This window comes from Lycium ferocissimum, chromosome 2, assembly GCF_029784015.1.
Source record: "Lycium ferocissimum isolate CSIRO_LF1 chromosome 2, AGI_CSIRO_Lferr_CH_V1, whole genome shotgun sequence".
NCBI lineage: Eukaryota > Viridiplantae > Streptophyta > Magnoliopsida > Solanales > Solanaceae > Lycium > Lycium ferocissimum.
The window spans coordinates 43,477,665-43,548,430 of NC_081343.1; the positions used below are offsets into that span (position 1 = coordinate 43,477,665).

At 34.6% G+C, this 70,766-nt stretch overlaps 8 protein-coding genes across 18 annotated transcripts in view; 5 read left to right on the plus strand and 3 right to left on the minus strand.

The window, feature by feature from the left end:
- The window catches only part of LOC132038717 (protein PLASTID TRANSCRIPTIONALLY ACTIVE 14), a 10,136-nt gene extending 7,544 nt beyond the window's left edge, over positions 1-2,592 (plus strand). Inside the window, exons 10-13 of one of the 2 annotated variants that reach the window (XM_059429379.1) lie at positions 383-488; positions 581-781; positions 2,032-2,074; positions 2,175-2,592. In XM_059429379.1, coding sequence (XP_059285362.1) covers positions 383-488; positions 581-781; positions 2,032-2,074; positions 2,175-2,253 — 429 coding nt within the window. In that variant the 3' untranslated portion in view covers positions 2,254-2,592. The remainder of the gene's footprint in view (positions 1-382; positions 489-580; positions 782-2,031; positions 2,075-2,174) is intronic. The other variant, XM_059429380.1, reaches the window with a different exon arrangement.
- Positions 2,593-14,167: 11,575 nt separating this feature from the next.
- On the plus strand, positions 14,168-24,326 carry LOC132038602 (uncharacterized). Of its 2 annotated transcripts, none has more exons than XM_059429262.1 (9): positions 14,168-14,471; positions 16,148-16,903; positions 16,989-17,455; positions 17,807-19,534; positions 20,851-20,965; positions 21,081-21,170; positions 21,466-21,531; positions 21,666-21,761; positions 23,814-24,326. In XM_059429262.1, the coding sequence occupies exons 1-9, from the start codon at positions 14,430-14,432 to the stop codon at positions 23,934-23,936; spliced, it is 3,483 nt and encodes a 1,160-aa protein (XP_059285245.1). In that variant the 5' UTR covers positions 14,168-14,429; the 3' UTR covers positions 23,937-24,326. The 2 variants fall into 2 exon arrangements, with proteins under 2 accessions (XP_059285245.1, XP_059285251.1); XM_059429268.1 differs by having other exon boundaries at positions 16,154-16,903.
- A 1,456-nt stretch (positions 24,327-25,782) lies between these two features.
- LOC132038613 (pentatricopeptide repeat-containing protein At3g57430, chloroplastic) lies at positions 25,783-28,597 on the minus strand. The gene has a single exon (XM_059429282.1). It carries the CDS (start codon positions 28,566-28,568, stop codon positions 25,914-25,916), a length of 2,655 nt encoding a protein of 884 aa, XP_059285265.1. The 5' UTR covers positions 28,569-28,597; the 3' UTR covers positions 25,783-25,913.
- A 1,442-nt stretch (positions 28,598-30,039) lies between these two features.
- On the plus strand, positions 30,040-33,914 carry LOC132038618 (uncharacterized). Its single transcript, XM_059429298.1, has 8 exons — positions 30,040-30,268; positions 30,820-30,969; positions 31,440-31,616; positions 32,385-32,473; positions 32,559-32,623; positions 32,751-32,853; positions 33,331-33,441; positions 33,530-33,914. The coding sequence occupies exons 1-8, from the start codon at positions 30,166-30,168 to the stop codon at positions 33,653-33,655; spliced, it is 924 nt and encodes a 307-aa protein (XP_059285281.1). The 5' UTR covers positions 30,040-30,165; the 3' UTR covers positions 33,656-33,914.
- A 5,870-nt stretch (positions 33,915-39,784) lies between these two features.
- LOC132038625 (pentatricopeptide repeat-containing protein At4g20090) lies at positions 39,785-44,860 on the plus strand. 5 transcript variants are annotated; one of them, XR_009410182.1, is made up of 5 exons: positions 39,785-42,168; positions 42,822-42,882; positions 43,927-44,129; positions 44,317-44,455; positions 44,721-44,860. XR_009410182.1 is itself a non-coding variant. In XM_059429314.1 (2 exons), the coding sequence occupies exon 1, from the start codon at positions 39,977-39,979 to the stop codon at positions 42,158-42,160; it is 2,184 nt and encodes a 727-aa protein (XP_059285297.1). In that variant the 5' UTR covers positions 39,785-39,976; the 3' UTR covers positions 42,161-42,168; positions 42,822-43,591. The 5 variants fall into 5 exon arrangements, 1 of the variants encoding a protein (XP_059285297.1); XR_009410180.1 differs by having other exon boundaries at positions 39,785-42,882; XR_009410175.1 differs by lacking the exon at positions 42,822-42,882.
- Positions 44,698-46,735, minus strand: LOC132038643 (cationic amino acid transporter 5). The gene has a single exon (XM_059429328.1). It carries the CDS (start codon positions 46,541-46,543, stop codon positions 44,774-44,776), a length of 1,770 nt encoding a protein of 589 aa, XP_059285311.1. The 5' UTR covers positions 46,544-46,735; the 3' UTR covers positions 44,698-44,773.
- Positions 46,736-48,735: 2,000 nt separating this feature from the next.
- LOC132038670 (uncharacterized) lies at positions 48,736-54,466 on the minus strand. Of its 5 annotated transcripts, XM_059429369.1 has the most exons (11): positions 54,388-54,466; positions 54,111-54,220; positions 53,482-53,538; positions 53,348-53,410; positions 53,152-53,220; positions 52,988-53,080; positions 50,924-51,028; positions 50,769-50,846; positions 50,323-50,451; positions 49,631-49,736; positions 48,736-49,324 (listed from the first exon to the last, which is right to left on the minus strand). In XM_059429369.1, the coding sequence occupies exons 2-11, from the start codon at positions 54,216-54,218 to the stop codon at positions 49,134-49,136; spliced, it is 999 nt and encodes a 332-aa protein (XP_059285352.1). In that variant the 5' UTR covers positions 54,219-54,220; positions 54,388-54,466; the 3' UTR covers positions 48,736-49,133. The 5 variants fall into 5 exon arrangements, with proteins under 5 accessions (XP_059285352.1, XP_059285344.1, XP_059285359.1 ...); XM_059429361.1 differs by lacking the exon at positions 54,388-54,466 and having other exon boundaries at positions 54,111-54,375; XM_059429376.1 differs by lacking the exon at positions 54,388-54,466 and having other exon boundaries at positions 53,482-53,525; positions 54,111-54,372.
- Positions 54,467-70,162: 15,696 nt separating this feature from the next.
- Positions 70,163-70,766, plus strand: part of LOC132038652 (uncharacterized) — a 1,246-nt gene continuing 642 nt past the window's right edge. Inside the window, exons 1-2 of the mRNA XM_059429338.1 lie at positions 70,163-70,420; positions 70,554-70,760. Of these exons, the coding sequence (XP_059285321.1) occupies positions 70,163-70,420; positions 70,554-70,760 (465 nt within the window). The remainder of the gene's footprint in view (positions 70,421-70,553; positions 70,761-70,766) is intronic.

Genomic DNA, 70,766 nt, shown 5'->3' on the forward strand with positions numbered 1-70,766 from the left:
CTGCATGTTGTAAATTGAGAGTAGATTAATTTGGGCATCTAATCATAGAATTTTGATTAGGACTTGAGTTTTGATTAAATAGTATTGCTCGATGATGCTCCATATAGTACAAAGTGATATCTGTACTGGATCAGGGGAAGAAAGAGAAAAGATATGTACTGCATCTTCTTGAATTATCCTGACAGAGCTTATGATTGCACTGCATCTTCTTGAATTATCGTGATAGAGCTTATGATTTTATTAGTTGTCTGGGCCATTTGGATGTGATTTATGATTTCGCTGAACTTTTGCTTTGATTATGAGGTTTCTTCTAACTTTTTTTTTTTTTTTCCGGTTCTTTTGCTATTGACACTGACTATAATATATATCTTTGTTGTTGCAGAATCCTTGGGATGTCATTCATTTCACAGGAGATGCCAAAATTCATCTAGACACCTTCTTATCGGTCTTTAACATATCTGGCCTCCCTGGAGAATATTACCACAACAGTATGGGTCTTAAAGATTCTTTTTGATATATTGGCTCCTTCACTGATATAGCTTTGCAATTAATGTCCAGAATCCTTGTTTAAAACTTGTAGCAGGTAGGCTATCGAATGATGGGGATGGGTTCGTCGATGGAGCAATCTTAGCAGCAGCAAGAACGTTGCCTACTTGGTCAGATGGAGATCTCCCTCCAATTCCAAGTATAGAGAGGAAAGCAGTGAAGGAACTGCAAGAAGAATGCCACCAGATGCTTGCAGAATTCCCCACAACCTCTGACGAAGACCAGAAAATCCTAGGTAAGCGTGGATTATATACTTCTAAGTTCTATCTAATGATGCATGTTGGAGAAGAAATATAAGCCATTTTTAATCCGCTATGATGATCACCTGTATTTTTCCTGTCAAGAACAATGGCGGTAATGATGATGACTTCGATGTGGATTTACTTTTGATAAATTGAGTTCAGAATTCAGTAATCATTGTACTGACTGGCATCACAAGCTCTGGTTTTTCCATGAATTACAAACTAGGCAGCGGGGAGATTGACGAGGATGTCACACATCGTATTGGGGCTGGGTGGATGAAATGGAGGCTTGCTTCCGGAGTGCTATGTGACAAGAAGGTGCCACCAAAACTTAAGGGCAAGTTCTACAAAGCGGTGGTTAGACCGACTATGTTGTATGGGGCGGAGTGCTGGCCAGTTAAGATCTCTCACGTTCAAAAGATGAAAGTAGCCGAGATGAGAATGTTGAGATGGATGTGTGGCCACACCAGGAGCGACAGGATTAGGAATGAGGATATTCGGGATAAGGCGGGGGTGGCCTCGGTGGAAGACAAGTTGCGAGAAGCGAGATCGAGATGGTTTGGGCATGTGAAGAGGAGAGACACGGATGCCCCCGGTGCGGAGGTGAGAGGTTGGCCATGGATGGTTTCGGACGAGGTAGGGGTAGGCCGAAGAAGTATTGGGGGAGGTAATTAGACACGACATGGCACAATTACACTACCGAGGACATGACCTTAGATAGGAGGGTTTGGAGGACCCAAATTAGGGTAGAAGGCTAGTAGATAGTCCCGTTACCCGTTCTTATTAGTAATCGCAAATCGCAATATAATTTCTTATGCTCCAATTTATGCTATTATCTACTATTTCCGTGCTTTCATTACCCCGTGGTACCCGTGCCGATTGCATTATTTTATTTTATATTATTGCTTTTACATGTCGCTTTGAATTTCTTAGCATTATCTGACTTGTTTATGCTTTTATGCTTTTCTTGAGCCGAGGGTCTTTCGGAAACAGCCGTCCTACCTTGGTAGGAGTAAGGTCTGCGTACACTCTACCCTCCCCAGACCCTACGATGTGGGATTATACTGGGTTGTTGTTGTTGTTGTTGTACAAACTATAAGCTTGTAGGCATCATACTCCTGCTGAGTTGACTCTGTTTTACCGTGCTTTGTTAATTTCATCTGTTGAATTTGTAACAGTTATTACTCTTCACGTCATAAAGTTGTCCAACAATGTATTCATTTTCTTAGTTTACTGTGAACAGATTCGATGCCTGAATGCAGGAGAACACTTGAAGCAGCAATAAAGTAAGTAATATATGAATTATCATCATTGCATGCCGGATCATTTTATCTTTGTTTCAAAGCAAATGCAGATCTTATTTACAAAAATGCTTTCGTTTGGCAGGTATAGATTGCATAGGAAATTACTGATAGAGAAGGTTATACAAGCATTGGACATTTACCAAGACAGGATTCTATTTTAGACACGGATAGCAGCAAGATATGAAGTAATCTTTGCCAGAAAACATGTAGCCACGGGAGATGACGTTTAAAGAATATGCTCCAGGTGCAGCTATCTTGAAAGCTTAATCTATCACAATTGCTTTTGCAGCTCATTGTAAACATTTTGAGGGATTGTGTTGGGGGTTTAGAAAGTAGCTAGTAAGGGTGTATAGGTGGAAAATGCCTTGCACCACAGTTTTGGAGAGATAGGAAGTTGAAGAAAAATGAAAGGTATTCTTTAGAAACCATGATGAAAATGACTGATAGCTTTTGCAAGCAATATATGAATTTTCTTTATGCAATTCCACTCTATTCAAGTATTCTTGTACGAAATAATTATCTTGTAAGCTAATATATTTACAAACAACAATAACTATGCTTTATTCCTGAACAAGTTGCGTCGGGAACATGAATCCTCATTGACCTTCTTCTTTATTTGAATTTCAGAAAATACGTTTGCCATAACATTTTAAAATTTATATGCAGATATTTTTGTGGCCTTTTGAATTTAAGATAGTTAATAAATATAATTCTTATAAAGTCAAATAGAGTGAAATGAAGAAAGTAAAAGAAAAGATAAAAAGAGAGACAAAAGGAGTATAAAAGGGCTAAAAATACCTCTAACGTGTGAAAAATGACTCATAAATACCCTCCTTCCACCTACTGGTCACTTAACTCGATGAGTGGACGTAATGGATGACATTTGCCTTAGTCATTTGATATAGTCTATAGATTACTCTTTTCGTTTTGGTCTTTTAATAGGACAAGTAATTCAAAAAGTTAAAGTCAGATATGTGTCATCCTTTAATCTTTTGTTAAGTGTATATTACATCATACTCCAAGTGAAAAAAATCGTAGTTTATTAAATTTGAAAGTGAGTGGGCTTAAAATGGATCAGGTTTATACTAAGCTGCGTGACCTTTTTAAATCGGAAAACGCCGTAAGGTTTAAAGTGTTAGCTTGAGTTGAGCCAAAAAAAAAAAAAAAGGCAGTTGTGGAAGCTTTTCTTCCCTTTTCTTTTTTTGAATAGGGGTAGACAAGATTAGTTCTACCGGGGCAAACTCCAAATACAATATGCATGAACGTAGAAGAAATATCAAGATTCCACAACTTAAATGACTCAAAAAGTGGGTTTGGGTATCAAAATAACCCATAAAAAAAAAAAGTGACCAAAGTGTTGCAATAAGACCGAACTGTAACTTTACAGTTAAGTCCTATTGCGCTCTAATTACAGTTAAATCCTATTGTGCACTAATTACAGTTAAGTCCTATTGCGCACTAAATTAGTGCGCAAAAGGCACTTATATAAATCCCTAGCTGGCCATTTTCAAGTCACTCTTCATCTCCTCTATTTTCAGTCTTTCAACATACTTCACCCCCCCACAAAATCATGTCTCAAAGCTCCGAAACGTCAAACTTTGCTATAGAACCCGATGTTTGTGAATGCGGTTATTATTGTAAGCTAAAAACATCAAAGACCCAAGATAATTCGGGTCGTCATTTTTGATGTTGTAAAGTGCCCGAAGTAAGTGTTTTTACAAGTTTTTAGGGTTTAATTTTATTTTCACATTATCTACATATTTTACTTTCAAAAATTGATTTTCTTGTAATGTTTATAAGATATGAATGATTGCAAACATTTCCGATGGGAAGATAGCATTTCCGTGGATAAAACTATGACGGCGAAGTTTAAAAAACCTCCTGTTGATAGAGATACCGCGACCTCACGTATCACTAAAGATACTTTGAAGTTTGACTTGCAGTTTAAGCTTATGGAAGCTCAAGAATGAATTGAAATTGATCTTTTGGAGGTCTTGCTCAAAGAATCCAAAGAAAAATAATGTTTTTTTTAAGGCTAACCTTAGAGACACTCAACACGAGAAAAATGTTTTGAAAGAAAAGCTGAAATTTTGGAAGATTATTTGTGCTATCTTGTTGTTGTTTATTATTTCTATGTATTTTTTGTTATTTGTATGTATTTTGTTTTTACTAGTTGTACGTTTTCACGTATTATGTAATCGGCACCTTTTTATGTACTAATTTATTTGTATTTTCTTTAAAATTGTGAATTGGTGAACTTTTTATGTATTATTAACTCCAGAAAGCTTATATAAAATAATAATAGACTATAACAATCAAAGCAAATTAAAAACATACTAAATTTTCAAATCGATGACTTCATAATATATTAAAAATATAAATTAACCGCATGAGTCTGAAACTTAAATGACCCACAAACTAAGATAGTTAACCAAAATAAACCTAATCATCATCCGAATAAAAGTCCTCAATATCGTCATCAGAACAATATTTTCGATTTCTTAAGACATATCTTCTTTCTGCAGATGTTAGTTCTCTACCTGTTGATGATGCTTGTTCTTCGGCCAACTTCACCATGTAAAATCTACAACGTCTTGCTAGCATTCTGTTGTTTTCTTTTCTAATCCTTTGTACGGCAAGCTCGCAAGAATGTGGACCTACTCAAGGCATGGTCATTGAGTACCTTGTTGGGATTTGAGCGTTGAGATTTTCCAAGTCACGGACAAGGTGTTCTGAATCGGCATGCCGATAAGCCCATTCTGGGCGTAACCTGCAATAACATTCTCGTGGATTTGAATATTTCAACTGGCGAAACTCGTCATTACGCTCTATTAAAAGGTGGGGCTTCAAATCGTCTAGCACGAATTCATTGTTATCAAGAAAACTCGGTTCATCGGAATAGCTACTATGATTTGAGCTATCATCACACTGTTATTCGAATCATTTGGAAAGAGTACAGATCAATCTACATTTCTACTACTCGAAATTGAATATATTGTAGTTTAATAACAAATGAAAGGCTACTCATATAGTTGGAAAACCCCAAGTACCCTTGGGGTGCTCCTTATGATCCTACCTACTTACTTTATTATAAAAAAATATTAATAGGATCACGGGGATTCATCTTCATCGGACATCTCACAGTCCGAATCCCACTTGGATCTGAATCTGACGTAACTTTGTTGACCATATTCTACGCTGAGGCAATGTATTTTCATCCGATTGTTCTCTTAGCAAAAACGGTTAAGAGCAAAATTGAACTCTTGTGGTGTACCACGAGGCATTGACGTAGCACGACTTTTTGGATGTTTGAGTCCGAGTGCCCTCAAGTTTTGTTCTAGCGTTTCAACATCGCTAACAGGTCAATTCCACTCAGCTCTCATTGTATTATTGTAGCATTTCAACATCGCTAAAGGCTCATAAATACCCCTAACCTATTGAAAAAGGCTTATAAATACCCTCCTTCCACCTTTGGATCTAAAAATACCCTTCCATCCACCTTTTAGGTCTAAAAACACCCTTAAGGTTAATTTTTGGCTCAAATATACCCCTCAAACTAACATGTCAAATTTAACTTTTTTAAAAAGCCACATGATATTTTGTAATTGGTCACACATTTTAATTTCAGAATAAGTAAAACCAACGCAATTTTTAAGACCCAAACCCATTGACCTGTTTAAAAGTAAATGATACAAGAAACCATTTACCTGATTCTAAAAGAGAAGCTCGGAAAGCTCTTATATTGGCACCGACGTTGTCGGTGCTGTTCGTCGCTGGTGGTGGTGCTGTGTACTTGGTAGAGCAGAGAAGGTATGTAGGGAGGAGGAAATCAATACATACCTGGTAATATGCAGAAGTTGATCCAATGGAATTTTAGATCAAACAACTTTTAATTAACACAATGGGAAAGAAAGAATCAAATGGGTCAAGTTGAATAATAACAGCCGTTCAGGAGAGAAACTATGCGCTAATGCTTCAAACTTAGGGGGATTATTAGAGCTCTATGTGAAATAAAAGGAATGATTTTAAGTCGAAGTCCACCTAGTACACAGCACCACTACCAACGACGGCAGACAGCGCCGACAACTCCGAGCTTTGCCGTTGTATTATTGACTGTATCTGTGGTTCGAGTTATTTGAGTATTTAAAACCAGCCTCATCTAATTCCCATGTCCTACCTGTTAATTCTAATATGTTTGCTAGGGTAAAACATGTAATAGAACCAATATCAAAAAATTGGTTTCAAAATGCCATAATAACTTGTTTTACTGTGAATGCTAGTTATTCGTCGTTCATGTTATGTACTACACCTTGATGTGACAACACTATGCTCAATTTCAGATGCTTTATATGACACATTTATAGTGCGCAAAATATTGAGTTTTCACATGCTTGATGTGACAACACCATGCTCAAATTTAGACGTTTTATATGACACAATTAATTTAGTGCGCAAAATATTGAGTTTTCACATGCTTGATGTGACAACACCAGGCTCAAATTCAGACGCTTTATATGACACAATTATATTGCGCACTAAATTAGTGCGCAAAATATTAAGTTTTCACATGCTTGATGTGACAACACCATGCTCAAATTCAGATGCTTTATATGACACATTTATATTGCGCATTAAATTAGTGTGCAAAATATTGAGTTTTCACATACTTGATGTGACAACACCATGTTCAATTTCAGACACTTTATATGACACACTTATATTGCGCAACATTTATATACGCAAAATATTGAGTTTTCACATACTTGATGTGACAACACCATGCTCAAATTCAGACGCTTTATATGACACACTTTTATTGCGCACTAAATTAGTGCGCAAAATATTGAGTTTTTACATGCTCGATGTGACAACACCATGCTCAAATTCAGACACTTTATATGACACATTTATATTTCGCACTAAAGTAGTGCACAAAATATTGAGTTTTCACATACTTGATGGGACAACACCATGCTCAAATTCAGATGCTTTATAGGACACACTTATATTGCGCGCTAAATTAGTGCGCAAAATATTGAGTTTTCATATACTTGATGTGACAACACCATGCTCAAATATATGACACACTTATATTGCACACTAAATTAGTGCGCAAAATATTGAGTTTTCAAACGCTCAAGTTTTTTCTATTTAATATGAAGTTTGGATGAGGTAAACACTCATCCATTTCATAAGTTTAAGTCGTTTTTTTTCACATTCTTGAAAAAAAACCAAACTCCAAAGTTCTTAAGAAAATGTCTTCTCCCCCTTCAACTATTAAGGGTTCTTTATTTTGGGATGGAGAGATTCTTTATGATAATAATATTGTTTGTTATAATAATAAACCAAAAACCCATGTTAAGTTTTCAACTACGTTGGATTACCAAACATTACTCAATGCCTTACACAGAAGAATGAAAACTATTCGTGAATGTGAATTATCTGTAGTAGGCAGATATCCAACAACCATTGCAACACAAGGTTTAGTGTTTTATGGTGAGTGGACTATTGATAATGATGACTCTTTGAGGAACTATTTGATGGCGCCAGAAGAATATAGGGGGTTAGTCAACATCAATGTTCTTGAAATGTATGTTGAGAGGATACCTAATAGTCGTCAGGAAGTCCCTCAAGTCCAGCCTACTCATGGCAACACTTATACAGACTTGAGTTCTTATGGAGACATTTTGAGTGGTTAGGTGCAGCTGGAAACTCTAAAGCCAAGAGTTAATCAAATTTACAGTGAAAATTGATAAATATCCATTTTTAAATTATAATTTTGTGTAGTAGCACATGTTTATTTTATCATACATATGGTAATAATAATGTTTTTTTTTTTTTGTCTCTTTTTAGGGGTTATACACCTGATATGAGTAATATTGGGCAATCCCCTCAGTTCGATGCAACTGATTATTATCGGTAGGTATACTTTTTATTAATTAAATAATATAAGTGTTTTGATGTTTAGTATTTACGCTAGTTGAACTGTCTCAAAGTTGAAAATTACACACAAAACTCGCCAAAGGACACCAAATGTTGATTTTGGTGCAGTTGTTCCTTCTTCAAACCCTGACAATATTGATCACTATCGGTAGGTTCATCACCTTGATATTAAATAATCCATATATATTTTGATGTTGGTATGTAAAATATACTACCTGTTTTTCATGTAGGAAGAGCCCTTTACTAGATGGTGATGATTATCCTAATTATATAGAAATATCGTCAGGTGATAGCAATGAAATACCGAATGCAAAGGAGTCCGTCGATGATGATGATGAGGAGGTTGATGTTAATCCTCGTATGCAGGAACTACAGCTAGTAGAAATTGTCACGCTCCGAACCATGGCCTAGGCGTAACACGGCACTCGGTGCCTGACTGCATGTGACCGAGCGAACCAACTGGCTTGCTGAATCAACATGTGACATCAAAACATACTAAATTGAAATAATAGTTAACACATGCTGATCTACTAAGAATCTATCTGAAATATCATAAATGCGGAAATACTGAATAAGCTCGAAAGTCTGAATAAGTGGCCGACAAGGCTAACATAAAAGCCTGCTAAACATCTGACTAACTGTAACTATAGTCTATGAAGCGTCTAAGAAAAATAAAGTCTAACTGTTTATCGGCACAGGCTCGACATACCGATCGACTAGAAATACTAAAAAAACTGTAAAAGTGTGATAATGCCCCGAGGGAACTGGGGCTCACCAAATAGCTGGTACGATAATCCTACCACTCTGAATCGTCAACCTGTAAATCGTTACCTGCAGGCCCCAGAGCAACAAAAGGGGACGTCAGTACATTTGAATTGTACTGGTATGTAAAGCAACTGAAAGAAAGAACTGTAAATGGGGTGCTCGGGAAAAGGGCAGCCCAAATTAATAAACATATAAAGAGTGCTGAAACTGAGACTGAAACTGAAACTGAAACTGAAAAGATAACTGATAATTAAACTGAACAAGGAAGTAAAGATATAAATACTCCCTATTCTGAATGGAGAATCACCTCTCTGTAATGAACCATACTGGGGTCTGTAATCCATTTTAACTAAGAGAATAGGTATTTCAAACAATGCACCATAGGTTGTGACATGGCGGGCAGCATTACCCACTACCAGGCTATATCTCAAACAATGCACCATGATTCATAATATGGTGGGTAGCATCATCCACTACCAGGCTATGTATCATAATGCACCATGGTTCATAACATGGCGGGTAGCATCATCCACTACCATGCTATGTATCATAATGCACCATGGTTTATAATATGGTGGGTAGCATCATCCACTACTAGGCTATGTATCATATCATCATGCACCATGCTTCATAACATGGCGGGTAGCATCATTCACTACCAGGCTATGTATCATAATGCACCACGGTTCATAACATGATGGGCAACATTATCCACTGCCAGGCTATATATATATATATATGGTGGGTAGCATCATCTACTACCAGGTTGTGTATCATATCATCATGCACCATGCTTCATAACATGGCGGGTAGCATCATCCGCTACCAGGCTATATACGTTCTATCTGCTAGAGCTACTTACGTATACACATAAAGGTGATAGTCAACCGAAACTAATGGACCTAGAAAGCAATGCATCACAAAAGAATATTTAACATCACTTTTCATATTATTGAAGGCATTCTTGGATTTAGACATGCTTATCAATTAACACAATTACATATTTTAAACTTTATATAGTTTCTCGAATCCTGTCATGAGTTCATAAGCTATAGAGTCATCATATTTCTACCATTTTTCAAGAAGTATCAAAAGTTGAGGAACCTTCATATTATTGTTCTAACATGGATACTGAGCATTACTATCATGAGACATGGAATCACAGATTGTTTATAGAATTTAGAATATTAGCTATTGATAAGCATTTTGGGTTTTCATGACTGAGACTCATGGGATATCAAACACAAGTCTATATTAATTACGTACTGAGTTCACAACGTTCGGAATGAAAGTCATGAACGAATTACGAAACTATATCATCAGGAGTATAGAAGTTCTGCAACTATTCATGGAACTAAGACATATCTATGATTCTGAGGCCAATCATAATAGTCATAGAAGAACGTGGCGTAGGGAGAATCATCAACCTTCCTAAACGTAGAGAGTTAGCCTCACATACCTGTAATCGCTTCGATCTAACGAACTAAACTGCTTCTCTGACGAAAAACACCAAAATCATAGCTTTGAATCGCTTGAGAAGGATTTACATGGAAATCCTATGTTTTGGTTGAAGAATCATGTTACTAATCATGAATTAATGTTTGAATTTCTTAGAAATCGTTAGAGCGATCTTACCTTGACGTGGGAGGATGAGGAGAGGAGAAAAACGGCTGCTTAGGGTTTTAGAACGAAGTTGGAATGTCTGATAAATGAAATTTCAAGTTAAATGTTGAATTTATAGCATGGGGCATTTTGGACCCCTAGGCTCACCGAGCGCGGTCTATGGCTTGCCCCTGCCTCGCTTTGGGGCGAGCTCAGCGAGCTCCCTTTTCTATTTTACACTTAGATTATCTTCTTGAATTTTTCCCACTTTTGGACCCCTACCTAGCTGAGCGCGGCCCAAGGCGAGCCCCTGCCTCGCTTTGGGGTGAGCTCCCCTGTCACTTTTACTTTTAGTCGATAATGTTCAATAAAATAAGCATAACTCCTAGCGCAGAGCTCCGTTCGGGCTCCACAATATATCATTGGAAAGATATTTCAAAGGATTACAACTTTCATGTTTAAGTTTTCTCAAATTATCAACGGATTTTCCTGTAATTGGGCTGGAAGGCAGACGTATTGAAAACTTAGTCGATTCTACCGAATCTTAAGCACCTCTCTATTATCCATTTTGATACGATCATATCTCCTTGCTCCGAACTCCAATTGGCTTGGTCCTTATATGCCTGAAAAGGTATTTCTACGTATTACAACTTTCATTGGGAACCTTTTCCAAATTCTCAACGAATCAAGGGGTTATGTGTGCCCGAAGTAGGCTTGTCAACCACGTTCGTAACACGGATAAACTTTCAAATTTTCCGCTAAAACTCTAATGATACGAGTCTAACCTTAGTTCTAAGATACGGGGTGTAACATAAATGATGCAAAGTCGGCCAAACCAGCAAGAAACGATGGCCGAAAGGCCAATTCACCAATAAGAGCCGATGGCCGAAAGGCCAATTCACCAATAAGAGCCGATGGCCGAAAGCCCAATACAGTGGCATTCTGACGTGATTCCATATCTTTATAATCTTCAAGGTCGTCCTGATGCCTTCGTCTACACCAGAGAAGATGATCCAGTTTGCTATAAATTATGGAAAGAACCGATCGATCTTGTAAGGGACCAAGTTCACTTTGCAAAGGGCATGATGTTCGAATCCAAAAAGGCATTGCAAAGGGCGGTCAAAATTTATAGCTACCAGGGAATGAGGGAGTTTAAGGTTGATGATTCAACCCGAAAGATCTTGAGACTGGTTTGCAGACAACAGTATCAAGGTTGTCAATGGATGCTTCGTGGTATTGTTAAGCATGATAGTATGTGGATTATCACAAAATTCTACCCACGTCACACTTGTGATATGGGAGAGAATCAAGCAGACCATTTTAATTTAGATACAAATATGATTGCTCAAGTGTTACTTGTTCACGTTGCCGAAACCCCAAGGTAAGCTATTCGACCAAGTTCATTATAATTATGGCATCAATTAATTTATCATATTATTGCTAAATGTTGTTTGTTTAAACTTTTCCAGGTAACCTATCAAAGATTGCATTAGAAACGTTAAGGAAACATATCGTAAAATGATAAGCAAGACAAAGGGATATCTCGGACGTAAGCGGGCTTTTGAGATGATTTATAGTACATGGAAGGGCTCTTTCCAGTAGTTGCCGAGGTATATGGCGGCTCTATAGAAATTCAATCCTGGTACTGTTGTAGAGTGGAAGCTTGTTGCCGGTAATATTTTCAATTTTGTGTTTTGGACATTCAAACCATGCATTGATGGTTTTGCTCATTATAGGCCAGTCATATCCACACATGGCACACATGTGTACGGGGTATACGACATCAAGCTACTGATTGCAGTAGGGATGGATGCTAATGGATCGATATTCCCTCTTGCTTTTGCCATTGCCGCTAATGAAAGCAACGACACATAGGGGATGTTTTTGGCACATTTGAGGCGATATGTTATTAAGGATCGTATGGGCATATGCGTGCTATCTAATCGACGTCAAGCCATATTACACAATACGTCTAATTTTTCGGGGTGGCAGCCTCTTTTTGCTTACCATCATTTTGTTTAAGGCACATAAAAGCTAATTTCCAAACAAAATTTGGAAACAACATACTAAACAAATTGATGTGGGCGGCTGCAATGGAGCATCAACAAAAAAAAGTTTCTTATACGGATGGAGATAATCAAGACAGTGAATCCAATAGCATATAATTGGTTGAAGGATATCGAGTTTGAGAAATGGACATCACATGCGGATGGAGGTAAGAGATGGGGGATGCTACAACAAACAGCACAGAGTCATTCAATGGTTTGCTAAAATCTGCTCGGGGACTGCGAATTACTGCAATGGTGAGAGTGACTTTCAAGCAAGTTGTGGTGCGGTTTGCCGCTGGAACAATACATGCCAGAGCCATATTAGCAGATGGTGGGAGATTGATGCCAAAACTTGCACAAATGTTCGAGCATTATAGGAAAAAAATGTGAGCTATACCAGATGGTAGAGTATAACTATGTTGAACGTGTGTATGAAGTCCGAACAGGTTATTACCAAGGTCGGGGAGGAAACCTTCATACCGTTTATGAGAGAACGAGAATGTGTAGTTGTGGTAAGTGACAATCATACCACATGCTGTGTTCTCATGCCATCAAGTGTTTCGAGGCACTGGGAAGAACGACATCCACTTATGTAACGTCGAAAATTATTTTAAAGCATATGCCGGAGGTTTCTACCCACTTGGTGATCAATCTTATTGGCCAAACGAGCCATTTTCAATGATTGCTAACAAGGAATATATCTGTAAAATTCATGTTAACGCACGAACTCAGTTTCCCAATCAAATGGATGTTCCGGATAGGACATACTCTCGAAAGTGCTCAACGTGTAAGGAGTTTGGCCATGATAACCGTTTGTGTCACTACGGGGCCGTGGTGGTGCAAGTATCTCTGGTGGTGGAAGAACCTCTCGTAGTGGAAGAGCCTCCGGGGGTTGAAGATTGTCTTGAATTATGAATGTATTTTAATCCTTCTTGATGTATTGGAATTGTCTTGAATTATCAATGTATTTTAATTCTTCTTGATGTATTCAAATTGTCTTGAATTATGAACAAAAAAAAAAAAAAAAAAAAAAACTCGACATATCCTTAATAATGTAATGCCTTGACCTAATAATAAAACGCTTAAATCAAAACTTTATAAAATAAAACACTTAAACCTAAAAATAACAAGTTTCCAAACAAACAAAACTTACTTCGGGGCCCTTTACAACCCCTAAAACGATGATCCAAACCTTTACGTATACTTGATGTATTGAGCCTACATTATTATTCGCAGAAAAAAAATATCAGGTTCTATATAAAATATTGATATTCCGACGTTTTGAAACTTTACTAATTTTGGTCAAAGTATGAAAAAATCGTGAAATTTCAAAACTTTGAAATTACACAAGTGTGGGGAAAATGAAATAACCCACGCGCACTAATTTAGTGCGCAATAGGACTTAACTGTAAAGTTACAGTTCAGTCCTATTGCACTCTAAATTAATGCGCAAAAGACACTTTGGTCACTTTTTTTTATGGGTTATTTTGGTACTCAATCCCGCTTTTTGGGTCATTTAAGTTGCGGACTCGAAATATGAAGGTGAAAGAAGCGTTGTTGATTTTTTTGTTCTTGTTGGGGGTTTGAGTGGTGGAGGGGGGGGGGTGTTCATTTAAACAATTAAAGTTGAGAATGTTAAGTGAAAATAATAATTTACAAAAAGAGTACATAATAATATAAGAAAATAACAAATTTACATTTAAAAAAAAAAAAAAAACGTTGTCCTAGTGGTAGTACGACCTACTGCTAAACCCTCTCATCCTCTCTTTCTTGTCCAAAACCCCTTCACAATACTGCCTCCTCCTTTCTTTCTTGCAGTCCACATAAGGCTCTCATTTATATTAATTTTCTTAGGTCCTTGTAGAAATAGTTGTAAATTTTAAGAATCAGTAAAGCTGATGTTTTTACATAGCACATTCATGGTTTTGCTCTTTCCATTATCTTCTCTCCAGTAAATATTTACCTTCTTGGGATTCTGAATGGCATTGGTTCAACACTTATTTAGCTGCCGCTCCATCATGGTAACCAAAAAGTTTCCATCTTTTCTCATTTAATTGAAATTTAGAATTACAAGAAACAAGTATATAAAAGGTTTGAAGCTAAGGGTGTGAAGGAAAATGTTTTCTTGGAAAACAAGTTGGTTTCTTACTTATTTTCTAGTGTTGAGTAAGTAAGCAAGAAGATATTATCCCAATAACATTTGTATTTAATCTAGCAAAATACTATAGGCGTGAGGAGTGGGGGGTGGGCGGGGGGGTGGGTGGGATGGTCAAGGGGTGTTTTGGGAGTGGGGGTGGGGGTGGGGTTGGGATGGTCAAGGGGTGTTGGGTGGGTGGGGAGGAGACGATTAACTTGGAATGTCACTTATGAAACTTGTTTTCCCTCCTTCATCAGGCAAGTCATTTTCCTCATTTTTAAGGGACTTGCTGTTTTCCTAGAGAAAATGTTTTCCAAATATTTTAACCAACTGGAAAATTGGAAAATGTTTTCCTTCATACCGAACAGACCCTTAGTCTATCAGTGTTAGAATCTAACAATAGGCTCAGTTTTCTCCTCTTTCTTTAGTTTTCAATGGTAGTATTTAGTATTTCATTCTGTTTCTCTGTAAATATTTTCACACTTTTTCATGTATGTGCCTACTTATAAAGGAGGGAATGAGCCTGTAATGTTAATTGTTATGGAGTTCCACTTATGGAGAATTCCCATTTAAATCATTTATTTGAAATTGTTCGAGAGATATTATTTATCTCAAAACAAAGAAAGGTTAAGTTCTTATATTAGTTCTTTAGTATTAGGATTCAATTTATGCTTAGTTTTTTCCTTATAACAACTGGAGCTTTTTAGTTTCTCGAGCTATACTTGGTTTGTTGGAAGGTGGAAATAATCAAATAATGAGGAAAAGAAAAGAAAGTAAATTTATAGTCTTTACTTTCTCTTTTTTACTATTTTCTTTTCAAGGGACTGTATAGAGTACTTATCTCAGTCATCCTATTTTATTTTACGTATGAAAGTAACCTCCTTGAATTGAACCCCTTGAAACAGAATTGGGGTATGTAACTTCCTTGAGTTTTGAATCCGTGAAACAAAAATGGCAGAGGTGAAAACTATAGGGAATAATTTGACTGTTAAAATGCATAATTTTATTTAACTTCAGAGCCGGAGGCTTTTATTTGTTTTAGTTTGCAGTTGGGTTGGGGCAATCACAGACAGAATCCATTTGAATTACTTTTGATGTCAATATCTTGTTAGAGTTAAAGAGCAAATTTTAGTAGTTGTTTTCTTTAATGCTTATGGAATAAGCTTATGATACTGAACTTTTGCTTAGGATCACTCACTATTGTGAACCAAACTTGAGAGAGCTCTTTCCATTATCGCTGTGCCCTAACTAATGCCAAAAAGGAAAAAAAAAAGGAATTTTTTTCTTTAATTTGTAGATTTTGCAGCACATCTAGAGGTTTTGCTGGACCTTGTTTTTTCAATCTTTTTTTCCTACTTTGTGAAGTTCTATAAGATATATACATTTTGATGGTTACTAGGGAAATTCGAAGATTTGTTTTGCCTCGTTCTGTACACTTTAGTGATTCATGAAAAGATAATAGAGAAGTTTTCTGGAAATTAAATACCCCTATTTCTTTGAATTCCTTGTTGCAATAACCACCGTATTGACTTTACCATCTCTTTTTTTTTTTGGATTAAGTTGCAGAACAGGACACTACATAATTATCAGGCAAATTGCTTACAATGTTCGACGTTCACAACCGTTGACAGATTTGAGAATTTGTCTCGTAAAGCCAGGTTATGTTGTGGGACCAGAGCTAGGCAACCAAGTAATTTAAGAGTCACTTCTCTAAAGAAAATTCATCCTATCAGAAGCTATACTAATCCTGGATCTTCTTCTGCATTTAGTATCCTTCTGCAATCAAAGGAGGGATTTATCGGTGTCAGGCCATTTGGAGGAATAGGTTCACGGTCATACAACACAAATGGAAAAACATATATTTTCCCTGACGCAAGAGCAATAGCAGATAAAGGTACTGTTGGAGCAAAAGTTGTTAGTGATGGAAATAAGACATTCTTTAAAAATTTCAAGAATCACTCGAAGCGGTCAAAAGAATTGGCTGTTCATAGAAGAAATGCTATGTCGGACAAGGTGCCTGAAAAAGGCACTCCAAACTCCAAAGTATCAGCTAGTAAGAATGTTGATCTGGTCATTTCAAAAGACACCCCGGTTAAGGTTGATGAGAAGGTTGTCAGCCCGGACATTTCAGGTCCTTCTCTTGGTAATAATGGGAAGTCAACATCCACGGGTAAGGAGAAAGCAAAGAAGCAATCAAGAAGCAAAAAGAATAAAAATGTTGCTTCTGATGCAGTAGATCAGCCAAAAGTTTCTAGGACTCCCCGAGCAAAGAAGTCTAACCCCGCTAAAGATGAGCAATCTCCAGCAGTATCAGAGGTTTGCAATTTCTCATTTTCTGGAATTATCATATTTTGATGTGTTTTGCTGCATAATTACCTGCACTAACCTTGCAGTATTCCAGATTAGTTTGCCCGTTGATTCTTCCACAGTAGGGCCTGCTGGCGATGTCTCAATGAAGGTTGACTTGGCGCAAGGGAAAAGAACCTCTCTCAGGAAAAAGAAATCCACCAAGGAGACCAAATCTCTTCGAGAACTGAATGAGGCATCTGTATTGCCATCTGATAGTAAGTTAGTACCAGATAAGAGTTCAGATGTGAGCATCAAAAGTAAGCCCCCGGGACACAAGAAATGGCCACAACTATATCCTCCCACAGCAAAGACTGTATTGTTGGTGGAGTCTGCCACAAAGGCGAGAGTTATCCAAGGGTACCTTGGTGACATGTTTGAAGTCCTGCCCAGTTATGGTCATGTCAGGGACTTGGCTGCTAGGTCTGGATCTGTCCGACCAGATGATGACTTCAGCATGGTATGGGAGGTTCCTTCTGCTGCTTGGACTCATCTCAAGAGCATCAAGGTTGCGCTAAGTGGGTATGTTATCGTTGTTCCAACTTCTGATTAGTTTATGTATTAACATGGTGCTAACACGTTGGGGAGGATTAGTAGTGATTATGTAATTCATATTTTTTTCTTGATAAAAAAATGTAATTCATATTTATTTTCTTAAAAAAATTCCTACAATTCAATAATCATGATTATAGTGAAAAAGAAAAACAGTTTTGAGTTTCATCAATGTTCAATTAACAAATGGACCAGTTACATAGAGATTATGGAAGACACAAACTAGATTCAATAAAATTTCATAAAATGGTTGGTTTGTAGCTAGAGCTGTTTTAAGCAATGTCATGCTCAGTTTCTTATCTGTTCTTCGTTGATTCTCAGAGCCCAGAATCTTGTTCTTGCATCAGATCCTGACCGTGAAGGAGAGGCTATATCTTGGCACATTATAGAGATGTTACACCAACAGGATGCGCTACGTGATGATATTAATGTGGCAAGGGTTGTTTTCAATGAAATTACTGAATCATCCATCAAAGCTTCCCTCCAGTCTCCAAGGGAGATTGACGCAAATTTAGTACATGCTTATCTTGCAAGGCGTGCTCTTGACTACCTGATTGGGTTCAACATTTCTCCACTGCTATGGAGAAAACTACCTGGTTGTCAATCTGCTGGCCGGGTTCAGTCTGCTGCCCTATCACTTATATGTGACAGAGAAATGGAAATCGATGGATTCAAACCACAGGAATATTGGACAGTCCTGGTTGAATTTAAGAAGGACATAAACCTAGATTTAGCCAATAACTTTTTGTCATCCCACTTGACTCATTTTGATTCCAAGAAATTAAGTCAGTTCTCTGTTAGCTCACATACTGAAGCAATGGAAATTGAACAGAAGATAAATGCATCAAACTTTGAAGTTCTAAACTCTAAGATAACCAAAAAGCAGAGAAACCCCCCTCCTCCTTATATAACATCAACACTTCAGCAAGATGCTGCAAACAAGTTGGATTTCACATCATCATATACGATGAAAGTTGCACAAAAGCTCTATGAGGGGATCCAGTTATCAGATGGCCAGGCAACAGGATTGATAACTTACATCAGAACAGATGGATTGCACATTTCAGATGAAGCTACCCAGGACATTCAATCCTATATCAGCGAAAGGTATGGACAGACTTTTGCATCAAAGAATGCCCGTAAATACTTCAAGAAGGTGAAGAATGCTCAAGAGGCCCATGAAGCTATTAGACCCACTGATGTCCGAAGGCTACCCTCAAAGCTTGTTGGGGTGCTGGATGATGATGCACTTAAGCTATACAAACTTATATGGTCCCGTACCATGGCATGCCAGATGGAACCTGCTACCATAGAGCAGATACAAGTTGATATTGGGAAACCTGACCAATCCATAATCTTTCGTTCTACAAGCTCAAAAGTACAGTTTCCCGGATACCAAGCTGTCTATGAGGATGTGGAAACTAACTCAACGAAAGATAGTGACAGTGGGAGGGATGATCGTTCTGAAGTATTTGAGGCTCTTAGGAGTTTAACTGCTGGAGATCCACTGTATTTGGGTAAAGTGAAACTCGATCAACACCACACTCAGCCTCCACCACGATACTCTGAGGGGTCTTTGGTTAAAAAGCTGGAGGAGCTCGGCATCGGAAGACCTTCCACTTATGCAACCACAATAAAAGTATTAAAGGATAGGAATTATGTCACTGCCAAGGGCAGAACACTGTACCCTGAATTTCGTGGGCGTATGGTATCAGCATTTCTCTCTCATTATTTTACTGAAGTAACAGATTATAGTTTCACCGCCGACATGGAGACAGAACTTGATAATGTCTCTGCTGGTTTGACTGAATGGAAAGGCCTTTTGAGAGATTACTGGACTAGATTTAGCAAGTATTGTGAACATACTGGTAATGTGCACATTCATCAAGTGGAGAAGATGTTGGAGAAAACGTTTGGTGATTTTCTGTTTGCATCTCTTCCTGATGAAAGTAGGACATGTCCAAGCTGTCTTCAGGGAACTTTAATTTTCAAAGTGAGCCGGTTTGGTGCAGGCTACTTTATAGGTTGTGACCAGCACCCAAAATGCAAGTGAGTAATGACCTATCATAGATTTTGGATCTTTTAAATACTGTGGATTCATCTTCTTCTGATACCATAAATGTCGGTGTGGTATCTGTTCTTGCATTTACATATGTTGTGTTTATATTTTCCATTTTGAGTCTAACGGTTGAGATGCAAAACATGATCAACTTTCTCCACTTATCCCCAGATCCCATCTTCATCATAGCAAACTCCAAAAAAACTCTCAATCCACATGATCATAGGCCTTCTCGAAATCCAGCTTACATTGATTCCTAGGTTCACCTTTCTCCCTTCTTGAATCTAACACTTCATTTGTCACTAGTCACATCTAAGACTTGTCTCGTCCACTAGCTTCTTTAGTCTAGAAAGCACCTTAAGGTTATCTTATAGATATTTCCTATTAGACTTAAAGGCCTGTAAGCCTTGATGTCGCTTATGCACCTGTGGTTTTCATCACATCTCCTTTATTGTGCTCCAAACTGTTGGGAAAAAGCCAGGGTAAAACCAGCCAGTCCAAGGGCCTTATAACCGGCACAACTCACCATTGTCTCCCACACCTCCTCCTCCCCAATAGCTCGCTCCAGCCATTCCCTCCTATCTTCTCCTATATGGTTAAAAACTACCCTGGTAGAAATCTCACACATTAAACACTAATAGATATATGATTTCCTTACCTCAAATTTTCACATGTTAGAATCGCTCCCCTGCCCCCAACGAAGTGAAGAAACACACTTTCTTGGCGTCCTTGGAATCCAAATCAATAGATGTGGAAAGGTTGATTCCTCTTAAATCTAGAGCTTATTACTAAAGGACTTTACTGAAAACAAACCCAAACTCCCTGCCCTCGACTCCCAATAAACCTGGCTGTTATGTGAAGAACTTTGTTTATAGAGCAATTCAACCAGACCTTGAAATTTCGCTGCCTCCCAATACTGAAGATTCCTTCTAAACCTTAAGTCTCAGTGAACTTCCTTAAAGATTGTACTGTTATCCCATGCAAAGCAATTGGAAAAAAAAAGAGTTCCCTCCCCCCTTTCCTCTGATTCTTTCTTTTACATCCTTTGCACTTTGAGTACTTTTAATGCATCAGGCATATATTCTTTAGCTTAAACTTAAAGTTCGTTCTTTCCATCATTAAATCTTTATTTCGGTTATCACACCTTGTAAGTTCTAAGCTCATGAACTTATAAACATAGCAGCAGTGTGACAAATTTGTTATTTTGTAGTGCAGAACAATGAAAAGAAATATAGTTATATACTTCTCTCCTTCTCTTTTGATGTCGTCTGTCATTGGCTGATGTAGCTTTGACATTCATTATTAGGTATATTGCCAAGACATTATATGGTGAAGAGGAGGAAGACATCACCTCTGAAGACACTAAAAGAAATGTAGAGCCGCCAAAGTTGCTGGGTGTCCTTCCATCTTCAAATGAGAAGGTTTCCACTTAAAAACCCTTGATATATTAGTTGATTGGTTATACTAGTTGATTTTATCTTTTAGTTATTTGTTTGTTCTCAAAGATGTAAAGACCTTTATGCCTTTTCTCTTTAGGTTCTTCTGAAGAATGGTCCGTATGGATACTATGTTCAGCTTGGAGAAGACAAGAAAGGATACGTTCCCAAGCGGGCTTCGCTTTCGCAGGTATTTTGACAAGCACTTTATTGAACTTGGTTCTTTCACATGTGTAAATACCATTTTCCACTTTTATAGTACTATATAATAGAAAAAAGATACTGCAATTGCTCCAAAGCGTTGAGCGGCTCCTTTCTTTTCCCCTTCTGACGAGTAAGGCAACTGAATTACCTTTTGTTTTTGTCTGCATTTGATATAATTGCACCTGGAGTATAATTTTTTATTAATCTTCCACATTTAGTTAAAAGAGACAAATTTATTTATTTAGATGGTCAGTGATGTAAATGCATTTTTCATGATCTAGGTGAAGGACGTCAGTTCTGTTACCTTGGAAGATGCCCTGGAGTTGCTGCGTTACCCTGTAACATTGGTATGTTGCAATGTGTACTTCCTTTTTATTGATTTATTTATTTATTTTTATTAATTATTTCTATCTTCAGTTTTAAATTTCTATATCACTGGTTATGAGTATGCATACAAAAGATGAATCGGTCTTTTCTATAGGGAAACCATCCCGATGATAACCAGCCGGTCGTTTTAAAGCTTGCAAAGTTTGGATTTACAATCAGACATAGGCGAACAATTGCTCCAGTTCCCAAGGTTTGGTTCAATCTCTCTCTGTACGAGAATTGTTTTCTCAAACATGGTGCTTTGATATGCTAGCTTGCTGCTGATTAATAACTGTAATTATAAGGTATTTATCAGAGAAAATTATCATGGAATCAATAATGATCTGATAAAAAGTGATGACACAGTTACAGCATCATGGGTCTCCTGCAGTTTTGATGGATGAAAAGTGAAATTCGGGGTTTTCTAGTTTCCAGTTTTCAAAATGTCGCTTTACTCTTGGTTTGTGGTTTGCAGTCCTGTTTGTGCCTTTGTTGGCGGTATACATTAATGATGCATGAGGGTGAAGCAGGGAAAAACATCTGCCATGGAGGAATACTTCAGCATTTTCTCTCAATTCAAATCATTGGACTTCTATAACTTTGTGCTTAATCTAGTGAGAAGTAATAGAACTTGTAAAACTATCTCCCAGATGTCAATGTTACCATTATCAAAAAAGAGTGTCTCCCTAATGTCTAGAAATCCAGAATCAGTCGTCTCAGACATCAGATACTTTGTGCTTAAACCTTTTTTCTAAATGATGGTGGTGTCCGGGCAGCTTGCATGCACCTCGACTATTCCACCATTACCGGGTGACCGACTTTGTCCACCAAGGCTTTAGGAAGATGGGAAGAAATCAAGTGTCTTTGCCTCCGCTGAGATTTGAACCTGAGATCTCATGGTTCTCCTCCGACTTCAATACTTCATTGATCACTAGGCCCCTTCCTTGGGTGCTTTGTGCTTAAAATTTTTGGGGAGTTAATCACTTGTTCATAATTGCCTATTAGGAATAGTCACAAAAGTAAAAACTGGGAGTTCAAGCACTTATTAGTATGCCTTCAATTCCTGTATATCAGCCTAATGCCAATGGTTGATGAGCCTCTCATGTCTCCATACTTCCTGCTTCCACAAGTGGGAATTGAAGACCTTAAGAACTATTATAGCGTTGTAACTTGTATGGCCTCACAATGTCCACTACTTGATACAACGTTATATTTGTTAAGTAGTTTTTATTAGAACAAAACTTGCCTAACTGAAGAAATAACATTTTTGCAAACCTTTCTGCTAGTATCTTTCGTCAGATTTTTGTTCCAAGTGCTAATTTGAAAACTTTGCCTTTGCATTTCTTATTGCTCATCAATAATTTTACTGAAAGTAATTTCTTTTTAAGGTTCAGTTTTACATATCTATTCTGTTACTATAAAAAAAAAAAAAATCCATTCTGTTACTATTAGATGAAGCTACTGCTTTTCCTGTTTACTGTTTACAAATGTTTCTGCAACTACTACTTTTTTTTTTTGAAATTGAGTTTCTGCAACTACTGTCAACTCTATATCAATGAATATCAGTGCCGGTCAGAATGTTATTTTACCTACTACTATTAGTTATTGTCTATTATTGATACAATACATGTATCATAAAGTGTCCCTTTTCTCTTGGGAGTAATTTAGAAGTGAATAAAGTCTGTACAAATCTCAACTAGATCAATGACGACTTGAATGACTTTGAAGCAGGTTACAACAACAACATACCCAGTTGAATCCCACAAAGTGGGGTTTGGGGAGGGTAGAGCGGGGTAGAGCGTACACAGACCTTACCTCTACCTTGGGAGGTAGAGAGGCTGTTTTTGGTAGACTGTCGGCATAAGGACAAGCAATTCAAAGCAGTATAAGAAGTCGGGAAAATAGTATAAAAAGCATGATAAAGCTATCGAGAGAAATGAAGTATTTGAACTACCGCAAATGCATACGATAATCGAAACACAAGAAAACAACAGATAGTCGCAGAAATCAACGGACAATAGACTACAAGAGTAAGACTACCACTACTAGTATGAAACAAGTAGAACTATGCTACCTACCTGCTAACTTTCTACCCTAATCGTGTCCTCCATAACCCCCTATCTAAGGATATGATTTACCGTTTCCTTCTTTTTTCCATGAGAAGTTCTTGGTGCTGGGATCGGGGGATAGCTGATAGATTTCAATATTTGCTGATAGAAATTGTAAATGGACACTAATGATGCTTATACTAATTTGGTGACAGAACTTAAAGCCTGGTGACATAACCCTGGAAAAAGCTTTGAAGCTTTTGTTAAGTAAAGATGTAAGGCGATGTGGTCGACCTAAGCGCCAGCCACAGGTGGAAGAAGCCGTTGAGGCAACGTAACATCACACTTGTTCACAGATTAATGTACCATAGAAGTCATTATTTGACGGGGGCCCTTCTCAGGCTGTGTTTTATAGGAGGAATAGTGGAATACGGGCCTTGCATATTTACCCCACACGGGCCTTGCATACTGTCCAAGTATGAAGATTGTATATCCAGAGTGATGAAGACAATTTTGTTACTAGAAATTCCATTTTTTCTTGTAATCTCTTTTTACATTTTTTGTTATAGCATTAGGCAGTAACTTGGCCGTCCAAATGGCCTGTTTAATTCTCCTTTCACTATTCTTTTACATTATTATTATATAAAAGATGGTGAAAATAATGTTAAAGCAACTATTTGATTAGTAAATAGATTTGAATATTATAAACTGCTGAAGGTTATATAAGACATTGCCGAGGCATATTTTTCCCAATTGCATTTTATCGGAATTGAGATAATACCCTTGAGGAATTTTTCTATTCTTTTTTGTTTGTTTGTTTTTGAACTAACTCTCATCAACTAGTACTAGTTTGAGGCACTAGTTTAATGTCAACCTTTAGGACTAATTCTTCAAACTATTAAATCTAAAATAATAACACACTATTTAATATGCTCCTGCTATTAGTAGAACATATCTCATACATTTTAGGATGTCACAAAATAGAAAGAGGACAGGAGGGATTACTGGAAAATGCCCTAAGAAAAAATTGTGTTCTTGATTCCCTTCTATCTGCTAGATCTGTTATGGCTGTGTTTTTGTCGTAGTCATCTCTTAGCATGCCATAAACAATGACCTAAGATCTATGTTCTTGTTTCCTATCTTTCATAAAAGGAAGTATTAAATGAAAGATGTCAAATGGCAATGCCAAGGAGCTACAGTTGTGTATGGCAAATCTGGAGATGAAGAGAATTATCTCCTCCTGCTACCTCTGGTTTAACAAGATACTGGTTCAAAATGGAAGGATAAGAGATGAAGGATAAAACCAAGTTAAGAAAATGAGGTGTGGATATAATAAGATTAAGGGATAATAGCATTTTAGTCCCTTAGTTATTGGTAAATTCTAATTTGATCCTTGTAATATTAATATATGACTCGACATATTTAACCTTCAATTAATTAAAATGTGTGTTTTTGGTCCCTTTATTTAAGAAACATGTTGCATTTCTACTTTTTTCTTTTTTTTTAATAAGTATATTAACCTCAAATATGGAGTACAAGCTTAACACAACACATGAAAAATTAAATAGCGAGTAGTTAATAATTCTGAAAATTTGTGAATATTCACGAGCAAAGGGATCAAAAGGCGTATTTGAAGTAATAGAAGGTTATATATGCTTAATCAACTATCACAAGGACTAAAATTAGAATTTACCAATACCTGAAGGAACAAATGTGCTATTAGCCCTTAGATTAATACCTTCTATGACTGATGTAAATTAGCAACCATTACCACAAAAGTGCATAAAGAAAAGAAGAGAGTGAAATTCCCAAGTGCAGTACCTTTCAATGAGCTATAACTTGAAGATCATCTGAACCAATACTAAAACTGAATGGCAGTCACAAAACCAGAACCATCACCCAAACATCAATAAGAAGTATAACCTTCAGGTTTACAGGCCTGGTATAGGGTTCAATGTTCTCTTTTGAAACATGACAAACAATTAAAAGTTTTAGGCTACTCTCTGTACACTGCATTGTGTGCCAAACTTTAAGACACCACCGAAGACAGCACCATTTTGCAATAGATGAGTTTCAGGTGCAAGAAAGTTGGCAATAAAATTAGTAACTCAATATATCTCACAGTTCTAAAAAAAATTGAGTCCAATCTATACTTCAATCTGATGCCAGGACATCAGATAACTGTTTTAGTTGCAAAGTGTTATTCTCAATAATATAGTCAACAAATGTAAGTTACAGTTGGTGTATTTACCTATGTTCAGACATTAGAAGAATCTATAAACAGAACTTATATAAATCTAACAAAACAAACTATATCACCAATAATCCCCGCATGAACAGGTTCCATTTCTGAAGTGATGGAATCTCCTTACATCCCTAACAATGATCTCTCTCTTCACAATGTTTGAGATAAATTTAGTTGCCTCATGGCAATCATTGCAAACCCTAAGGTTCTTTGCAACCCGTATGGTGGTTCCAGGAGGGGTATTTAGGATACCAAAAGCTATAGCTAATTTTTCACTGTGTCCGCAGAGTAGATTTTCCTTTTCGTCCTCATTAACATTGTGAAGAACACAGGAAGTATCTGGCACATAACCTTCCTTTTTCATCTTTTCTGACAAAGTCTCGAGAAAGCCATAGAGTTGCTCGCTTTGTGGGTGCGATGCATCTCCAGCTACGAACTTGTGAACTTCATCTCCAAACTCAATCCAACTGCACCCAGGTTCTTTTCTTACTCCAAACTTTTTCATGTTACGTCGAACCATGTTTGCTTTTTCCCAAATCCCAGCAGATGAATAAATGTTGGAGAGTAAAACATAGTGACTAGCTACATGTGGATCCAATTCAAAGAGATTCCTTGCCGAAATTTCACCAAGTTCTACGTTGCGATGTATCCTACAGGCACCAAGTAAACTACTCCAGGCGCCAATTTTGTTGTACTCAGAAGGCATCTCCTTTACAAGCTGATATGCTTCTTCTAGATGACCTGCTCGACCAAGCAAATCAACAATGCAAGCGTAATGATCCGCAGTTGGTTCAACACCATAAGCATTTTTCATTTTTTGGAACAATTGCCGACCGTGATCTACCATGCCTGAGTGACTGCATCCAGCAAAAATTGCAATAAATGTGACGTTATTTGGCTTCACTTTCCCTTCGAACACCATCATCTTAAAAAGTTGCAAGGCTTCCTCTCCCTTCCCATGCATCCCATAAGCCATAATGAGAACATTCCATGTGATCACATTTTTGGTAATCATGCTATCAAAAACTATCCTAGCAATATCTAAACAGCCACACTTTGCATACATATCAATCAATGCACTTCCCACGGCTATATCCGTAGCCAATGCATTTCTAGTAGCATAAGCATGTATCTCTTTGCCCTTTGCTAGAGCAACCAGCGAGGCACAACCAGGAAGGACAGTCATGAGGGTTATTGAGTTAGGTTTTAACCGAAATTCTACATCATTCTCAGAGTCATTGTTTCTTTTTGCTGTTTGCATCTCATGTAACATAATAAGTGCATCTTCATGGTAACCACAAACTACAAAACCGGTTATAATAGTATTCCATGAAACTATATCTCTATTCTCCATGTTGTCAAATATATACTTTGATATATTTATCTTTCCCATCCTAGAATACAAGTCCATCAATGCATTTTGCACATACTTTTCATCTGCGAAACCCAATTTAATAACATACCCATGGATGACTTCTTTAAGGGAAAATGCTTCACAATGTACACAGGCAGGTAAAGCACTTGCGACAGTGGTTGGATTTGGACTTAGCCCAGAGAATTCCATCATCTCTGTAAATAACTTCAATGCCTCCTTAAAGAATCCGTTTTGTGTGTAGCCAGCAAGCATAGCATTCCAAATCCCAATGCTCCTTTTCAAGGCACTGTCAAAAACTCGACGCGCACTTTCAACCTGTTGACAATTGCAATACATGTCAACTAATGCACTATCAACAAACGAGTTCCCAATCAAATCCTCATTCTTCAAGACGTAACAATGAATTTGCTTCCCAACATCCAGCAAAGCCAGATGAGAACAAGCAGGAACAACACTTGATATCGTGACTCCATCAGGCTTTATCTCTTCTTGAATCATGACTCTAAAGTTATCCAACGCCTCTCGAAACTGGTCATTCTGTGAAAAAGAACTTATAATAGTATTCCACGAAACAATATCTCGATCTCCAAACAATTGAAAAACAGATCTTGAATCATCCACCCTTCCTAGTTTCGCATACATAGACATCAAAGCATTGTTTGTATAAGTCTTCCTATCATCTATTCTCAAACTATACGCGTGTACTTGCTTCCCAAGCCTCAACCCATCACTCCTAGGCAAATTACTACAAGCAAGCGCCATACTCACCAACGTAAACGAACTAGCCTCAAATCCATCTAACCCCATCAATCTAAAAGCCTCCAATGCTAACTCCCATTTCTCAAATTTACATAGTGCATTTATCAAAGAATTCCAAGAAACTTGATCTCTCTCATTAATCCTATCAAACACTTTATAAACATCATCAATACTCCGACCACACCTCCCAAGTAAATGGATAAGAGAATTCGCCACGGTGACTGATGACGTGTCATAACCAAATTTAACAACAGAACCATGTATCTGTTTTCCAAGATTCAAGTCCTGAAGGCCTGTAGCAGCTTTCAGAACTGCAGGAAAAACAAAATTATCAGGCTTAACACCTTCACCATTCATCTGTATATATGTAAAGATTGCTTCTTTGAAGGAGTTTAAGCGAACTTGGGATCGAAGAGTGTCTATCCATTGAGCTGATGAGGGTGTTTCTGAGGTGGATTCTTGTTGTAATTTCTTGGAAATGAGTGTACTTGTGTGTAAGTTTGTGGGTGGTTTATGGTTAAATGAATGGGAAGGTTGTTGAAGAGGTAGAGAAAGAGGGGAAGTAGACAGTGTACATGTCCAAGAGGACATTGTTGGTAGTTAAAGACAGTTTGAGTGAAGTAACAGAACAATTGAGATGAGGTAGTTTTAAGTTGGGATAATATCAATTTTGGTCCCTGGGTTATTCTAAATTCTGATTTTGGTTCTTGTTATATATGACCAATATATTTAACCCTCAATTAATCAAAATGTATGTTTTGGTACATTTATGTAGGAAATCTATTGTATTTGAACTATTTTTAAAAAGTATATTACACTCGAATATGAAGTAACAATGAACGCTTAACATAACACGCGGTAATTAAATGACGGAACGATTCTGAAAAATTGTGAATATTCACAAGAAAGTTGATCCAAAAAAGCGCATTTCAAATAATTGAAGGTTAAATTTGTTTATTAGTCAGATATCACAAAAACTAAATTTAGAATTTAATAAAAAAATATTATTAACCCTTTTAAGTTTAATTGCGTAAATGATGTGATGTCTATGCACCGAGTATAATACACTGTATTTAAATACCTCATCATTTTTATTCATAGATTTTTTTGGTGATAGATATTATTCGTGGTCAAAATGTTTGTTTGTTTCTTCTTTTCTTTCCAAAAATGTGCAAAAGAATATTATTTCATAAAGCTATAAAGTTGAAGGTTGTAAGATGATAAAAATATTAACTTTCAACAATTCAAATTAACATGTTCAAGAAAATTGTTTAACAGATTCTTAGATTGAGGTGTTTGTAAACTTTGGGATGACCTTGTTATTTTAGTATATATGTGTAGCATTTTTTAGATTTAAGATTCTTATATTGAAACTGAACACCGTAATGAAATATAAGTCATCACTTTGCAATACTAATAAAATTTTACCACCAAAGGATGTGTTGCAGACGTGCAGTGGATGGGATTGCTCCCTTAACCAGAGATCTGGGATTCGAGTCTTGAATATGAAATTTTTTTTGATAGGGAGCGCTTCCCCGACTCTACGCGGCTCGATCCCAAATAGTCGAGCTTCAATGGGGATACTGAATACAGGGTGAAAAACAGTTAAAAAAAATTGGTTCTTTCCTAACACAGAGATATTCTTTTTTATGTTTATTTTGGTGTCTAAGATTCTACAAGCGGTTTGGCGTCTCAATTATGCAAAGAATGAACTCAAATTCAAAATTTCCCACCCAACATAATAATAGTATAAAGACCAAATGTGGGTAGCAGCACTGGAGACACCAAGCTGGTAGGTAAGAAAGGATCTCTTTTTTCAAGGAACCTGCTTATGTCAAATGCGTTTATCTCATTGCAACTGTTCAAATTAAAACGTTTTAAGTATTTAATTTCCTTATATACAAAACGACTTATTTTCTTACTTTTTTATTAAAAAAATCAAAAGGACCACGAATCTAATACAAACAGATAGATCAAGCAAAAGGGCAATTCATACATGTAAATGATTACTAAAAACAAAACCATTTGACCAAACATGAATTTATTCTCCCTATCAGATAGGTTCCCAATTGAACTCCAAGTACACTAGCCAATCTATAAATTCATATGATGAGCTACATTAAATTTTGAACCTGCCACCCAAACAAGGTTTAGTAACAACAGTAAAGCAAACAGGAGATAGAGAGTGATGGCAGAAGTAACAGCAGCAGCTCAGGTTAAGTCAATATTTGTATATCCCATCAAGTCATGCCGTGGAATTTCTGTTTCTCAAGCACCTATTACTTCCACTGGTATAGTCAATTTTTCTCTTAAATCTTGAAATGAATTTTTCTTTTTTGGGGTGTAAAGAGTGTCTTTTAGAAATTTAGAAATTTTTCTCTTTTTGTTTGGTTCATATGGAAATGTCAAGATTTGAGATGGTATTTTGTTACTGGGAAAAAAAGGGGATACTTTTGGAGAATAATTGTCTTAGTAGTAGTATTCCCTTTTCTATTTGAGAGAAGTTCTGAAGGAAAATAGTTTCCTTCTTTTCTTCCCACTTTCAATAAGCAAACTAAAGCAAGATTTGGGCTTTTTCATTCTTTCTCATTTCCCAAATGTCCAAATCAAAAGTAATAGAGATGAATTTGTTATTCTTGCTAGTAGTTTGTTTTTGGTCACCTTCTATTATGGAGTAACTTGGGACAAATTTTATGTGATATGGTTCAGGTCCATTTCTTACTTTTGAGTAAATTACATTCTTCATTAACAAATTGTTAGTGAACATTTTATTGTTGTTCCTAAACTTGTTCCTTCCTTCATATTATTGCTTTACAATTGATGTCCTATTTTCTTTAAACAGGATTTCAATGGGATCGACAGTGGTTAGTGGTGAATTCCAAAGGCAGGGCCCTTACTCAAAGAGTTGAACCAAAGCTTGCTCTTGTTGAAGTGACATTGCCAACTGAGGCTTTTTCTGAAGGCTGGGAACCAAATAACGACTCTTATCTAGGTAGTGTCATAGTTTTCAATCGCCTAGTCCAAGATCAAGCTGCTGTTTAACTTTATGATTTTGCTATTGTATTATCTCATTTGTGCAACATATCTTTTAAGCTATGTGGTGCTGCAGCAAAGCTTGTCATGTTTTTCTCCTCGCTACTGTTAAGAAATGTTGAAACATAGATCATTTTACTTGAAAATGTTGATATGCAGCTAAGAATCAGTATTTAGTTCCCTGTTTGACTGTTAAAAACATAAGATACAGGATATTGATGTTCGAATCGTGTTATTATTATTGTTTGTTTACTGCTGTAGTTGTGAAGTTACTGATGCATTCACGCAGTTTACGGATATGACTAATCAATCATAGAAGCTTCTTGTCATACTGATAGCTTACAAGAAATTGAGAGAGGGGGAGAATTTAAATATTGGCCTATTTTTTCCATATCATAAATTACTTTTTTGGATGTAATCATCATGTAGTTATCAGAGCCCCTGGCATGGCTCCACTGAAAATTCCACTAAGTAACCCATCTCAAGTGACGGATGGTGTCTCGGTCTGGGAGTGGTCTGGCTCTGCCTTGGACGAGGGAGCTGAGGCAGCAATGTGGTTCTCCACTCATCTTGGAAAACCAAGTCGGCTAGTTCGCTTTAGTGAAGGTATAGCTCATCCCCTTGATCTATATAGATTTTCCTCATCTAAATGTTACTCATATGATATCACTGGTGTTTCATATCCTCGTCTGAAATTCGTCCTGCATATCTCTTCCACCAGCTATGCTTAACTTCTCTAGAAAACTTGTTCAGCACTCTCTTTTTTCTTGGAGGGTGTTTCCTTCATTCTTTGCATGTAGCTGCTTTCGGTACATAGCGAAGAAAGCAAGTCATGCTTCATGCTATCTCCTCTGCTACTTTTGCTATTTTTACTTTGTTTTTTGTAAATGAAATTTGAGCAAATGGCTAGTTGCACAAGTCATGGACCTACCATCTTGCATATACCCAATTTCTTTATGTTGCTTTACAGCTTTCATTGTTTGAAGAAATACCAAATATTAATTTTGGGATGGAGTCCTTTTCTACCAGAAGCTAAATCCTTAAGTTTGTCAGACAAACTTCTTGCTACGAACTAGATTTGCATTTCACTAATTAGATGGCTCTTCTGGGCCCCCCCAAGTTTTGATCTCAGAGTGTCACCACTGAGTTGGAAGATTATCATTACACACAGTTAAATAATGATGGATCGGATATCATTTTGTCTAAGTTTCCACATCTATGAAGCCTCAGAATTGAGCAGACCATATTTTCGCAAATTTGTTCATAGATTAGTTATCGCCTATTATCAGGTTATTTGCTTGCTTTAGTAGAGAACTGTTGGGAATAATGTGTACAATTCGATCAAAATAAGTTGCTTCCTGTTGACTCTTGTAGTGAAGGAAATGAGGGTTGTAGATCCTAATTATGCTCAAGGATACAATGTTATGTTTTCTGATGGATATCCATACCTTGTGCTATCCCAGGTTAGTGATATCATCATTTAAATTCAACAAAAAAATCCATAAAACAAGAGTCTTTGACTGGATTTTCTTGGTCCATGTTCTACAGGGATCGTTGAATGCATTAAATTCTCTTCTTAAGGAGCCTGTTCCAGTAAATCGTTTTAGACCCAAGTATACTCCTGTCCCTCTTGTGTAATTTGTTTGTGATTGGTTGTTTACATTCTTTCCTTTTTCTGTACAAAGTGTTAGCACTTCAGATTAACTCGGTTAAATCTTTTGACGTTACCTTCTTTCACAGTGTTCTTGTTGACGGATGTGAACCATTTGCTGAGGATTTGTGGAAGGAGATCCGGATCAATAAGTTGACATTTGAGGGTGTCAAACTATGCTCTCGCTGTAAGGTAAAACCTTATGAACTTACTTTCTTACTATACGACAATGAATAACCTCTGCAAACTGGTAGGGGTTTTCTCCACCTGTTTTTTTTTATAAAGTTCATGCAACATGATATTGAAGAGAGAAAGTTAACATATCTGAGGCCATTTTATAGGCAGAAATTCAGATTTTCCAAACTACGTGAACATCTCCACCCGTATTTTTCCTTTCTGGTCAAGGGATAGACATGAATTGAGATGATGAGATCTATTAGTCTAGCAACTTGCTTGCACAAGATAAAAAGAGTCTAGTCATGTTTCTCCTTTTAATATGTTCTGATGAGTATCTTTGATTCAAGCCTTAACTATTAGAATGAAGTTGATTACGAAAACATATTTTTTGAATTTTTGCAGTACTTCACCTTCCTAATTTACTGGCATTCGAATGCTTATAATCAAGTTAAAAGTCTTTATATCTGATATTGATTATTTTCTTTATATAAGGTACCTACCATAAATCAAGAAACAGCAGTACCAGGCTCTGAGCCAACAGAGACTCTCTCGAAGTTCCGATCTGATAATGCCTTGCGTCCGAATAAGAAACAACAAGGGAAAGTAAGATCAAATACTGTGAGAAGTTCCATAACTGATTTACCTATTCTTTAGATAAATCACAAGTATAAGCTTTCATGTAATTTTGCAGGTATATTTTGGACAGAACATGGTTTGTTCCGACGCCCTTAGCCGTGGAAAAGGAAAGATAGTCAAGGTGGGGGACCCTGTTTATGTCCTTAAGGTTGTTCCTTCTAGTGCTGAAGCTCCAGCTTGAACTCTAGTAGTTCTATCACCACAATGGAAGGTGTGCATTTGAATAAGGTGATTGGAAAAGATTAAGAATACTAATGTAAAGAAAAGAGATCTTCCAGGCCACTGCTATATATTTTATCTAAATAAAAGGTTAGCTTGAATTTGTCCTTTCCTGGTTGTGAATTGCATCAAGCAAGGTATAAAGCCATGTAAATGTGAATACCACCAGCTACGTCCCAATTCCAGCAAGTTGAGATCGGTATATGAATCTTCACTGTCCATGTCGTTTCATTTAGGCTAATCTTAGTCCAATATTAAACATATACAATAAGTGTTTTTAGTATGAAAGAAGATTGGTTGATGTTTGCAGGTACTTTTAGTTTGGAAGACTAGTCAATATGCCCGCGCCTTTGCGCGGCCATAAGAAATATGTTTAAATTTATTAAACTCATCAAATATCGAGCGATCACAATCACCAACTATCATATATTTGACGAAGAATTCTTTTGATTACATTCCCGAAAGCTCAATACTCTCCATTTAGATGAAAATTTGAGTAGTTGATAAACTGATCTGACCCATTTGTTCTAGGCTTGAAATTAGCTATAGATAACGTTCCTTTTCGTTCATGCTTCAATATATACTACCGAATACTCAATTCATATACCATGGTCGTGTTTGGTCGCTAAACTATAAGTATTTATTGTGCAACTCAAATTTCATGTAAATATGAGAATTATAAATGTAGTTTCATCTATATTGCACGTAAAAAAGAGCTTCTACAAACAAAAAACAAATTACCTACTTATTAGATAACTTGATCTCCATCCTACATTGGTGTATCTACGTAATAGATGTCCATTAACTCTACTTCTTTCTCAATAGAAAGAAGCTTGAAAACTTTGATATTCACAGGTAGAAGTTGCACCAAGTGAGAGAGACTTCATAATACTAAATCTTGCTGACAACGGAAAAGAAGGCAATGACTTCCTCTCAAATGAATCAATAATGGGAACATTGACTTCACAGCAATGAGGAGGACTGAGATATTATCCCTACGTTCCACCTTCCAACATCAGATATAAGTTAAGACTTTCATTGATTGTGAAAAATACAACATAAGACAATATAAAATCCTATCAAGATACCAATATATACGAATAATTTACTAAAATCTCTTGGTATTTTCCTTTAGCCGTTTTATAAAGCATATTCCTACTTTTCCTTGTGGTATTTGTGGCATCATATATTCCGTCCCATCCCAAACAATATAGCTATTTTACAAATTAGAAAAAGTGATGCACCATAAAATTCGCTGAGAAAACTTAATTACTGCCACCTTTTACACTCAATCAAAGAGACGGAGAGATCTAAATAAAAATCCTTCAAACTTCAAATTTAAATCTCAATCCCTCACATTTGAGACATCTTTCATAAGGTTGGCATCATATCCAAAAGGTGTTTTTCGGAAAGTTCAATATTTTTCCTTTGGGCCGAAGATTATGTTCGGCAAGCTAACTTTTAGTGCACATGATTTTATAGCTAGTACTGAATTCTCTAAAATACTATAGAAAGTAAGAAAGTAGCAAGTACTAAATTCTTTATAATGCTATAACTTATAAAGTAAGTACGTACTAAAGACACCGATGACTACGAACATTGTTTGTGTGAAATTTTTGGAAAAAGGATTCCGGAGGGATCAAAATCAGCTTCATAGAAGAGATCAAATTTGCCTTGGAAGCTTAGCAAAGGACTTCAAAAGAAATGAAAAAGAAAAGTTTGCTTTCTCCAAAGATGTGAAAAACCAAATGAAGGGACAGATAAAAGCGAAAAGGACAAAACCAAATAATCATCACTAACAATTCATTGTGCAATCCGCATCCGCAAAATAAAAGTTGAAACTTCACACATTGTTAAATAATATTTTACTGAACTTATGAATACATTAAAATCAAAGAGTGGAGCCAAAGCACGGATATCCATTACGATTATAAAAATACTCATGCATAAGTCATAAATTATAGGTATACAATTGTAGTATGCTATAGATTACGCTTAAAGTTTGATATGTTGTACTAAGAAAAGGCGACTTCGCTATCGTATAACTTAGCGTATAAGCGATATAATATAGACAAAAAAATTCATTGCAGAGGTCGAATAGTATAATAAAAGATGGACATGGGAAAGAAGTGCTAATTCGATGCCAAACCACGTCTTGAGCTCTCCCATTAGTGTTAGTAAGAATGGCTTTTGAATTTGAAAACAGTTTATAACTCATGTGTCAAGAAGGAAGTAAATAAGAAAAATTTCCAAATGCCTATACAAGTGAATCTCATTAGCTCCCTCCAACAGTCTGAACATTTGCGTACAGGGTAGATGTATGCATCCGAAACCAATCAAGATGAAGATAGAGTAAATCGATTGAGAAAAAATAAAAGGAAAAGTTGCCATCCATTGGACGCATCTCTTAGAACGAAGGACGAATAGGGAGAGAGGAAGAGAAATAAGGGAGTCGAAAGAGTTTTAAAAGGCTTGGACTTTTGAAGTGGTGTTTGTTTGTTTGCATTTTTGGGTTTGGTTTTTCTGCTGGAAAGCAAAGGAATTTCCAAAAAATTGTAGGAAGAAATAATTACAAAGCATATGCACATACACCAGGAAAAAATGAGGATGAGGATATAAAAAGACGTATCTTACGAATGAGAATAGTATGGAAGTTTCCCCGAAGACCGGAGCTATACTTGGGCTGCATTTATAATTGAGAGACAACGTCCATGCGACAGAACCATTGCTTTCAAAGGAATAAAAGTTAGTTTTTGAACACACATAAATCTTTCCATCATCACTGGTTTGTAGCTTGTTAATCCTGCAAAAAAGTAATTTCTCGAACACATATAAACCTTTCTATCATGACTAAGAAGTAGCTTGCTGATCCGATATGCAACTTTCTTGAAAGATTCTTGATCTATTGAAAACAAATGTAAGAACTCACCAGATTTTAGAAGGTTGAACTATTCGATTTCTCGTATTTCAAGCGGCTTGTGCGAACTATATTTGATGTATCTAAGATCACATAGTGGAAAATGTGGCTAAAATCAAAGCTTAGCTATCTAGAATAGGAAGATAAGCATATTCGAGAAATATTGTAAAAACGGTATATGAAAGAACCAATTTTATTTACATAAGTTGGTACTTGCAGTTGTACTCATGAATAAATTAAATACAACCGTAGGAGAAAAACACATCAATTCTACTATATCAGGGCATGAAGTTGGCGAATATATATCTAAAAATTAGTACTTCTATTTTCAATTGCTTTTGTCAAAAAGAGCAAAGAGGCATTGACACTAAACTGGTTTGTCAAGGTTACAGGCTAAAACTCAAAAGAAGGTATAGGATGCGCGCTTGCACGGTGCATTCAATTCACTTAAATTTAATCTTTCAAAGATATGTAGGGTTCAACTACTTGAAGAAGCAGATTAAAGTATTATAAAAAACTAATTACACTATCCAATGTAAATAAGTTAAATCAATCCATAGTATGATATGCGATAAAACAGTTTAAGATATATTAGTTGCAGAAATACTTGCTCTTTTGTTCAACATTTATTAGTAATTCTAATTAGTAAGCTAAACGCAGTAAACAACTTGTTATCAGCGGTTTGTTCCACATTGTTGTTTAAACAGACCTCTCTCATAAATGCACTTAATATAAACATACCTCAGGAGGACACAACAAATGCGGATAGTAAAAGCTGGGACAATATGAAAGCAATGGCAACATGGATTTGCAGAGACATGAGTGTCGAATCCAAGTTGGCAATTTCAATTGGAAAGATGAAAAGCAAGAGTCGTAGAGAGTATAATGAGACCCAACACTTGATTTGTCAAACATTAAATAACAATAAACCAAAGAGAACAAAAAGGACACAACAAAAGGCACTCCGTAAATGAAGTTCCTCACAACAGTGGCATATACACACACATTCAGGAATATAAAAAAGGCAGAACTTTAATACAGAAATACATGAAATAAAGCACCAATTTACATGAAGCTTTGTACCTTTGGATTTTTCTGAATAAACTTCTTCTCCTCCAATTTTTCTCTACCTTTGTTGCTATTGGAGATGAAAATTTTAAAGTTTTGGTTTGAAACAGAATGGAAAATGGGTGAAATTCTTATCCCCTATTGATTAAATTATGTTTTGGTGGAAGTTGATGTGCTTTGGCACTATGTATTGGGTGAAGTATTTTCTAAGAGAATGCTTAACAATGAAAGTAATATAATTTGTAAAGATCCTTAACAAAGAAAAAATGCGGGTTTTGTTTGAAACGACGGAAAATGGCACTTTTTAATCAACAAGATCGAATCAAACGGATCTCTCAGTAAAAAATTCTAAAGCTTGACTTAACGAAAGGGAGGAGAATGGGAGGAAGAAAGGAGGCATACGGATAAATGAAGCGCGGCAAACCGTATCCTTTTAGTTAACTAACTAAAATAATTGAATTTCCTAATTTAAAATGTCAAAAAAATTAGAAAAAAGATAAATAATAACTTTCATCTTCAATTTATATATATGATTTAACCAAAGGCACTTTGGAAGAAAACCAAATTTGGAGTTTTTGAAGCTATTTTTTCAGTTTTGTTGGGGCACATTTCAAAAGACAGTTTTGACAAGCTGATACTACCATAAGGTTTACATCACATATTATTGCATAGGCCTTGGCCAAGAAAGTAACATGATGAATGAAAATATTTGTCATTTCATTCAACATTAGCATGGCTGAAAAGATTAAATCCCTAAAAACAGTGGTTGCTTGAAGCATTAACTTCTGAACAAAAAAAAAAAAATGGCAGTTTGACGAGAAAAAGCCTTACTTTTATCTAATATTTACACCAATCCAATAAATATATTGCATACAATTCTAACAACTAATACCTACTTTTTGTGATAAAACAGTCAATCAATCATGCTACCATACTTATATATAAGAATCTTTCGTATTTGTAAATGTAAAAATACAATCGAAAAAATAAGGTGACACTAGTTTCTGGATAGCTGGCAAAAAGACAACACACATAATAATCAACAATTTAGTAAGTAAGCCATCTTCAATTTCCAAAACTCGAAGAGGAAAATAGGTAATTAAACACATTAGGAAGGGGATTATCATTATTTCTTAAATTTTAGTAAGACTTATGGAATGCTCACTTTTATTTCAATTAAATGTTCAAATTCTTAATCAGTTCATTTTAAAAATGATACTCAAACTTGTAAAAGAAAAACTATTCAATCATGTATGCTCGTAAAAGGTTAATATATAGACTCACTTTACTCCTCTATACAACGTTTTTCTACTGTATTCCAAAGATTCAAAAAAAATATTACATGTGATGTCATACATGTTTCCTCAACAAATAATTAGCAATTTAATTTTGTAAACATTTTTTTATTAATTTTCCACAAATTTAAACAAAAACTTGTAGTTCGAAAGAAAGAAGAATGTTTAAAGGCTCAAAAAATTGGATGAAACTCAAAAGATTCATCTATAGCTCTTTGAATGCCTTTCGTAAAAACAATTTTTTTCTTCTTCTAGAAAAACAAACATCTTCTGTTGTTTATTTTTGAAAATTAAACAAAACAAAAAATGAAAAATTCTCTCAGTAGATATCCAAAATTATTATTCCAAAATTTGATCCAAACACTCGATAAAACAAACATCTTTTGTAAACACTCAATCTTAATTTTCTTTTCTTCAATTTTTATTTTTAATTAGAGAAAATTACAATCAAATATCATGCGACCATCTAGTTTATCAAATATGTACATAGTGTATAAGTTGTGTATAAATTATACTAAATACACATATACTATACATATTTATACACAACATATACATACTTATATATATATAAAATATACATATCTATATTTATAATATACATACTTATACACAATATATACAATCAAAGTGTTACTCTAGACATGTTTGGTAAACTAGACGAACGAAGGGTACATTTAGCTAAATTTTCCTAGAAAAGGTCAAAAATTAGAACCATATGAAAAATCAATCTTACCCATAGTCTTAATAAGAATTAAAATTGAAGAAAAAGAAAATTACGAACCCCCACGCCCCTGCCACCCCACCCCCTGCTGTTTTCTGCCCTACTCGTGTTTTCTTCTTCCTCGTCAGTGTCTCTACCTACAGAGACCACCTTCTTCATTTTTGCTTAAGCCTTAAACCAAAGATTCTTGATTATAAACTTTAACCCAATATTATGATCAATACACACAAGTTCCTTTTTTTTCACTCTTCTTCATGAGAATCTGAGTTGATAAAAGGCATGCTCTTTTACAGCTTCACTACCAAACACTTCACTTCAAAGCTAATAATCCCATGTAGTAAGTCTTTCTCTAACTTCACCATTATTAACCGTTTCTTCTCAGCTCTTTCTAACCCTTCTTCTGATACTGAACATGAACCTCAAACAAATGATGCAATTCCCAACTTGGTTTCTTTAAAAACTGAAATGGAACTACCCATTCCTGATAATTTTGCACCAAAACCCAAATTGGATTCTTGTAGAACTGAAATGGAACTACCCAAAGTTGCCCCAATACCCAAGTTTGATACTTGTGGAACTAAAGTAGAAGAACCCCTTTTTGATAATTCATTTAAAGTTGCCCCAAAACCCAAGTTGGGTTCTTGTGAAACTGAAATGGAAGTACCAATTTCAGATAAGTTATTTAAAGAGGCTCCAAAGTTGGGTTCTTTTAAATTGGGTGATTCTACATTTTATTCTCTTATTGAGAAATATGCCAGTTCTGGGGACTTTAGGTCTTTAGAGATGGTTTTTGATAGAATGAAGTGTGAACAAAGAGTCTTTATTGAGAAGAGTTTTATCTTAGTATTTAGAGCTTATGGAAAAGCCTGTTTGCCTGAAAAAGCTGTTGAATTGTTTGAAAGAATGGTGGATGAGTTTCAATGTAAACGGACTGTGAAGTCGTTTAATTCTGTTCTTAATGTGATAGTTCAGACAGGGTTATATCGTCGTGCATTGGATTTTTATGCTGATGTTGTAAATAATAGGAATATTAAGCCGAATGTGCTTTCTTTTAATTTAGTTATTAAGACCTTTTGTAAGCTTCGGATGGTCGATAGAGCTATCGAGCTGTTTAGAGAAATGCCTACCTGGAAATGTGAACCGGATGTTTATACGTATTGTACTTTGATGGATGGGTTGTGCAAAGATGACCGGATTGATGAGGCAGTTATTCTTTTTGATGAAATGCAGATAGAGGGATGTTTTCCTATTCCGTTAACATTTAATGTGTTGATTCATGGACTTTGTCGGAAAGGTGACTTGGCTCGAGCTGCAAAGCTTGTGGATAACATGTTTCTTAAAGGTTGTGTTCCGAATGAAGTGACTTATAACACACTTATACATGGTTTGTGTCTGAAAGGTAAGTTGGAGAAAGCTGTTAGTTTATTGGATAGAATGGTGTCGAATAAGTATGTGCCAACTGATGTAACATATGGAACGATTATCAACGGGTTCGTTAAGCAAGGAAGAGCAACTGATGGTGTGCAGATTTTGTTGGCAATGCAGGAGAAAGGGCGAATTGCAAATGAATATGTCTACTCAGCACTACTAAGTGGGTTGTTCAAGGAGGGAAAACCTGAAGAGGCATTAAAAATATGGAGGGAAATGATTGAAAAGGGAGTGAAACCAAATACAGTTGCTTATTCTGCTTTAATAGATGGCTTGTGTCGAGAAGGCAGACCTGACGAAGCTAAGGAGATCCTTTCTGAGATGATTAAAATGGGTTGCAATCCCAATGCTTACACTTACTGCTCTATGATGAAAGGTTATTTTAAAGCCGGCGATAGCAACAAGGCTGTATTTTTATGGAAAGAAATGGCAACTAGTGGTATCACATGCAATGAAATCTGCTACAGTGTACTCATCCATGGACTGTGTCAAGATGGGAAGCTCAAAGAGGCTATGATGGGGTGGAAGCACATGTTAGGCAAAGGGTTCGTCCCTGATGCCGTGGCTTATAGTTCAGTGATTCACGGCCTTTGTAATGCTGGTTCTGTAGACCAGGGATTGAAACTCTTCAATGAGATGCTATATAGAGGATCTGGTTCTCAGCCTGACGTAATAGCATTTAACATAGTTCTTAGTGCTTTATGCAAGGTGGACAGAGTTTCTCTAGCAATTGATCTTTTGAATACCATGTTGGATCGAGGTTGTGATCCTGACTCTATTACATGTAATATTTTCTTGAAAACTTTAAATGAAAAAGCAAATCCATCCCAAGATGCGGAAGACTTTCTGGATAAGTTGGTGTGGCAACTGTACAGGCGGCAGAGAATTTTAGGAGCTTCAAGAATTATAGAAGTGATGCTTCAAAAATTTCTTTATCCCAAGTCCTCTACTTGGGAAATGATTATTCGAGAACTCTGCAAACCGAAGAAGGTTCAAGGAGCTATTAACAAGTGTTGGAGTGACCTTTTCATCTGATATTAGAGGTTAGTTTTTATTTTGGTTGCAAAAATGCAATATCCTGAAACATTGTTTCCGATGGGCACATTGCTCGTTGGAGACAAAAGAGGACAGTGAGATTCTTTCTGAGGATTCATTCTGTACATCTCAGAATATGGGTCATTCTGCTTGAGATGTGCATCAAGCAATTACACAATGATTGGACGACTGTTTATTTCCAAACAGACACTTGCTTCCATAGTTTAAACATTACGTTTTTCTGTTAGTTTGTGTGTGTATCTGTTGCACATGTATGTAACAGAAAATGACATTTTATCAATTATTTCTAAAAAGCTCTTAAATGGATACAGAAACCTTTCAATTAGGATAATCTAGCGTTGTTCAGTCATTAGGATTAGGATAATAAAAAGCAAGCCATATCACTTGTAGATTCCCCTTACAAGTTTTGAATTTTGTCAGTTCGCTGGACTTAGCATAGCCTATTATCTAATTTAGCTAAACACCTATATTTTGTAATCTTACATTTTGTACGGTTCTTGTTGCCATCAGTGAAACTTTTTACTTCATCAGAAGGATATTAAAAAGAAAGCGTCCACGTCATTGAATATGTTTTTCTTCACTTTCTTACCATATGTTAGGTTTGAAATCTAAAAGTTCTAACAAGTTTGTTACATATCAGGTTTGAATATTGATGATACTGCAATACCCTAGTCATGCAAGATCATTTAGAAATGGTTTTGGTGAGTCTAAAAAGAGTTCATTTAGGTTATTGTTTTAGTAGTTGTTTACATTTCTTATTTACCTTTTGCTTCCTCTTTGTTTCAATTTGTATCAAGATGTGTACTACAATGTTTTATGAGAGTTCTAAAATGCTAACAAAGTTGCTGTTTATGTCTTATGAAAATAAGTTTCATATTTTTGTTTGCTTATTTTTTCTTTATCTAATATTCCCTCTGGTAAGAGAGAGTGTGAAAAACAGGAGTTATCAATGTCCACTTGTCCAGTGTAAATGCTGATGGCAAATCTTTGGAGCTTTCTTGAAAGATGTTTGCATCAAATGTTGATGTATTTTTTGTTTCTCAGGAAAAAAATATTTTGCACTTAAAATAAGCTGTAAATAATTGTAATTAACTGATAATGTAGCAGAAGTACGCTACTTGATATGAAAAAAATGGATATGAGAGAGTGTGTGCTTTCTACCAATAACAAATGTGTGTGGGCTTTCTCTGAAAGCATTTCTTTTAAGTAGATATTGGGGCTAATCGGTGACAAGTTCTTATTTTGAAGTGCAAGAGAGACTAACAGTTTCAATGTTAAAACTAAAAATCAGCTTTTCATTAATTTCTAACTGCTCAAAGTTCCTCTAAAAATGGTGCTACAAAAAAGCAATTAGATAATCTACATTTTGTATATTGGGGCCTCATCCCTATATATTAAATATTTATCTTACGGAAAAAAAACAACTGGATAGAAATCACAAAATAAACGATAGTTGTTACAGAGTGACTACCACAGTACCACTGAGCTGAAGCTACTTGGTATTGATTTTGTTGAATCCATAACGCAGTACTACCAGGCTGCAAAGCTCTCTTCTGCGCGTTTTCCTCTGACCTTGCTCTCTCAGTTATTTCACTTCACAACTAAAAGTGCTTTCTACACTCATGTGGAGTAAATTTCTCTTCCTATATGCAGTCTATTAGGTGAATGCACATGCGAATATTCGTCGTTCTTTAATGTATCTGATGGTGCATCTTGCATATGTTAACGTAATTTTCTTTTGGTAGGGCTGCTAGAATTATTATTTTTCGCTAAACTAACTTGGGATCACAATGGTGGGTGAAAGAAATATTGTGAGCGTGGTGGTTGCTATGGGAAGCTTGCAAATAAGTAGAAAATGGCAGTGAGAACTCCACAGGGGTCCATCACGTGATGCATTCATGACGTGCAAAAGCAGTAGAAGATGACAACGAGAATACTGTTTAATCTGGTAATATTTTTGAAAGTTTTCACAATTCAGATGTTTCTGAGCTTTTGAATTCTTATGCTTGTTAACATTTTCTTGGTTCATTTATGATCAAATATACTCCATTTTGACTGGATATGAAGCAGAGTCTACATGGTTTCATTGGGATTATGGATCTAACATGGCAATTTTATGAATGATCATTGTGCAGAAGTTGTAACTTTTGGGGGGGCATATATTGTCAGATATGTTCGCTGGAGTGGTATCGATGTTTTCTAAGAAACATTGCTCGGCTTTTAGAAAAGTTCAAGAAATTATGAAAACGATACAAACAACTATGGTTCGTTTAAGTGAGTTTTAAACCTACCTTTACTCTTGATTTAGAATGTGTTTCCTATGTGCTGATGTTTTTCTCCTTACTTTACATGCTTTTCCTCTTGTAGCATCTTTCCTTTTTTTCTCTATTTATGGTCTTGACTGTAGTTGAGATTCTTGAGAATGTATTTCACTAACATGAGCTGTGGTTGACAGTTTTCATTATTCATAATAATAGGATTGTGTCTGGTGCTATTTCTTCAGTTATGACTGCATCTAACATAAATATTTTGATTGCAGGAATAAGTGCGATGGAACTCAAGTCCCAGATTTAATCATAGGTGTAAAAAAACTTATGCCCTAGCTTTTTCCATGTCTTCTTCTGAGATCTTTGAAGACATTGGCATCTTTGATTGATGAGCCATGTCATAAGTTGCATGGAGGCCAAAAAGAAAATAATACATCAGCATTACAACCGTACATATTCCAAACCTTATAAATGCCCAAGCTTCGAATGATCCCATGAGAAACAAGTTTATTGCAATTGAGAGGGATGGGAACCATGGGACCAGTGGGACTCCCCAGACTTCTGGTGTTCTTTCCTGTGGCAAAAGAACCGAAATTGCCAAAGTTGCCAGGAACCAAAGGGGAACAGTTACTATGTATCCAAGCCAACCATTAGGCTTCAGTCCCCAGTAAGCAGAAGTCCCCACGGAGGATACAATTATGACCAGTACAAAGAAGGTTAGCTTCAAAAGATTTGTCCGGGGAGTGATACCTCTAACATAGTACCTCCTCATAAGCAGAGCAACGGCCACCATCGTGGCTATGAGAAGGCTGCTTACAGATAACAAACTTGCCAAGACATCCAAACTTGAAAAGAACGCTATACAGGCACTTGCAAGCCTGATCAGGATAGTTGCATTTATGGGAGTTCCTGTCTTTGGGTGAACAAGTGCAAACCATGGTGGAATCATGTGAACTCGTGCAATATGAGTGGCATATCGTGCCTGCCCAAGTGCTCCTGCCAAAAGGACAGTGGTCATCCCCTTCAGAGCTCCAAGGGCGACCAGGTATTTTGCCCATTTCATCCCCACGCCTTGAAATGCAACAGAATAGGCAGCGTTAGGGTCTATATCCGTATACTTCTGCATCATACTCAGTGAAAGTGCCATCAAGCAATATATTACCGTGATAATTGACATTGACCCTAGCAATCCTAGTGGTATATCTTTAGATGGATTTTTTGTTTCCTCTGCCATGGTTGCAATGTTGTCAAAACCCCCATATGCAAAATACACTATTGCTGCTGCAACAAAGATACCTTTGGCACCATGTGGCACAAAGGGTGTCAAATTGGAGGTATTGGCATGAGCAAATCCAGCAACTATGACAAATAAAATCACCACCATATTTACTGCTGATGCTATCCAGTTGAAATATGAAGTTCTCCTAGTGCTGCTTATTGCAATTATTGATGTAAATACTAGAACTGCAACAGCTATTGGATCTAGTAAGTTGAACCCGTCTGTGAGATTTGTATGTATACGCAAAGAGTTTGGATGACGATTCAGGAGAGTTGTAAAGTAAGAAGTCCAAGCTCTTGCTACTGCCGCACTACCAGCGATGGATCCAAGAATTATGTTTCCTGCTGTGATAAAGGCTGCAAAGTCTCCCAGTTCTACTCTGATGTAGGCAAATGACCCTCCTGCTACAGGAATTTCTACTGCAAATTCTGTGTAGCAGAATACAGAGAGCATTGCTGAAATGCCAGAAGCTAGATACGATAAAACTATCGCTGGTCCGGCATGCTCATGAGCTTCTTGGCCAGTGAGTACGAAGATGCCTGCTCCAATAACAGAGCCAAAACCAAACCAGGTGAGATCCCACCAACTAAGGCAACGTTTCATTTCATTCTCACTTTGTTTCTTTAGCTCCACAATCTCATCAGCATCCTCGGAACGGCTTGCAGCTCGGTCCTTGAATCTGGTAAATGTTTGTGACAGTGCTGCTTGGTATGCGCTCCAATTCTGGAAAGAATCTTCTGGGAAGAAATCTTGCTTGCTCCATCTCCAGTAACTTCTTGGTTGAATCTCATCTCCCACTTCACCTACAGAGTCCATTACTGTTATATTCCTTTCAGGACTTATTGTACTGTTACAGAACGCTAGTAATTACAAGCTCTGTAGCTCATTCTGGATGTCCGTTGAACTACTGTCTATAGGATCATTCACTTTATGGATGGACTCCCATATCTTCAATTATTCTTATCGATAAGGTTGCCAATAAGTCAGTCGTTGCCAATAAGTCAGTCTTACTGTTTAAACAAGGAAGTTTGTGTTCCGCTAAATTCAATATTTTGTTTTATGCCATATGGTCCTGTCAAGGGTTAAAAAGGGGCCAATAATTGTGCATGTGTCTTTCTTGAAAATATCAACAATTTGTGTTAGCTCCCTAGGACTAACGTGGAGTCGTCTTAGGCCATCTCCAACACACCTCTATTTTTAACTCCAAATTTCATTTCGAAGTCAAAAATGGAGAAATTTTACTCCAACCGAGCTACAAATTTGCCTCCATTTTGGAGGGTGAACAGTATCACTTCAAATTTGGAGTGACACTATTTATCCACTCCATCACTATTTCCTATTATTTTTTATTATTTAACCCTTTTAATTTATCATATTATATATACCAAAGTATGTTTATGTAATATCTTTATTATATTAATTTTACATCTTAATTTTGGAGAGAAGAAGTGCTACATGATATAAAAACTAAATGTATTATATTGTACAACATGATAATCGAGGATGAGCGTGATCTTAATACACCAATTCAAGATGTTTGGGAAGGTCCAACTCCAACAGTAGAAATGGTAGTAGATAAAAGCCAACGATTTGAATAATATTTAGGTCGGCACAAAAAAAAATTAAGGATAAAGATGCTCATTTTGCACTTCGTAATGCATTAATAGATCATTTATGGGAGCATACTAGAGGTGGAAGTTGAATATTTAATAGTATTCAAATTAAATTTTATCATAATGTAATATGTATTGAATTATCTTGTATCTGAAGGATTTCACTTTTATTTGAATTATCCGTTAATATGTATAATCTATAATATTTGCTTACAAATTATATTATTTAAAAATTTATGGTATAAAATAATTTTATTTAAATGGTTATATAAGAAAGAAATATGAATTATATGGGATGAATATGTAAAAAAAAAAAAAAAAAAAAAAAAAAAAAAGAAGAAGAAGATAGGATTTGTTTAATGGAAATAAGAAAATAAAATTTAAATAAAAGATAATAATATAATATAGAAGAGAGGGAAGAATATAAAAAGGAATATTCTTTTTTGGATTAAAAAATAGAGTAATGGTTGGAGTTAGTTTATTCCATTTTGGAGTAAATATTTGGAATGAAGGGTTGGAGATGGCTTATGTAAAAAGAGATAGGACAATCTATCAATTCATTAGCCTAGAACTAGGAAGAGTAACAGGCTGGATTTTTTGTCCTATATCACTTGGAATAGTCAAGGATGTCTGCAAAAAACATTATTGGAATGACATCCACACACTCCTTTCTGAGGTTCTACGACTGTTAATTTTCATTACTGAGCTTACTTCTTGAACCACTAAGATACAGCTAGAGTTGAATGCAACATGGCATAGAGGAAGTTTAAGCGTTCATAATTGACCTTAAGCTCGGTTTATTAGTAGACTTCATGGCATACTGTGTCATTATTGTATTTTTCTTTTGGCAGATGGTCATCTTCAAAATAGTATCCTACTTGCTTAATTTAATTTATTAAGAAGCGCCCATTCCTTCGTGCTAACACCATAACATACTATCTTAGTATAGTTAATAAGCAACTTCGATTCTTTTTCCTTTTTTTGTTTTTTGTTAATAACATCCTGATGTGCCAGACTTTGAATAAGTTGAGGGAAAAGTAGACTGAAGATTTTGATGGGTAGCTTTCTTAGCCGTTCATATTGCGTCATATTCCATCAGTCGGTATCTCCGAATAGCAGGGTATGAAGCAAAGATGACAAATTTTCTTTCTTCAGAAACATAACACCTTGTTTTAATTCTGTCCCTTTCCGGACATAATAAAATTTGAACTTTGAAGTTAACTGGAAAATCAGGTTTGGAAGAAAATTCCAAGGAAAAATATGAGAGAAATAGAAGGAAAACATACTTAAAATTAATAGATTGGAAGATGTAAGCATACCTAATGAAGCATGTGGATCATTTCATGAACCTTAGGAGAACACTTTTTATGTGTCTGCTGAAATAGAAGGAAAAAATAACACACAATAGCAATTCATTGTTTAGAACCACTGATCGACACATTTAAATTTCAATTGGTACATTAGGATGTTCTAACTTATAGAACAGCCTGACCTTCCCCTAAGAACTCCTCCCAACTTTGAAAAGGTAAATGAAAAAATACAAGTGAACAGAAAATCTTCAGATGAAATTTTGTAATGGGGTGTTTGGTTATTTTCCCCCTCTATTCTATTTGCTGATGTTGAAAAGCAGCAGGATGCTTGGCAAAGTCTATCCACGCCAAGAACTCTATGGTTGAACCGCATGTCATTTGTTGAAACTATAGTAGTGTCTATATCCCATGTCTGAAATAGTTAAAAAGCAATGATGGCACCCAAAAATAGGAAATTAAAATTAATGCATTACTGATTAGTGATTACAACCAAGATTTCCAAGCCTTGCGCATCTTGTTTGCAACATATCTGACACCATGTACAGCACCAGCAGTCAATAAACCTGCAACAGCTTGCCTTGTGCTCGAAAACATAACCTTACGTCTAACTAGCCTCTGCATGCACTCAGCAGCCTGTTCTTTTGAACCAATCACTACTTGCTGTCTAACTCTACCTACAAGAAAATATGCCATAAATGAAATGATTTGCTTTAGCTGAGGAGGGAACATTATATGAGCTAATCATAAGAACTAAAATAAAATAAATAGATGAGACACACACATAATCCAACATGGTATCAGGATCCACACGTGATAGTTACAGGGGTAAAATAACCAAACAAAAGTGTATCCTCACTAACGAGGCAGTTAGACACAACCCAAATATAACTACTAACAAGAAATAAAATCTGAAAGAACAGGCAATTTTTAAGATTATTTTTTTCCAGAAAATCCACTCTTTTTGCATTTAAAATACGTACCAGAGCCGTCCAGAATTCTCTTATCTCCAAGTTTCATGGCCATCTCACTTCTGATTGATGAAGGAAGAGAAGAAACCAAGGTGGAAGCAGCAGATAACCCGCAATCCTGATTTGGATACACTAAAACATGTCAATTTTTTAGATTGACTTGACCTTGACTTTCCTATTTACATATCTCGATAGAGGTGTAAACAAAATCAATTTCCTCGGATCCATCACAAAGAAAAGTCGTGCTTGTGTAGTGAAAGAATCTCATATAGATGCATTACCAAAAGCAATATGAATTAAGTCAAGAAAGCATTCAAAGATTGAGATTGACTCAATGAAAGGAAAAGTGTACAAATTACAATCATGTAAAAGTACAAACTAATTTTCATGCAAGGAAATGACTTTGCAGCTATTTGAGAAATGTGTAGAATAGAAAAACGGTCTTCTCTGACCGCAGAAGTTACCATTCAAGGCCAGAAAATTACAATAAAAAATGGAAAGTAATGGACAACAACATAGGGGCGCCATCAGCATAACTCATACTTATTTTTTATGCTTCAGTAGAAAAAAACGGGTTTTATTGCAGATATAGATATGTTCCCATATTAAGACACATTGATTACAAAAGAATTATCAGCATCATTTAGTAGAATTAACCATGACAACGAAGCAACAAGAGACAAAGCTTTAGAAAAGAGAGAGACCTGCAATATGTTTACTTGCTTATCACCAGCTGATGAAAATCTCAACAAGTTCTTGGCCTCATATTCTTCCAGAAGTGGCCTATACATTTCCTCAAATAAATGAAACTGTCCTTGTACAATTTTGTCCACCTGGATCAATATGCAGTGAAGAAATTCATGTCCACAAAATGGAAGAATCAATTCAATCACTTAGTGTGCATGAACGTTGCATATGCAAAAAGCGATACTATGCTAAAAGTTGGGATTCGAATTCTAGTCCAAAAAGAATATCCTGTAGATAAGAGACAAATTAATTGATATTCGTTGATCTGCTGGAAGTAATATCAACTATAAAATTGAGAAACTACCCAATTACACTTTGAAGTTACACGTAGAATAATGCTTTCATGTGGTTCAGTTAGAGCCATGAAAATCTAAATTTAGGCCCACTCAAATGTCAAATCTACCTTATTTTTGTCCTCAGCAAAAAGCATACGCAAGTCACCCATATATGAGAGGCTACAGATTTTGGCATATAAATCTTCCTGCATAAACACCAAATTCCAAGTAGCATGTGTTATGTTCCTCTACTAATTGATAAAAAATGAGTAAAGAGACTAACCTCCGTGAATTTTGATGGCAAAAGGAGGAGAGCAGCAGAAGTTGCAGCTTTCAGGTTCACAGTGTTTACATTTTTGATATCCAAGTTATCCACAAGAATGTTCACCTGGGTTAGAAGTAAATGTAAGTTATAGCTGAGAGACAGTCACCACTACAACCAAAAAGTCAAAAAACTAGAATGTTATGAGTATGAAACTAAAAATAGAAGGATACCTTTGAAGGCATCACAAAATAATTTAGGAAAAGACAAAGCCTTTCTATGTTCTTTTTTTCTTTTTCAAAATCCACAGTAGACTTAGACTCTCTATTCAGGAATGTTATGAAACTAAAAATAGGCAACCAAAAAAGGAAAATGAGTATGAAACTAAAAATAGGTTGAAGGATACCTATTGAAGGCATCACATAATATAATTTAGAGAAAAGACAAAGCCTTTCTATGTTCTTTTTTTCTTTTTCAATTTCAATCCACAGTAGACTTAGACTCTCTATTCAGGAATTGGTGAGTATGAAACTAAAAATAGGCAACCAAAAAAGGAGCCAACAAAAAACTAGAATGTTATGAGTATGAAACTAAAAATAGGTTGAAGGATATCTGTTGAAGGCATCACATAATATAATTTAGAGAAAAGACAAAGCCTTTCTATGTTCTTTTTTTCTTTTTCTATTTCTATATTTTCAATTTCAATCCACAGTAGACTTAGACTCTCTATTCAGGAATTGGTGAGTATGAAACTAAAAATAGGTTGAAGGATATCTGTTGAAGGAATCACATAATATTATTTAGAAAAAGACAAAGCCTCTCTATGTTCTTTTGTTTCTCATTTTCTCATTTCTACATTTTCAATCCACAGTAGACTTAGACTCTCTATTCAGGAAGCACATTAGTGCAGCCATGACTGCCCAACTAGAAAGCATAGAAATGCCTGATAACAAGTAAGCAATAGGTACCAAGCCCCACACTAATACGATTAAGGATGAAACGTGAAGGGGATGAGGGTTCCATTTTGCAATGAGTTGCAAACTGTGATGCAATGTAGAGCTTTGGTGGTCAAATGTCAAGTTTGTTCAAGTCTAAATTCTTTGAGCTGACCTATACGGAAGAAAACAAAGCATCTCAATCAAATATTTCCAATGAAAATTCTTCTTTTTGACACTCACACGACATCTCTGAGTGAACAGCTCATGGTGGGAGTATCTTTGAGAATATAACAGGCTATAATACACACTCAATGAACTCTTCGCTTCTACAATCTACATATGTATGAATGGATTTTTCATCTTCAGGTCAATACAAGAGAGAGCTTAAAAGCTAGCAGTGGTGTGCCATCAAAACTCAAAGAGCACATGCCAATTTGTTTAGTAACAAAACGCAGGCTGAGACATAAATAGTTTCAAGTCAGAACCAATTATATCATGATACACTTGGAGCAACTACCTGGAAGTACACTTATTTAGCTTCAATTCCACTTAGGATTATAAATTGTTTGGGATGAAGTACTAGATAGGATTATAAGACAAAGTTATTATGATAATTCTTTATTTTATTTTTTTGAGAAGGTAACATTTATAATTCTTTATTCTTTTGGTCTCTAGGCAACGTGAAGGTGGGATCATAAGGCTAAGAAAACATAGAAGAGCTCATGGATATAATCATAATTAACTTAAGCTTATTTAACCACCACCAATAGCAATAAAAACGTATTACCAAGTTTTCTCACTTTTGTTATACTAAGAAAGTAAGCTAAAATCATATATCAAGCTACTTCTTAAATGATTATCTCATGCTTCTTTGACTAATAAGTATTTACAGTGAGTCGGGATAGTCACGATCATTGATAAAGACCTAATTCCTGATACCATCAATTTTATCAAATTCAGTTACAACAGAAAATAAATTCATGCGACTTGTCAGTACGATGATCATGACTAAGAGGCATAAAAGGAATGCAAAAAATTCTGACCAACTTAAATTCATTCAACATGTCCTTTCATCAATTTAACTAATGCGGAAACTGAAGTCCTTTATCAAACATGTTATTTAAATAGCATTCAAAATGAGCCATACAGGTTTCTGCAAACGACCGCTGAGATAGAACCTCTCCCATCCCAATATGTCTTGAATCAAGTCATGCATCCGTACAACTCCATACTTGACCATCTGTACGAGTTGCGTAATGTGAAATTTCTATTGTGTTAATAAAAAGTGAATCGTCATTAAATGATCAATACCTTGTTGTTGCAAGACACAAATGGGTTGAAATGTACACCAACACCAATGTCATTTGCAATATCAGTTATCTGACTCAATGCACAGTAACTTATTATTTAGTTCAAGTTGAAATGTAATATTATTACTCAAATATATATATATGAAGCCATGAAAAAAGAAGGGAAATCAAAGTAAATTCAAGAAAGGAAATAGCACCATCCTTGCTCCACCAAGGTGAATGAGCCATGAAGCATAGTGATCCTTGTTCAATTTTAGATTCTGGATTGTAGAAAGGCGTTAGACTTTGACAACAAAGATGGACAGAGAGTTTCTTAAAATTCAGCAATTACCTCAGAATGCCATTGTCGAGGATCAGCTACTCCAATAATGTAATCTGTCATAGATGTCTAGCAATGAAGTTGTTAGTAATGTACTATTGCAATACTTCACAACAGAGGCGGATTCAGGATTTAAATTATATGGGTTCAACTTTTAAGGTTTTTCGCGTTGAAGCCATTATATTTTTAAAGTTATGGGTTCATATTTAATATTTGTTTCAATTTTATTGAATGTTCACACATAAATTTATAATCGCTGCCGAGAGTATTGGGTTCAACTGAACTCAATTTCATAACGGTGGTTCCCCCCCCCCCCCACAGAGCTTCTTGATTAGACAAAACCATAAGTGGAAGTGGCTAGAGATGCAATAATTATTCCTTCCGTTTCAATTTGTTTATCTTATTTCGACAACTCTTTAATTCCAACGCTCCACGTGTCATGTTTAAGACCACAAGATTAAAGGGCATTCGGGTAAATTTTACACATATTTAGTTAATAACCACAAGATTCAAATACGTTCCTAAACTCCGTATCAAGTCAAAATCAGACAAACAAATTGAAATTGAGGGAGTATTAGGTTAACACTTTAAAGAAGGAAAATCATATCTATGACAAAACAGAAAGAATAAGTAGAAAAAACCTGATCTTTGTTGTTGGGATGGATTTTGGAACCATATATACAACAGAACTCAACAGGAGGTAGAATTTCAAGCAAATTCCCTAGCTCAGCTTTATCATCACTCATCATTTCTACAATAACATTTCAAAACAAAACATAAACCATGTAATAAGCTACATGCAGATGTATGTTTAATTAGAGCAAAATCTAGAAATATCTTCAGAGGAATTTTATCAAACATCTGGAAGGCACTCATAAACAATTAAGTAATGTTTTGTCTTAACTATTTACTACTTACTAATCACTGAATCCTTTAACAAGCTTTGCTATCAACTTGTAAATCAGTGTTTTTTTTCTTTTTTTTTTTTCTGGGGTTTTCAAGGGTTTAAGGTGCCGTGGGTGAGAGTGATGAAGACCGAGGTGTAGGAGTGGTGTATCACGTGCCGGAGCACGTGAAGAGGCTCGTTAATTGATCTCAATTTCAATTCCTATTTCCTAAAAACCTTTTGAGAAACTTTCATAAGTAGTTATAATTTAGAGCCTGTTTGAATTGGCTTATAAATTAACTTTTAAGTGTTTACCACAATTTAAAAAATTTTGTCTTAAAATAAGCTTAAAAGATAATTGGCTCGTTTGAGCTTTTATCTAAAACGTTTATAAGCCAAAAAAATAAGTGAACTTATTTATTTATTTATTTATTTTTTGCTTATAAGTTGTTTTTTTTTAAGCCCATCCAAATAAGCTCTTAGAGGTAAATTATGAATATAGCTACAATTTGCGTATTTATGGACGTAAATACAATTGCTTTAGCAGGCGGAAGAGTTGTATCAGGTAAGTATCGGTTATATCAGGTAGGGGCGGCTCAATACAATTAGTGGCAAGCAAACTTTAATACGATATCATAAATATTTTAAGTAAAATTCGTGTATCTTTTTTTTAAATTAGCTCTTTTAACCTTTCTAGATGCAAAACTATAAATTTATCCTTTTAAAAATCAATTCATTCAAATACTTCTTTTAATGGATAAATAAAAATAATTAATTGATGCAGAAAAATTGAGTTTAAAACGGAATATAAAATCTTCATAAACATGAAAAGAGGAGAACAAATGAACGTAAGAAGAGAAATCAAACCAATAGGGTAGGTATATATACTAATTAATAAAAGATAGAAACTGAACCTAATTTGCTCCCTCATTTGAACATCTCAATTAAAATCTAAAATTAAACCATTTATTTATGATAATTAGAAAAATTATATATTGTATAAAATTAAAGACCATTTCCAAGTCTTTTTTAAAAACTTACAATTTTCTTGTATAGTGACACAGACACACAGTAATGCATTAAATCTTCTTTCCATATAATCAGATTTTTATTTCGATATATCAAGTTACAATTTTTTAAAAAAATTTCAGCAAAAGTCTTCTTATAACCACTAAAAAATTACTATACGTATAACAAAATTATAATTGTTCATTGTTCTCTTATATAGTCATGATATTAGGAATGCAGTAAAAAAAAAGTTTTTAGTTAAATGATAGTAAAAACTTTCTCTAATATTTTAGATTTTTGAATTAAACTACTTAATTCTTCATATCTACCAATAAGATTTTTGACAACAAAAACCAAGATATTTTATTGCAACAAATGACTTTTACTTTATTAACTTGAAATAACTTTTCCGAAGTTATATAATAAGACATGCTATACTGACTTTTTGCAGACAAAATAATAAACTATAAACGCGTACTAATGACTAGCAAATTATATAATAATAATAAAAAAAAATTAATTCCAACTTTCCACGTGGCATGTTTAAGACCACGAGATTAAAGAATATTTGGGTATATTTTACATATCTTAGTTAACAATCACAAGATTCAAAAGTTTTCTTTACGTTCTTAAAATCATGTAACAAGTCAAAACCAAACAAACAAATTGAAATTGAAACTGAGGGAGCATTAGGTTAACACTTTAAAGAAGAAAAATCACATCTATGACAACACAGAAAGAAGAAGTAGAAAAAACCTGCTCTTTTTTGTTGGGATGGAGTTTGGAACCATATATATAGTAGAACTCAACGAGGGTAGAATTTCAAGCAAACTCCCTAGCTCAGCTTTATCTTCACCCATCATTTCTACAATAACATTTAAAAATAAAAAAAAAACGTGTAATAAACTACATGCAGATGTATGTTCAATTGGAGCAAAAGCATGAAATATCTTCAGAGGAATTTTATCAAACATCTAGAAGGCACGCATAAACAATTAAGCTAATGCTTTGTCTTAACTATTTACTACTTACTGATCACTAAACATGTGAAAATTTGAATTTTTGAATCTTTTCTTTTAAATTCCTGTTGTTTTTCAAGGGTTTAAGGCGGGGGTGCTTGGAGCGCTTGAAGAAGAACAAAAGCAACAACTCCAAGTCAAATATGAGTCAAGCCCATCTAATATAATTGGGTTGGCTCAACTGGAGCACTCCTTATTCTATCACGGTCCTGGTGCTATACTAAGTGTACAAATTGCGTAAGTTTCTCTGTAACATTTGTAGCAAATTAGTTTAACAGTGGAGACAAAGTTTACAAACGCATGATCAGCTCGGTTCGTAGGGCTTACATCCAATTCCTGCCTAATCATTTTGAGAAAATTTCATAAATAACTATAGTTTAGAGCGTAATTACGAATATAGCTACAGTTTGCGTATTTATGAAACGTAGCTACAGTTGTTTTAGTAGAAAGAGTTATATCAACGCATACTGTATCAGTTAAAATCGCGTGAAAGAGTTGTATTCGCAACACAAAAGAGTTGTATCGGTGTGTGTTGTGTATTTGCTGCAAAACCCAAAATGTAGCTACGATTCGTAATTTTTGATACTATAGCTACATTTCATAAATGCAGTCTAAATGTTTGTCACATTGCGTAATTCTTTTATTGTTTCAATATCAACTTTATTAACTTATTTTTGCGATTTAATTTACCATTAATATTTAATGGATATGGTGAGGTCCAAGAAGTATTGGAGAGAGGTGATTAGATACGATATGAATAGTCGAGCGTTGTCTAGTTTCTCTTATCAGTATTATTATTATTACTCCTACTATCTTATTCTTCAATTTTATTACTATTTGTTGCTTCCATTACTTTGGTTAGCATATTATTTGTTGTTGCTATTGTTCTTTTCTCCTTTATTTTTAGCAAGACTTCTTCACTATTATATTTTTTTTCCATACTTAATTTTGATATGCTTTATTTGAGTTGAGGGTCTATTGAAGACAGCCTCTCTACCTTCACAGGTAGGAGCAAAATTGCGTACACACCTCCCTTCCAGACGCCATTTGTGAAATTAGCTGAATATGTTATTGTTGTATTAATAGACTAGTAGCATTTGGCCCATGTTAAGTCCGGGCCCAAACAAACATTAAAAATTATTTATTTATAATTTTTTTCTACTCCTAACTCTTTGTTTCTAAAAGATTAAAAAGGTATTTGAAAGTTACAGGGGAACATTTTTCTTAGTTTATATTTTAGACATTTTAAACATTTCTGAACAAAAGCATATACAAATGCTCTTCCATTTTCTATTTTGCTGAAAGTTTATGAGACTATAATCTCTAATGATCCAAATTGAGCTCTATCATATGTAAAATTGATTTCATTTTTTTCAATTAAACTTGTCATGCCCCGAACCATGGCCTGGGCGAAACACGGCACTCGGTGCACTTCTATGTGAATACCGAGCAAGCCACATGGTTTCTTTACCGAATCATCACGAGGCATAACATGAGCGGAATATAACGTGAATGCATGATGAGCCTTTATAAACTCAATAAGTCATAATACTTAATCAAAATACTTGTTTAAACATGAGTGCGGAAATAACATGAATGAGCCAAAATGACTATACGTCTCAAAGTCGACATAACATAAGCCGGCTTGTCTAGTCTATGAAACCTCTAACATAAGTCTAAACATGGAAAACATACTAGCTTGGACAAGGCCCCCAACATACCTTAGATGCATAGCTAATCATAAAATAAAGAGTTGACTAAATCTCGAATGAGATGGGGCTCACCAATAAGCTGATACGAATGTTGTCCTACTGAGCAAATGCGTCGTCACAGTAAATACGTGCACTGCGTACGTAAATCTGAGGAGCTCCGGGCAATAAAAGGGGCACGTCGACGTTGAATGTATTGATATGTAAAGCAAGCAAATGAAATAACATGGGACATGGAAATAACATAATAAAAGGCGAATTGAAACATGATCATGAACATAGAGTACATAGACATATATAACATGAGTAAAGTATCGTGAGTAGGGAAGCGTAAATATAACCGAACAATGATAGTGCAGTACTTGCGTCTACGAGAAAAACACTTATACCTTGCCGTGGACATGAGATTTAATAATATTATGAAAGGATCAGTCATTATGGGAGAGATCGTCTAAGCATGGGTGGAGCAATCCTCATCCCAGGTGGTTACGTAGTTTCGGTCGTTGTAAGCCTTCCGTGAATTAATCAACTCCCAAAAACATAAACATGTAAAAATAAGTGGCACTTGTTGCTCATGGTTTCATGAATAAGAACTTGCTTATATGTGGATATCATGAATTATAACTTGCTTGCATGAACTTGTAAAACATAGTATTTTCTTCAAAAATATCATGGCATATCATAACTTGCATGTAAGAACCCATGGAATGAGAGATATGGGTTTTCATGGATTACAGAATGATTCTCAATAATCATATGGAGTTATTAAGAACACAATGATAGAATAATAGCAATTCATACATAATATAATCATGGACATGGACCTAGGGTTGTTATGAGCATGGTATAGAAACTCTAGTTTCCATAACGATTCATACTTTATGGATTAAGAGGCGTGGGGAAGAACAATGATGTTCCCACACGTAGATAGTAACTCACACAGTAATGCTCCAAAAACTTGAATTAAAGACTTGAACTTTGAAGAAGATTTCCAAAAATCTTGAATCTTGAACCTTGAGATGGGTTTTCTTGAAAACCCTAGGTTGAGGAATAATATATATATCTATTTTATATATATATATATATATATATATATATATATTAGAATTGACTTGGAATGATTAGAATAGGCTTACCTTGGTGTTCTTGATGATGGGAGAGGGTAGGAGGTCGTTCTAGGGCTTGAAGGAATGAAAAATAATGATTTGGACTGATATGAATGAATATATAAATTACGGAACATTAAATTTTACGCCCGGAAAAGCAAAATACTAGCCGTATTTTGAAAGACGGGCCGTATTTCAGTCCGTATTTTGTTTGGATTGCTCTGTGACTCTTCAGTAAAATGATCATAGCTCTTTACACAGATGTCCGTTTGACCTCCATAATATACCGTTGGAAAGGTATTTCAAAGCTCTACAACTTTCATGAAGGAAGTTTTCCCAAATTCCAATCACATTGTTAAATACGGGTCGTATTTAAAAATACGGTCCGTATTTAACAATGTATATCCCTCAAGTCAAATTCCAGAATGCTCAATGATCTTGATGCCAACTTACGATTTGAAATACGGTACATTCTCTTGAAATACGGTCCTGCAGGCGTAAACCTCCGTACGAAAAAGAAAAAGTTCAAATTCCCATTCTTTATCGGTTTCTAAGTCTAGAATCATGATCAAAGCTTAGGTTAAAGGTACGAGATGTTACAAAACCCATATTGGTTAACAATATTTTTTGCAAAAAGATGTTACCATGTTCAAATAATGTCAAAAATATGTAATGCTATAAATATTATTATATAATGAAATCGATGAAGTTAACTAATAAATAAATATAGAAGCCTAAGGTACATAATTACAAATTATGGTATTGCAAAATACTTTTTATCGTTCCTCCAAATTAAACGACACAATTTTTTTCAAGAAGTTCTTGAAAATAATTTGTTTTCTTATTTTTAAATTTGTTTGAATTTAATAATTTTTTCTTTATCGACAATTTCAATTTAATACTCACTTTTTCTCAATTTATGTGCGCGTTTCTTTTTTTAATACGTAAGTAAAAAAGAACATCACCTTTCTATGTTTTCAAACAACTTAAACTTAAAAATTTCTCCTTTAACCCTTAATGAAAAGATATATGCTCACACAAATGTCCAACATTTCAAAAGTATTTTTTTCTTTCTTAAATTTTATGCCTATTCAAATAGTGTTACATGAATAGAAATAGAAGGAGTATATACTTTGTGGTGTCTCAATAACCTTTTTCATGACATCATTACTTTTTGTGGCATATAAGAAGTCCTTATTACTCCCTTCATTAACTTTTGCTTGTCCGTAGACTTTGAACTCCTTTAAGAGATTATAAATGGAGTGTGTATTTTATCATAATACTCATATTAAGTGTTCTATAGTCTTAAGTCTTGCGAAATGATTTGGGGAATAAGTAATTAATGTTAATAGTAAAATATGAGAAAATGTGTTTTTCTCTTGATATGCTAATTTGGACAAGTAAAAGTGAAAATATTTTTTGAATATAGTGAATAATTAGAAGTAAACGAGGGGAATAATAGCCGAGTAAAATTGCTTAGATTACATAGAACCCATTAGGATATTTGAGGTAATAAAGAACTAATTCATGGGCACAAAGAAAATTTTAGAAAGTTGTACAAGTGTCCTAATAATGGTTTGTTCTGTTTTACCAACTGTCAAAGAAAAAAATAGTTTATACATAATAGTGATTAAATGCGAAAAAACCTCAAAAAGTACAAAAACATGAAATACCAAAAGTAGTCCTGTGAGGACTACAAAAATTGAACATCCACTCTTATCTAATAGTAACTAGTTGCATGAGGCCCGGCATGATACAAAGAAGTAAATTTAATTAAAAAATATAATTTATGTCGTATTTTTCTATTGCATAATTAATTTAATCTAGCGACACTAATCATGTCTTGTTAGTGAGTCTTCATAATCATTAAAGTTTTTTAGTCACATAATTGAATAATTTTTAAATAATAAATTATTTATGAGGAAGGAAGGTTGGAAGGAGTATTAACAAATACAAAGGGACACAAGATTCGATATTCACTAAAGAAGCAAGAACTTTGGAGGATTAAAACAAATAAAGGGTGTGTTTGATATGAAAAGAAAATATATTTCAATTTTTTCATGTTTGGTTGGTCTAGTCATAATTTTTTAAAAACATTTTCTCTAGAAAAATAAGTTACTTAAAAATGAGGAAAATGACTTCTCTAATAAAAGTAGGAAAATCAAGTTCCACAAGTGGCTTCGATATTCATTGTGTCCTTCCCACCTACCCATACACCTCATCTTCACTCCCACCACCGTAGGCCCGTCCCCAACAACACCCACCCCCACCTCCCATAGTACTTGTCATACAAATGATTTTAACATGATATTTTTTGCTACGTATCGAAGATGAGAAAATAAGTAAGCAACACACTTATTTTCCTGGAAAATATTTTTAAAATAATTTTATGAAATTTTCTTCATACCGAACTCCCCTCAAAGAGAAGAATATGGGGTACTAATTGGTAAGACCTAATAAATGTTTTGATTGGAAATGAAACTGTGACTCCAAAGTTACATGAATTTTATCAAAATGTATAATAACACGTATAATACTCTCTTCGTTTATATATAAGAAAAAGAAATACTCTCTTAGTTATTTTACTTCGCCCTTGTTGACTTGACACTCTCCTTAAGAAGCTATTTTTAGGGGTTTATTTTACTAAATTATCCTTATTAATTATGCTTTATATATTTTTGATTACAATTACGTTACATAGTTAGTTAATAATAAGGGTAATATTGAAAAAAAACAATAAATCTCTCTTGATTTGCTAAAATAGAGAAGTAAAAGGAAAATCTAATTTTAGAATAAGGGCCAAGTAAAATGAAACGGAGAGAGTCAAAGGTACTTCGTCGGTTCCTTTTTACTAGTCTCTTGTGTACTTTGCACTTTCCTTAAGAAATCATTTGTTAGGAGTAAAACATACTAAATTACCCTTATTTATTATGCTTTGGAAATTTAAGTTTGATTATTACTCCATCGTCTCAAATTATCTGTCGTTATTTTGTTTTACACGCACCTTAAGATATTAATTAGAAGGGGTATTTGACTACTTTACCTTTAGTCATGTTTAAGTTATAATTTCTCTACATTAAATGTTTACTCTATTTATGTGTCATCTCCATTAATAATAAAATTTTACTAACGATAAAATGAGGAAAAAAATAATTAATTGTGCCTTAAACTTCTAAATGGCCAAATAATTTGAGACATATATTTTTAGTTATCACGACAGATAATTTGAGAGTAATACTTATGTAGTTACTTAATGATAAGAGTAGTATAGGAAGAAATAAATAAATCTTTTGTGATTTACTAAAATAGACAAATAAAAAAAATATTTTAGTATACGGAACAAGTAAAAAGGAACGGAAGGAGTAATATACTAAGGGACAAAAAGAGACCCACAAAAAAATATCATATATGGCGTCAATCTAGTCCAATTACAAAGTCCCAAGTGGGTATGGTCATAGGAAAATGAATTAGGGCAAAAATGAAAATTCGTAAGCAAAAAGAAACCACCACTTGTAACATTCTCATTACTCAAAGAATGATGTGAGGACTATAAAAATCTGGAATCCTCCCTTATATATAGTAATAAAGTAATATGGTGAGTTCACATTTGAGTTTTAAAAATGAAGAAATTCATCGTAAGAAGTGATTCCCCTTTATGACCTCTACATGAAACGATCTTGAGTTATTTAGATAGCAAATATTTGATACCGAATGATTATTAAAAAAAAAAAAAAAAAAAAAAAATCTATTTAAGTTCTCTTTCTTTTTGACTTGAGATGGAGGAGCCACTTCTTTTATCAACATGTATTGCCTACAATAAATTAGACACTATTTTGGCTTTAACAAACCATTCTAGAAAATGAAATTCAAAGCAAACTTGAATTAGTTAGTTTTGTAAATTTTGAAAGCGGAATATTACAGAAAGATATTTCGTATTTAAGTTCTCTTTAATTTATTTTTGATTTCTGATAAAAGAGCCCCTTGTTTTATCACATGTAATGTGAAGTACGTATGATAAATTGGACTCTATTATTAACTTTAACAGACCATTTAAAAATATGAAATTCAAAACGAACTTGAAAACAAAGCTCATATATAATTTGGAGATCAAATTCGAGGCCGACGAATTTGGTTTTCACAAGATAAACATGTGCTATGGGCAATTTGCACGATTGTCCTTATTAAAAAATCGCAAGGCGGCATTCCAACGCAGTCTTTAATTTTTTTTACCCCTCAAATTTTGATCTGTAATTTTTGCCCTTCATTTGAAAATCTACTGGGTTTTAGTTTGACCGACATTTCAATCTGAAAATTTTTAAAAAAATTAAAAACCAATTTGAGGCAAAATTAAAGACGTTTAAGGAAATCCGCAAAAAAATGGTTATTTGATTTTAACAAGGTAAATCTAAAACTGCGAAAATCCACAAATCAATGTGAATATATTGATCTAAAATGAAAAGAAACTTAGTTAGTAGCTTGCCTTCACTGAGGTGATCAAATTAAACCACAAACAGAGATTTGCCATCATGTTTATAAGTTGACTTTAACTCCAAAACTTTTGAAAAATCAGCAAAAATTTAAATTTTTTTTTAAATTTTTAATCAATCAAAATCCAATAAAAATTCTAATAATCAAATTCAAATTAATCCATTTAAATCCAAAAAAAAAAAAATTAAAGACCAAATTAATTTAAACCGAAAATTAAAGAAAAGTTCCTTTGAAGGGAAATCCGCGCAAAAAAATGGTTATTTGATTTAACAACATAAATCTAAATTTATGCTTCGAAAATCAGTTAAATCGAAATGTGAATATATTGATCTAAATGAAAAAGAAACTTAGTTAGTAGCATTAACACTAAAAAGCACTCATTAGGGAGGTGATCATTCATTAAACCACAAACAAGATTGTTGATATCAGGTTATAAAGTTGACTTTAAATAAACAATCCAAGATAATTTAAATAAACAAGATTGTTGATATCAGGTTATAAATAAACAATCTAAGATAATTTTGAAAAATCATGAAAAATTTAAATCAACATAGTTAAAAAAAAAAAAAACAGAAATGTTATAATCAATCAAAATCCAATAAAAGAATTCTAATAATCAAATTCAAATTAATCCATTAAAATCCAATTTCTAAACCAGATATCCAAACTTTATTACCTTCAATGAGTGGCCCAAATTACTCCATTACCTAAACCGAAAATAGAAGCCAAAAGAAACTTCCTCTTTCATCTCACCTCACTAAAATGTGAAATTTCACTCCCAATAAAAAACATAACTAATTTTGGAAAACGCCAAAATATTGTGAAAGCATCAAAACATCATTTATCTTCCCTTCTTTGATTATTCTCTGACTAACTGCATCTATAAAAGTAGATTTGAAAAGGATAAAAAAAAAAAAAAATCTAATTCCTCTTATGGTGAATTAGAGGGTAGTTGGTGTAAAATGAATATGATTTTTCAATTCTTAATTAAAAGTTTTGAGTTTGAATTTTAGCTATGAAAGAAATTATCTTAAAAAGCGCTTCCGTCTTAATTAAGTTCTGTGACACAAATTTAAATAAGGCAAGAGTCCCAATACCAATACCAAATATTGAATAGGAAACAAAAAAGAATTAATAGGAAGGAATTAGAATTAACACATTCAAAAAATATTTTATTGTTAAATATGGGATGAGTCTATAATAATTCGACACGTAGCTGGCTCGCTGCAAATCGACACACGTGGTAAAGGAATATTCCCTCTTTCTATTTCATGTAGCTCTACATTTGTTAGTCCTTTCCAATAAGATAACAAAAAAAGATAATTTTCTAAATCTGCAATGTGTTTAATTTAAAATTTTAGTTTATCTTTAATGATATTTTTTATAATTACATAAATATGTTTGGTTATTTAGATTTACATATTAAAAGTTTTATAATTGCAAAAAAATTATGATATAGGAGTATTTAAGATCATATAGTCTAAAAATGTTTATTTCTTTTCTACTAGGGGCCCGAATTATACATGAAATAAGAAAAATTATAGAGACAGAATAATACTATTGTTTATTTTGTTTTATTTACTTAACTCACGATATATAAAGTTATTAAATAAAATTTAATAAAAAAATAATAAGTATTTTACCTTCATTTTAATGACATAATTTGATTCAACATAGTATTTAAGAAAGAAAAAAGAATTTCTGACTTATAATTATGATCTAATATTTGTGTGGTCATATATATATATATATATATATATAAAATTAAAAAAAAAAGCTGAAATTCATATATTTTCAAATATAGAAATTGCTCATTCTTTAAGATTTTTATCCTCTATATTACTTGGTCCAAACTTATAATTAAAATTAGCCCTTATTTCCAAATCTCAGCCTATTTAGCCTAATTTGTATATAATTTGAAATACTTAGGAATTTTTTCTTCTTAATTTGTGATTATGATTTTTCATTTTTTATGCTAGAAACTGATTGAAAGTGATATTCATGTTTATCATTCACATATTTAAACATTGTTGAATGAGTTAAAGTGAAAAATTAAAACTTTATTGTTGGAGTTTTAATAGCTTGAATAGTCACAAATGAATTTTGTGATTTTTTAATTTTTTTGACAAATTTGATGATTGGGGTTCTTTGGGATGTTTATCTTGAAGTTCTGGTTAACACTTGAAGCTACTCGATGAAGATTTCAGATAATTTGTAATTTTTAACCTCATTTTGTGAGTAGAAGTCTGAAGGAGACAAAACCCCATTTTTTATAAGTTTGATGATATTGTATAATTTTGTATAACATTGTAAAAGTGTGAATAACCACCTCGTATAAACCATTATACAATGTTAATACATTACGTAAAGTAACTGAATAACATTATACACCGAATATATAAGCACATATGGTGAATAAAAAAAGGTTAGCTATGCCAAGTCTAAACTAAAAATATTCTACTAAATAGGTGCAATGTATTATATTGGAGTTGGAGTGTATATTTATGGGAAATCCCCTTTTTTATTTTGAAACAAATAAATAACAAATATTTTATCATATGTACAACAAAAGTCCAATAAATTAGTTGAAGTGCACGACAAGTAAATTTGATCACTAGCGTTAAAAAGGAATTAATTACTAGTGTGTGAAAGTGGTTAAGGGTTGAAGATTTACTATATCTGAAACAAGATGCTACTAAAGGCTTTAGTTGATGCAAAATCCACTGGAAAAGGACTCCGTCCATGGTTTTCTTTTGCTTCGTTTGTCGGGAAAATTTGCAAACGTGCCCTTCACTTTTTGAATATCACTTTTAGTAAACATCATTGTCAAAAAATTGTAGACTTCAATACTTAACTAGTTATTACCACGAAATGCAAGATAACACATAGAGGTTGTAAGCTTAAATACAAGTTATGTCGGACGTAATAAAAATACTTGCTTTATTCCATAATAAGTAATTTTTAGGCTTTTTATTTTATTTCAAAATAAGTGGTGCTTTAGGATTTCAAGAAGAAATTAATCTTCTTCTTTCAAAATGACCCTTATGTACATAATTAAAAATCATTAAGCTTTTCTTTTTCTAAGCATTTAATTAGGGGTAAGTTAGTAAAAACACTCCTAATTTTTTAGGAGTGAGCATTTTCTTAAGCGGTGTGCATAAGCCTAAAAAATCACTTATTATGAAATGGAGGGAGTAATACTTAATTCATTATTGTGTAAAAATTAGTTATGTATAGATTAGTAATGTATGAATTTTTTTTATTGGACGTTTAATTTAATACTAGTAATTAGTATATAATGTATAATTTATGATTTTTTTAGCAAAAGAAATGTTTGTTCACTATTATAAGGATTAAGTTTTGTCATTTATTATTTTTAATTCAGGTATTACTTAGTATACATATTCTTATTTCATATTCTACCTCCATAGTGTAAAATATAAATTTCCTTATTAATTAGTGTGAGTATGATGTAAGAAGAAAAGTAAAGACTAATCTCCAACATTTTAGCTATGGTAAATTTATATGAAAACTAATTCTTCTTAAAATACCAATGTACTTTATTATAGTAATTTTTATATATTAATTAACTCAATTAAAAGACCAATCAAACGACATGATAGTATACTAAATTGATAGTCTAATGCACGTTTTATAAGTTGATTATTTTTATATGATAGGCAGCTATGAAAAGTTTGTGCCAACATTTTTGGATAGACCACGGAAAAGGCAAAGAACTAATGAAAAAAATTATACGAGGTCTGAAAGGAAAGAGAGTAAACTTAAAGGGCTTTGGTGCAAATATTCTTTTAAAGGTAATTATAAAACTGGCACAAAGTAAATGCATTTTAATTGTATCTGGGAAAGAAGCTTAATTTGGCTTTTAAATTCATCTCTCATGAATTGAATATACATATACTGCTTCAAGAATCTAACTTTACTTGGAAAAGATAGCAATTTTATTGAAGCCATTCTATTGCTCATCCATTTTGAGCTTCTGGGTATGCTTTAAATCCATCTTTTGTCTCATTTCTTGTGTAAAAATTTGATCTTTTTTGTGTAAATAATGAAGCCATAGTTGGATTTAAAAGCCTGCATTTCTTCTGATTTTGTGCATGTATGTGTTCAACTTGAAAAATGAAATGTTAGTCTTCTTCTTTGATTATCATTTCCTACTGATTGTTTTCTTGTTCTAAAATTATCTTCTTTTAATGTCATAGCAGCTCTTTCACCTTTTTTTTTTAGGTGTTACCACATTTTGGATGAACCCCACTTACAGAAAAGAATGAGGAAATATGAAGACGAACTCATTACCTTTTTTTAATATAATTTTTATATTTTAATATTGACTTGTGATGTTTCAGAAATTAGAATTGAACTGGTGTGATGAGGTGTTTTATGATGTTGCGTGTGGTTTATCATTAGTCATAAGTCAACTATTTGACAAGTTTGTTTTGACAAGAAAGTTTTATACTTGTTTTATGTGCTAAACTGATGGTGTTATTCATCATATGATGTATCATTATTCATTTCCATCCAAGGGGTTTTCATTCAGCTGATCCTTGGTAGTTTTGGACTGATAAAGTTAATGCAGTTCATTAGTCCTCTTAACTTTGCAAGTTTATGTCTAATAAAGGTGCAAACTTTTTCTGTCTTTGAATAGGTTTTGATGCTGAGTAGATGTGTAGTGGCACATCAATAGGGATGTTTTGTGTTTTATATCTTCTAAAATCACTGTCAGAACTGATATGGTTGTTATTTTAAACAAATATCTCTGAAATAATTGTCCACATAATTAGTTGTGGAAGGTATCAGATTTTGCCCCTTGGTATTTTGGAAAAACCAAGAAGGGGCAGAACAGGGGTTAAATAATTATGGTATTTATAATCTGAAGGAACATATTTAAGGATTAATTCTTCCTAAACTTCTACTAAATTGATTGCTGGATTTTCAGGTCAGAAAAAAACTATTCATAAGCTTATCTTCTGGCATTTATTTCCAGAGGAATGTGTAATGTTATGCGAAAACTAGGGTTATATTGTAGTTTGCAGTTTCATGGATTCTATGCATAAGCCATAAGGTTAACATTTGGATCTTGGGTCAACCTATAATTGATATATTGGTTCCTTCTGCTCGTACAATGTCCGTGTGAACTGTGATTGTGAACTCATGAATTTGAGGTTGCAAACATCCTGGATTAGTGCACTGGGCTGCCCTTAAACATCCTAGATTACTCAATTTTCCTGCCCTTTTAGGAGATGTTCTTGTGTTCTTATGTGTGTATACATATGAAAGTGTTCAGTCCGATATTAACTGGATTCAGGTATGGCTATGTTTTTGTACGGGTGTCAGTAAACATCCATTAGCCAGTCTAAGTGAGCAATTTTTTAGTGTATTTAAAGGATTTTGAAGGACTAATACCAATTTTTCAATCTAGCTATGTCAAGGACTGAAAAGGCCATGTAACATAGCTTAATTTGAAGTTATATATAAAGTTTAGCATTGAGACCATGCCTTATATATGGTAGATTTCTCCACCATCCTATTAAGTGGCTTGAAATATGTTTTTGTCCCCTTGGTTCTGTTAAAGATGGTTGTTATGATAAGGTTACAGGAACCGTCCATCATACATGCAGAATTAAGATGATAGCTTAACCACCAATAAAAAAAAAAAATGCAGGATTGATGTGGCTAGTGGTGTCATTCTAAACACTTTTTTTAAAAGGCCTCTTAACACTTATAGGATGTTTCTCTCCTTCAGGTATTAGTTAGGTTTACTTCGCTGAGCTGTAGGCACCAGCTCGTAAAAGAATTTGTCATATCAAGTTGCGTGGAGTAGAACCCACCTCTTAATATTAAACACAAGGTATTGTATCATTTCTTAAGCAAGTGATATCAGTTATCTTGTTCTCCGGATCCAGTTACAATGCTCCTTTATATTTGTACCTTGAAGAGTTTCTGGTTTCATACGTTGTACTTGACATGACCTTATACTTTGATATTTGATGAGTGATCTCAGTTTCACACTGAATTTTCCCCTCAGAAGATGGAATTAGTAATCTGCTTAGAGAATTTTAGAATTGCATCCCTTGTGATTACAATTTTTGAGCATGTGAACATGAGAATATCTTAACAGCAGAAGTTTCTTCTTGCTCATGAAATTCATTTGAGAAATAACTGGTGTCTATTGATGTTTATTTGGGATAATGAAACCCCCTTTTGTGGATTCCTTTACTTCTAGTTTTACTGTCGTGTTTGAGGACTACCTAAAGTCAACTTGTGTCCTGGTAAGATTACTTCCGGAAATGGATACATATTTGGGAATACCATAGTTAAAAAGTGTCAATGGTTGGTACTCTTTATCTGATAAATGCTTGTCACTGAATTAGTGATGTGTATGACATAATTGCCGAAAATTCCAATGCAGGACTGTGAAATAGTAAGCACAGGGTAGAGTTTGCTGTACAATCATTTACAATGTCTATTTTAATGAAGTTACGCTGCATCACACTTGATGTTACTGGTACACTCATTGCTTACAAAGGAGAGCTGGGTGACTATTATTGCATGGCAGCCAAAGCTGCTGGACAGCAATGTCCTGACTATAAGCGAGTTCATGAGGGTTTTAAACTAGCATATACAGAAATGGCAAAGAAGCATCCATGTTTTGGATTTCATGAAAAGATTCCTAACATTGTGTGGTGGAAGACTTGTGTCAGAGATTCCTTTGTTCAGGTATTGTGCATGACATTATCTTGGCATATTTGCTTGTCAGTACTTTTATAGGTAATCTCAGAAGCCATTTGTTCAATTTATAGAACAATTATTTTGTCTCTCTACTTATATTAAATATCCTTTCTTTTGACAGGCAGGTTATGAATATGATGAGGAGACATTTGAGAAGATATTTAGACGCATATATGCTACTTTTGGTTCTTCTGCACCTTATAGCATATTTCCTGATGCTAAACCGTTCCTCCGATGGCTCCGTGAGAGCGGCGTTACGGTTGGTCTGGTCAGCAATGCTGAGTATCGGTATCAGGATGTAATTCTTCCTGCATTAGGCTTGAATCAGGTAGAT

Bases quoted from the DNA above. Each gene is read 5' to 3' on its own strand.
- LOC132038602 (XM_059429262.1), top strand. From the start codon at position 14,430: ATGGCATTGGTTCAACACTTATTTAGCTGCCGCTCCATCATG. The intron at 14,472-16,147 runs GTAACCAAAAAG...TTTTGGATTAAG, and splicing joins TTAGCTGCCGCTCCATCATG to TTGCAGAACAGGACACTACA. The intron at 21,532-21,665 runs GTATGTTGCAAT...TCTTTTCTATAG, and splicing joins TGCGTTACCCTGTAACATTG to GGAAACCATCCCGATGATAA.
- LOC132038613 (XM_059429282.1), bottom strand. From the start codon at position 28,568: ATGTCCTCTTGGACATGTACACTGTCTACTTCCCCTCTTTCTCTACCT.
- LOC132038618 (XM_059429298.1), top strand. From the start codon at position 30,166: ATGGCAGAAGTAACAGCAGCAGCTCAGGTTAAGTCAATATTTGTATAT. The intron at 32,474-32,558 runs GTTAGTGATATC...CATGTTCTACAG, and splicing joins CATACCTTGTGCTATCCCAG to GGATCGTTGAATGCATTAAA. The intron at 32,624-32,750 runs GTATACTCCTGT...CTTCTTTCACAG, and splicing joins GTAAATCGTTTTAGACCCAA to TGTTCTTGTTGACGGATGTG.
- LOC132038625 (XM_059429314.1), top strand. From the start codon at position 39,977: ATGCTCTTTTACAGCTTCACTACCAAACACTTCACTTCAAAGCTAATA.
- LOC132038643 (XM_059429328.1), bottom strand. From the start codon at position 46,543: ATGGACTCTGTAGGTGAAGTGGGAGATGAGATTCAACCAAGAAGTTAC.
- LOC132038670 (XM_059429369.1), bottom strand. From the start codon at position 54,218: ATGATGAGTGATGATAAAGCTGAGCTAGGGAATTTGCTTGAAATTCTA. The intron at 53,539-54,110 runs GTTTTTTCTACT...CTTCATTGCTAG, and splicing joins ATCCCAACAACAAAGATCAG to ACATCTATGACAGATTACAT. The intron at 49,737-50,322 runs GTCTCTCTCTTT...TATCCAAATCAG, and splicing joins AGCAAGTAAACATATTGCAG to GATTGCGGGTTATCTGCTGC.